The 72,089-nt window shown below is 41.0% G+C and overlaps 1 protein-coding gene across 4 annotated transcripts; it reads left to right on the top strand.

Moving 5' to 3' along the window:
• Positions 1–22,026: 22,026 nt before the first annotated feature.
• TFAP2B (transcription factor AP-2 beta) lies at positions 22,027–55,634 on the top strand. Of its 4 annotated transcripts, XM_034060350.1 has the most exons (9): positions 22,027–22,208; positions 27,135–27,593; positions 33,030–33,090; positions 41,062–41,281; positions 43,862–43,980; positions 46,481–46,622; positions 48,671–48,930; positions 50,314–50,376; positions 55,582–55,634. In XM_034060350.1, exons 1-8 carry the CDS (start codon positions 22,128–22,130, stop codon positions 50,352–50,354), a joined length of 1,383 nt encoding a protein of 460 aa, XP_033916241.1. In that variant the 5' UTR covers positions 22,027–22,127; the 3' UTR covers positions 50,355–50,376; positions 55,582–55,634. The 4 variants fall into 4 exon arrangements, with proteins under 4 accessions (XP_033916241.1, XP_033916240.1, XP_033916243.1 ...); XM_034060349.1 differs by lacking the exon at positions 55,582–55,634 and having other exon boundaries at positions 50,314–50,383; XM_034060352.1 differs by lacking the exons at positions 50,314–50,376; positions 55,582–55,634 and adding an exon at positions 25,878–25,904 and having other exon boundaries at positions 22,028–22,208; positions 48,671–50,302.
• The last annotated feature ends 16,455 nt before the right edge of the window (positions 55,635–72,089 follow it).

Raw genomic sequence — 72,089 nt, 5'->3', positions numbered from 1 at the left:
CGTGGCAGACAAAAGTGAAAAAAAAAAATGAACAACCCAACCTCGATAGTTTCAATAAAAGCCTTCGTCCCTCTGTGAACTTCAGATTAAATGACAGCACAGGTTTCTGTCCTCTGTCTTCTCAGCCCCTGGTCCCATAACACTGCAGTCTGCCATACCTGGATCTCTATTTAACAGGATCAGTTCAGGCAATTGGAGCCATCTTTTCCATTGCCTTGATTTTATGATGCTTTCTTTTCTTAAGCTTATTTCTGCAGCTTTATTGTCTTTAGGAATCCAGCTGAAGTGTAGAGGTCTAACAGAATCCATTCATTTTCCAACAAGAATACAGAAATAAAACAAAATCAAAATGACAAATAAGACAGATTGGCTTAGTCCACAGCATCTAAGTGGTAATATACTTTTGAAATATTACTTTACCACTCATCCTCACACAGAAAACATTGGATACATAGATTCAGCTCAAGAGGCTTTTTCCAGCCACATTCTAACTTTTTCAACAAGAATTTTATTCCATTCCTTTTCTTGTTCTTCTGACATCATTTTATTGGGAAAGTTAGGAAGGATGGGAGTTACAGGGTGGGGTTATACTGGCCATCTAAACTCCTTTTAAGATCAGCAGAATCAGAACTTTTCTTCCAAGGGACAGTTCATCTCTGTGGTAAGAAATAATACAGCTGTCCAAGGTGTAAGTGTTCAGACCACTTTGAGGTGTTTTAAAGTACCTAAGACAGTCACAGAGTTTTGACCAATATAACACGAAACCTAGAGGAGAACTGGACTCACCTGAGGAGAAACTGGAGGATCCCAGAAGATAGCACTAGATACCCATGGGTGGCCTCTTGACTGGCACACCAAATGTCCAGGATAGTTAGAAGGGATCATCCGAAAGTGTCTGTCATTCTTCACAGAGAAAAGCGGGAATAAGACAGTGACATTTTGTATTGTAAATGGCTGCAACTGGATTAATCATCCTCCTCTCCCTATAATCAGCAGAGAGAAAAAGGCTCTTAGAGTATGCAGTTTATCTTACCTTAAAGCAGTGATGAATCATACCGTAAAAGTATGTACTTTTTCTCAATTCTGTATAAAGAAAGCCAAGGATAAAAGTGCTTATACACGTCTACATCACAGCTTTCTAGAGTCAGTTAACATGCATTACATCTTGAATGACCAGCTTTAGACTAACCTAGGGACTTTGACAAATATCTGAGAGCATTTACAGCCATAATGTAGGGGGTCATATTGAATTAACAAAATCCGCCTCACCTTCCAAACAGATGGAAGAAAACCCAGCACTTATGGCATAATGCTTTTCCCCTTGAGATCAGTAAGGACATTGTCATCATGGTGAGGAAACACAACAGGAAATACTGAGTCTTTATTTGCTTGCATTAAAAAAAAAAAGAAAAAAGATATCCCATGATTTTGCCTAGATTTGTTCTTGCTTACAGTAGGTAGCACTTTAGTGCTGTTTAGGCACCCTGTGTGCATTGAGGGAATTAGGTGTATCTCCACAGGACTCCACCTTCTTAATACACTATCAGCTAAGTGCCTAGCAGAAATTAGACTTTACAGAATTAATTTTTCACTCCAGCACCTCTGGAGAAGTACTAAAATCAAATGAATGATCCTCAGAGATGTCTTTGACAGAAATATTGTGGGACTGTTCTAGAACATGAAATACTTGAGTGTGAAAATAGGTGACCACCGTTAAAAGTGAAAAGGAAGATCATTCTGCTTCTTCCATTGACCAAACTGAGAGAGAGAAAAGGAGAGAAAGGAAAATCAGAAGTTGACTGTCAGATATGCAGATTTACCACATCAAAATGGAGTGTAAAGCAATTTAATTGTGGCCCTCTGCTTCAAGCTATAGATAAATTTAAATTAGATTTTGGTGGAGAGGAAAAAGAGAAAAGTTTTTAAAATCTATTTAGATTTTCATCACTAAAATATCAGCCTTCTGGAGAAGGGTGAATATCTGGTTGGGAAGATTATTCTGTGAAAATGTTGAGAAAGCAGCATTTTATTACAATGAAATTCAAATGTCTGATACTGGAAAAATTATGTATACACCTATATTTGAAATATTTACCTATTCAGGATATGCTAAAAGATCCCGACAATAACTTATTTTAAAACTTGCATCTTTTGCTGTTACATAACACTATATAAATACGTATACAGAACACTAAATAACACTGAGCCTCTACTCTGGAGGTAACAAACTATTTTTTACCTGAATTACCCCTTAATCTATTAATATTTATAAACCTGAGCACTCTTGAAACCCCAGAACTTCCAGGGTTTGACTTAATGACCCCTACATATTTTTTGTGAGATTCAATCCAGATCTGATTCAACCTGATTGAACTGCTGTATATTTTTACCATGAAGAGGCTACCTGCATTACAGGCCAAATGTTCTGTTTTTTCCTTTAGTATATTAGCACATTTAAAAAGCAAAATTCTTTTTAAAAAGTAGCTGCAAGTTTGCTGACATTCACAGTCTCTCTGTATTTTATAGTTAATTGCTGCTGATAATTTTATTGAAAGAAAAAATAATTATTACTGCAGTTTGGCATAAAATGCCTTTGATTTTTGAAACAGGAACTTTCAGTGTAGTTTTAAGCAATGAATTCACCAATGTTGCTGTTAAAATCTGAGCGTAATCCAGTTATACCTGCACAATATTCCCATGTTGTGTCTTTTTTTAATATTCTTAGTCTTTGTCTCTTTGGAAACGTTGCCATTTCAAAACATGAATTAAATCAGTCTGAAGGAAGGGCATGGTTTGAAGTTAGTGGGTGCTCACTGGCAGCAAAGTTAATTATATTTTTACCTTTTTGACTTTGAAATTAATCTGAGTTATATAAAAAAAAAAAAAAAAAGAAAGAAACAGAAAAGTTCTGCCTTTGAAAGGGCATGGAATTGCTTTTTTCCATTCAGGTCAAAACCATCAAGGGTGTACAGAAAAGTGTCCAAATTTTTGAACACTGAATGTGTGGCAATGAATCTTCATGATTTTTGAAACCCCAAGAACAGATTCATAGCTGTCTGGGTATTTGGATTGTGTTGTACTTCAGCCCATCACTCAGTTTTTTATGCCTTACAACTTTCCCACCACAAACCTCACAATGCTTTAAATACTCTCTAAACTTCTTATACTAAGTACTAACACATTTGAGTCACAAAGACCAGCTGTTAACACTTGCATCTGTTAGCAAATTACTTGTGAAGTAAGCACACTGACAAACCACATACTTGTCCTTCTAGAGCAAGGTGTTACTGTGAGTTCAAACACCTTGTGTTGTCTAAGTTTAGAAGGTAAATCTCTGGCAGAACTAGGAGTGACATTCTCACTTTCAACCTTTGCCCTAAGATGTGGATCTCTGTTCACATAGTCCTCCATTAGTATCATCACATGTCAGACGTGTGTAGTCAAGTTTTATGCAGATGATGATAACTGGAACAATGTTCCTATGGCCTATAAAGAGGAGTGAATGACAGACAAGCAGTGGTGACCCTGCCACCTACCACAGAAGACTGTCAAGAATTTTGTCCTCCATGCCACCATCTTAAACCCTAACTCTTTCTAGGTGTTGTTCTGTTGCCTTGGAGAACTGGCACAAGGGGTGAATTTGGACCTTTAATTAACTTATTTTTTAAAGATAAACTCCAACATTCATGGGGAAAAGATTTCAGCTCTCCAAATCAACAAGGAACCTACTCTCTGAAGTGTCTCTTTAACTTTTTCTAAGAACAAAAAAATGTGCTACAAGCAGACACAATGTATAGTCCTTCCATATCCTGGGCTTCTTTGTAAATATTTCCCCAGCTCATCTCTTCCTTTGAACGTTACTCAATGGCACAGCTGCCGCTCACAATTTTGCAGCTAGGCTCAAGAAGGGCTGCTTTACTGTTCTAAAAGCCAATTTCTCTAACTGCTTTTTTGTTTGTTTGCTTTGTTTCCTAATACCAACAAACAGTTTTGGTCTTAGATGTCTTAGGTATCCAAAGGGCATTAGGTATCCCAAGGTCATTTGACCTTCATTTATCCTTTGAAGAGAGAGTTCTGCTGATCTAATTCTTTATTTTTAAGGATAATAAAATCCCAGTATTAATAGAAGACACAAGCCTGCAACACAAGGAATAATCAATAAACATAATTATACAGGAATTGCATTTATAAAAATATCCTCTGCCTCTGTCCTCATTACAGGTTCAACAAGACTCCAGGAACACCTGTGTTGGGAATGGGGGAGGAAGATAAAGTAATTTTCCTTTGCCAGGTGAAGGTCATTTGGAGAGATCCGATCTTTTTTATTGTTATTCCTTATTTTTCTTTATTTTGTACAACTGATTATGTTTTGTACAGCAGCTGTTGTGATTGTATTTAAATGTGAGTGTGCACTGGGTCACCAACAAACAATGTTCTACTTATTGGTTTGGCATTTTGATTTAGATTGGTTTTTTTCCTTCCATTTAATTTAACTTGATTTATAATTCAGTGGTGAAAAACATAATCTTTTATATTTCTATCTCCTATACAAGATACCTGTTTTACATGAGTCTATGAAGATAAAGATCACATTTGAACAAACATTTCACGGCAATAAAATCTATGTTGATTTAAACCTGATTTATCTCTCACTTGAAAATAATTTTTACCTCTGGATAAACAGACAACCAAACCTGACCAGGAACTGGATCCATGACATTATAGGACCTAGAACTTCCATCCATATACAGAGCTTAAAGATAAACCACCTAACTGTAGTTATATTCAATAATTGTCTGTCTCATCTAGAATATGTTAACCAGATTTAATGCTTGTTGTATTAAGAGAAGAATATAATTCAAGGCAATTTTTACTGTCCTAAAGCAGGGATCCAAGCTACTGGATAAGATTTACCTTAATAATCTCTCTCAAGTAACCACAGAGAAAAAACTGGAATCATGGAATCACAGAATGGTTTGGGTTGGAAGGGACTTTAAAGATCATCTAGTTCCAACACCTCTGCTACAGACAGGAGCACCTTCCACTATATCAGGTTAATCAAAGCCCCATCCCACCTGGCCTTAAATATTTCCAGGGATGGGGCATCCACAAGTTCTCTGCGCAACCTGTTTCAGTATCTTACCAACCTCACAGTAAAGAATTTCTTCCTAATGTATAATATAAATGCATCCTCTTTCAGTTTAAAGCCATTCCTCCTTGTCCTATCACTACATGCCCTTGGAAGGAATCCTAGTCCCTACCCACTGACAATGAACACAACCAGGAAATTTTCTAATTCTGGATACTTAATATTTAGATTACCAGGCCAAGTCTTGAGAAGTGCCTTGCCCACAATAGCGTAGAAAGGCTGTGACAGTGCCAGCAATCAAATCCACATCTCCACAATCTCAAACTCATTCTTTAATCTTCTCCCTGAAAATTTACAGCAGTTCGTTCCCAAATCTTACATCAGCTAAGGGTCTGGATTAATTGCCAACACTCCACTCTGGATTTTAATCCCAGTGCTGTGGCACAACGCTTAGTTCTTCCCAAGCAGAAATGAGAGTCAAAAGAAAGTCTTTAAATGTAAATAACGTCCTCTTTCAGGTATGACTTATAGCAAATCCAGCTTAGATGTTTATCCAAACTTTTCAACAAGAATGGTTCTGAAAAGTTTTACTGAAAAAAAATCAAAAAAATTTGAAGTTTTTTAAAGCAATTTCCTAAACATGCTCAGTTTCAAAATGGTTTTGAGAACTTCATAACAACCTTTCTGTGCTGTTCCAGTGCTTGCAGAAATGACTTTATGAGTAATTCTAGACAATGACACACCAAGGGCAAAGCTGCAATGGCAGAAATTTCAGAAGTATTTCAGCTGAAAAAGGAAATGCTTTGGGAAATAGTTCCTACATGTTTAAACCTGGTTTATTCAACTGCCACAAATGAACTCTCAATAATTAATATCACACTTATAATCTTCTGGGAAATATAATTTCCCAGGTGCTATAGTGAATTCCTTTGGTTAGTTCTATATGTGTTCTTCTCCAAAGTCAGAGAAAACACAACTGTGACAAATTAATCAGTATTTTAAATACAGTCACTTTGGTGTGTAAATTTTCCACTCACTCCACTGAAATAAAAAGCAGACAAACCCTCCGAGATTTGCAGAAGTGCAGTGACAAAAATACATGTCAATGTGCACAAGTAGCCTCTAGTTTGCTGACACCGCAACATACATGAAATGGAAAGGAAAAAGTAATAAGGAAAAAATCCATCTCTATCAGATTTTATATGCAAACCTTATACAGAGGGCTTGGGCATATTTGTATTCAAAGTAAGTGACTGGGAAAAAAGGACCAAATATGTAGGATGTTGAGTGTCCTGAACTACCAGAGCTAGCAGAATAGATGAAGTATGTATGGTAATATTTATCCACCTGCTCAACAACAGGAATCCCACTTATTACAGAAAGGCTGGGTATTTTGCTGGAAAATACAGCAAATATTTTGCTGGAAAATGCAGCTTAGTTTCCAGGCATGCACCAAAAGCCAAATCTAACAAAATGTCTAGCCTCTTAACAGCTATTTAGGTTTACCTACCCACAGAAAAACCATAAACAAGTAATCAATGGATACTTCAAGTGTTAATGGAAAGGACATTATGCTCTGGGCAAAGTTTATGTTGGTTTTTTTTAGTGGAAAGATATTTGAATTAATGCTATACAAATGGAGTCTCAGGCAACTAAAAATGTCAAGCTTTTGGAGAAAGAATCACTAGTATTATACCACAGCATGGGACAGAATTCCGTTCATTCAGTATTTAGAACACTAGGCAGATCCACACAAAGACAACCAAGACATAGTTTGCTGTCATTTTGTAACAACAGACACACTGGAAGCATGGTTCAGTCACCCACATAGAAGCACCACGTGACATTTTAGACAGCTTTGTCTATCCTGCCTGGGTTCCCACTGCTTCTCCAGAATCATAGAATCATAGAATAGTTAGGATTGGAAAGGACCTCAAGATCATCTAGTTCCAACCGCCCTGCCATGGGCAGGGACACCTCACACTAAACCGTATCACCCAAGGCTTCATCCAACCTGGCCTTGAACACTGCCAGGGATGGAGCATTCACAACCTCCCTGGGCAACCCATTCCAGTACCTCACCACCCTAACAGTAAAGAATTTCTTCCTTATATCAAGTCTAAACCTCTGCTGTTTAAGTTCCAACCCGTTACCCCTTGTCCTATCACTACAGTCCCTAATGAATAGTCCCTCACCAGCATCCCTGTAGGCCCCCTTCAGATACTGGAAGGCTTCTAAGAGGTCTCCATGCAGCCTTCTCTTCTCCAGGCTGAACAGCCCCAACTTTCTCAGCCTGTCCCAAGGTCTCACAGCTTCACTACACCTGTCAATCCTTTGTGTATATCTTGGGTACTTTAGGAAACCTGAAATAATGCTAAACATCTTTCAGCAAACATACATGTGCTGTACAGTCTACACATACAGTCTACACGCACAGTAGTACCATTCTGACTCAGTGGCCCACACATAGATATCTACTGCCATTTCAGCAGCACAGTAGCATTCTGCTTGGTGTCCAACTGCCACTTAAAAAGAGAATGGGGTTCCCACAGATCCCTGTGGATCCATCTTAGCAATATGTGGAAGTACCTGATGGGGGTAGTAAACAAGACAGAACCATTTTCTGTGATCAGACAGTAAAAGAAGTGATGAGGGCAAACTGGAATACAAGAAACTCAATTAAAACATAAGAAATGGGTTTTTTTACTCTGAATTTATTTAGGCTCTGGAGTAGGCTACTCAGACAGGTTGTGGAGTCTCCATCCTTGAAGATACTTGGAAGCTAACAAGACATGGTCCTGGTCAGTGTGCTCAAGATGACCCAGCTTTGAGGAAAGCAAGTGGAATAATGATCTTGAGCTGCTCTTTCCAACCTCAGCTAGTCTGTAATTCTATGAACCCTTTAGGCTCAATTCAGCTGACCACACACAGGAGGACCTAACAACTGTTGAGATAAATAAAGTGTCCTGGCTAATCTGTCTCTCTACTTGTGCAGAGAGGACATATGTCACATTTTCCAGTCTCACTTGAATTCCTTGGATAATCTAATCCGTAAATGCACAAAACTGAAAAGATCAGCTGCCCTGCATCTAATTACATCTTGGTACCTGTGCTAATACAAATCAAGGTACTGGTGGCACATACACAGACAGCTTCATCACCTTATAAAACTCAACTTTGGCATCTAACACCCCAGACTGGACATGTAATGGCAAAAGGATCAGTCCCATTACAGCTATTGCTTTAAGCTATCTAGTTTTCACATTGGGGGAGGGGGAGTGTTAACGAATTACTGCATTTAACACAAATATTAATGAACCACTCTGGGCCATCATTATGGCCAGCTAACATAAGGAGTTATCAAAGCATTGAGCCTTTGCTAATTAAAAGAGAGTGTGAAGCCAATAATAAAAGTACACAGAAAGTTAGGAGTGGTCAATAAAGAGCATATTAGTGGAATTGGATGTTCTGTGGATAAACTGCTGGAAATATGCCAAGATATTAACACCTTATCTATCAAATTTGGATCTGGGGAGTAAGTGGGAAAACTTCCCCTTGAAAATTGCCTGTGATGTGAAAATAAAAAATATGAAATCAACTCTTTATTCACCCGGAAAAAAAAAAAAAAAAAAACAAAACAAAAAACAACAAAAACAGCATTGCACAGTGAATTACAGAAAGATCTGAAAAACAGCTTGAAAAGCAAAATAATGGTTTTGATTCAAATTGAAAGGGATTAGAATGAAGTTTCTCTCCTTTTACTTCTATGAAGTAAAACTGAAAATAGAAATTTTGTGTGACAAAACTACTTTTAAAAACTGTGTCAGAAGAAGAGAATGATTGTGGTGGCACCAAGTATTTTGAGTAAGCAAAAAAATCTTCCATCCTACTTAAAAAGCCAAATATATTATGGTAGCAGAAGGTTCTGTGGATCCTCTGTGGATCCAGTCTTGTCATTTTGGAGCAGAATTAAGAGGTAGATATTATTGACCTTTGCCTGCCTTTCTTTATTACCACAGGATTAGTTTTTAACTCCCTTTAATCTGCCTTTCACTGCACCCCTAAAGAAAACCACAGCTTTGCACAGGTCTCAAATTTTAGACATGGAAGTCAGGTGTCTACTTGGACTGGTTGCTCAGAGCATCTCCATTGACTATAGAGGAAGCTTAGCTTGAATAAATACTTACCTTTTAAGTAGAAGCTCATCTTCAGTTAAAATTAAATGAGGTAAACTTTTAATCACCATTTGTTCAGCACAAAATTTAATTAGTGTCTTTGAAGAAAGAGTTGTAACCTTATCTGTAGTTCATACTGCCCTCCAGTTTTACAGGTTCAGTTTATCCAACAGACTGGACATTTGTTTCAATTGCAGTTAGCTAGATGGCATTACACCCTCTGCTCCAGATTCTTATTATTAACCTGCTTAGCTAGATGTGGCATTACATAAAATGTTCCTATCAGTCTCTTCTAGTAGATACATAATCTCAAACTTTGTGCAAAGAACAGTAAAGACAGCCAGCCCTGAGGAAGATCAATAAAAACTTTCCATAAAATATCTGTACATACTTTAGATCAAACATGCCAATGTAACTATCAACCAAGACCATGTGGCAAGAGTGCCAAATATGAAGCCAAAGCCAGAATAAACCAGTGACTTACTAGCTTTTAAAATAAGCTACAGTTATTTTTTTATTATTTTATAATGTTAAAATAAGTGTTAAAGAATTATTATTTGAATCTCCTGTATGCCCTGTGTCATATCTGTCAGCCCCATATTTCAGTGATTCTTCTCAGGATCAAAGGAAACCTCCATGGGATGGATATATCCAGGTTACAAAATGTTCATGTGAACATTACTGTAGCTGCTGAATGACCCCAAGATCAAATTAAAAGAGTCCCACCTTAGAGAGACAAACCAAATGGATATATTATTCAAGAGATAAAGATGATTGCCAGGCAACATGATCTGTTTATAAAACTAATCTTAATAATAACAAGAAGGAGAACAGGAAGAAGAAGAACAAGAGCAAGTCAAAGAACAAGAAGAAGTCTACAGCCAATGTGTTTATATTCCAAAATGCTAAAGATTTCTTCAATTTTAGTTGCTAATAGTTCTTTGGATGAAAAACAAAAATCTGATTTACTGAATCATATATAAAGATAATTATATAAATTGTGACTATTATTTACAGTGGAGAACAATGGGCTTTCTTTTATCTCCTCTAAATACTAGTTCAATGGAAGTGTCTGAGTTTCTTGCTTTCACTTAGTTATGGAATACCCCAAAAGAAAGGTATTTCTTTCTATTTTCTAGTATCATACTGCATCCTTGATTTCTGGTACTCAGAACCTTAGGGCTATCTTAATAACCCTGTTCAGCATTTATTCAAGTCAGTAACAAAATCCCCATGGACTTCAAAAGGAACAAAATTAATTCCAGACAATTCTGTTTATTAGCAATATTTTTGCCCTTCATGCTACTGTACTTCTTCTTGCACTCCTCACAAGTGTGAAGTTTGCAAAATGATAGAGCATGACTTTTTCCCTTCAGAAGAGGTGTTTGCATCCAGACTGCACAATTAAAAAGGGCTCTAATATGTGCTACCCCTTTTTTTCCCTGTGCCTGGGGGAATGCTAGCTAGTCCTAGCCAAAATTTGTCAGAAGCTTTTATAGCGTAAGAGCATGGGAGATTGATGGAGATCTGTAGAGACAGCAGGGCAGTACTCAAGCTGTTTATTGTTTTACTATTCTTTTATGATTCCTCAAAATTCCCATTCTCAAAAATGACAATGGCAACAAAACTGGATTATCTTCACCCCCTGAGCCCAAATGACCATTCACAAACACCTCCTGTCCCACCAAGAGCCAGTCCTACACTCACGCTCTATGGTCACTAAACGGCTGAGCATCATTCAGACTGCATTCTAGGAGAAATACTATGTTTCATAATAGTCCACATATAATTACTGATCTACAAAATTCAATTTCTATCACTTACTATCACTTGTACATTTTAGATATGTATGTGATCCACAGTTTTTATGATTTCTTATTTTTATTTCAGTTTCTGTTCTGCGTGGAATGTTTAAGATCAGTATAAGTAGTTGCTCTGATTTCATACCCATGTTGAGGGAACAAGGTGGCACAGGGAGAGGGGATGTTTCACAGTCTTTTTCAGGTCATCTCATTTTTTCTTGCATCTAACCCTGTTTGTTTTCATCACTCCATTTGAAATAATGGTAATCTACTGCTTTCATTTGACTTCTAGGTTCACAAAACTTCAAGAATAAGGAAAAAAAAATCTGTTTGTTCCATGATATTTTAATTTAAGATTTTGCTCTATACACGAGTACAAGATTATGATAGTATGTATCAGGCTGGTGTAAGAATGATATCAAATCAGACTAGCAGGTTCAGTAACCTGTCTCTCACAGCAACTATTGCTAACGCCTCAGAAGAAAATAACAAGCACTACAAACAAGAACAAAGGAATAAATTCATATGTGATTGCTCAATATCTTAGTACATGATAATATGAGAAGTTTCCAAAGAAATGATCAGCTGGCTGGAAAATGCATGTTTCCTTTTTTATAACTTGGTGAAGCATAGAAGCTAATTTGTTGCTAAAATTTTTAAAATATTAACAGAAAAATCCACATAATTAGATGCTTAACAGTCTGGCATCAGTTCTGTTGTCATTAATGAATTATCTGATTGAGGACTTAATTAATAAAAAAATTAAAGGAGGATAATATAATTAATACTAATCGATAGGGGTTTACGGAAAATAGATCCTGTCAAATGAACTTGTTTTTCTTCCTTTTAATGAGGTTACAAATCTGATTGACTTCTAAAGAACATTAAACTTGCAACCACAGGGTTGTTGATTACAATTATAACAATTAGACAAACTGCTAAGTGCATTAAATGGATCTAAAGCTATTCATTTGAACCTGAAGTAGGTGAAAAAGAGAGAATAATGACTAAGACGTAAATTCCTAACAGAGTTTTTTTCAGGTTTCAGTTTCTGCCCTGACATTAGTTTATATTGTCATCAATGACAACATATAACATCACCAATGATAACATTGGTGACTGAAAAATCACAGGAAAATCGATGAAGGGGAAAAATGTACCATGATCCAGATTGTTCAATAAGCTGGATGTCAGCAAACAAGTTATTAACAGAGGGAAAATTAATTTGTATATCTAAGAAGCAAATGCACTTTTTTTCCCCTATGAGATGGTGGAGTCTGCTCTGGAAAGCAGTGACTCTGAAATGGAATTGTTGGTCATAGGTGACAATCCACTAAGTATGAGCTTGAATTTGAGGGCAGAAAGGCAAGAGCATCTTATGCCTAAATAAACAAAAGGATACCATGTACTCGTAAAGTTCATGTTGCATCTGTCACAGATATGAAGCAATGGCAGGTGGAATATTATATTCTTTTCTGTTATGTCCCTTTCAAGAAAGCTGCTGGCAAACTGAATAAAGTGATGTGGCATTCATTGCTGATGTCATGCCTTAGCATTGTCTGATGCTTTGTAGAAAATGATCTAGGCATCCTGGTGGACATGAAGTCAAATGTCAGCCTACAATGCATCCTTCCCACCTTCACAAAGGTGGTAAAATGGTATCCCATGCTGCATTAGGATTGTTGGAAGCAGGTGGGAAGTGATCGTCCTCCTCTGCTCTCCACTGGTGGGGCCACACCTGGAGTATTGTGGTCAGTTCTGGGCTCCTTAATGCAAGAGGGATGTGAACAGACTGAAGAGAGTCCAGTGAAGGATCACTTGAGATAATTGAGGGTCTGGAAGGCTGAGATAGTTGTGATAGTTTTGTAAAACCAAGACACCATTATCATTAATTATTCTACAAGGTACACTGCAGCTAACTCAACAGTTAATCCACTGAGATTTTCTGGCCCACCTTCTGCAGGAGTTAAATTAACTGAGCAATTGCATCTTTTGTTTCTATGAAGCTGTCCCCCACTTCCTGGTCTATGTGTGGCTATTTTCATAACTTACACAAGATTGGCTGCTCTGCTTTATACTAATTCCATATTCAGGGGATGAACACATGGAAACCCCTAGGGAATGACAGAAGTTGGTCAAATAGGCTTCACCCGTTATTTGCACTGGAGATCCTACATGGCATAAGGGATTTTTGACACAGTGAGGAACTTTGCTGTATGCTGTTCTTGCTGCAACATTAATCCCTTTTTGTCAGCCAAACATCTTCCTGATGTTCATGCCTCTGGGATGTTATCAGATTCCCTTTAATTAATTGTGTGATAAGGACTGATGATTAAAAGGGAGCAAAGAAAGCCAGAATGGAGCTTCAGTAAAGAAGCAGGCCTTAAACAAGGTCATACACACAGGAATAATACAAGTAGGGCTGGGAGAGGGAGCTAGTTTCCTGAATTCCAGTCCCCTCTCTGCTATGCTGATTGAGATCCCTTCTTTTTCATGCCATGTGTTTGAAAAGATATGTCTGCTTTATGTTTTTGTTGAAGTCTGATAGATGCATCATAAACTTAGAAACAACCAAAGTTATCAGAGATAAAAATTAAAAAAAAAAAAGAAAAAGATTGAAGCAAGGTTGGTCATTCAGGGGACTGTGAAATTGCTCTTGTGACTTCTACATGTGATAAAACCTAGTCTAACGCCCCTGAAACAAAAACGGGATGAAATTTTTAATTATCTAGTTAGAGTAAAAAATTACAATGACGAACTTCAGTAATGAAGATCGATGGAGTAGTGATCCTGTAAGGCTTTTTTGTGAGGAGCCCTGTCATTACATTTTAGGAAGATGTTCTGAAACTCCATAAACAAATCTGATCATCAAAGTGCAGGTGAGAAATCTTTTGCAGTGGAAGTTCTCTTCTGGTAGACAAATCAAATCATCAGATGTTCATTTCAAAAGTGGGAGTGGGAGAAGGGGTAAAATTCAGACTTTTAACTTTCTTATTTTGAAACTGGAGAATGAAATTTTTAATTTCTGAGATATTAAAATTATTCATTTACACTTGCTCATTCCTATGCTTTTTAGGCAGGAAACATTAACTTTTATTGTTCTTGTGCATTTATAATAATGAAAGCAATGATATACAATTACCTTAGTATTACAACTCTAAATTGCACGTTTATATTAATATTAATATCGTAGTCTATAAGTAGAATGAATATTGCATGAAAGGCAGTGAGGATGCAGTTAAGCTAATTCAAACAAGCTTGTGTTTAATTTTTTTAGACTACATCTGAACTATGTGTCATGAATCTAACTGGCACAGAATAGCTTATACCCATATTATTAAAGTATCTAAACCAGGGTGGTCATACCTGATCGGCCTCCTGAGAATAGTATTGGGAAAGAAAGGGAAAGGAAGAGGAGGGGAAGGAAGAGAAAGGAAGGGAAGAGAATGGATATGAAGGGAAGGGCAGGAAAAGATTTAAAATCCCTGGATATATTATGAGCAATTTTGGGAGCCTGAAATACATTTCCCCTATAGATAGAGTTTGCTGACTTTGCTATGTCTGCTTTCATGTATCTGGTTTGTTGGGGTTTTTTTAACTCACTAAAGCATAGCCTATAGTCATATTATCTGAGTGCCTACTGCCAGAAAGCAAGTTAAGAGAGTGGAGAAATTAAAAAGTAAAGGAAATGAGGGTGATGCTGAAGGAAAAAAAATATATTCTCAAATCAGATTAAAGGCCAGGTCTCAATTTTTCTTTTCTTTCCTTAAAACTGATTAACTTTCTCCTGACATGAAGTTTAAATGTCCTGTCTTGGGCACATATAATTCTCTCACAAGCTACATCTTAAAATGTGAAGAGTGTATTTCTGTGTATAAATCTAGCTTAAACTTTGGTTTTCAGCCAAATCACATACAAAGAGTTAGTATCCACATAAACATAGCTAAATCAAATTAATAATATGGAAATCTCCTACATTTATGTCATACAAAACATTTAATAAAACTGAGACCTCCCTTTAACAGCTGCAAATTGCCTATCCTTGATTGTGTAACACATACATGGGGTTTTGTTTAGGAATGGGAATAGCAAAGACATAGAAAGTGCATGCTTTATTCAGAAAAACAAGCCAATTCCAAATGTAGATCTCAGTATCCCAGCTGAGGAAACTAAAAGATATCCTTACACGTTTAGTTTGAAAATTTTAAGGAAAAAAAAGCTTTGCAACTTTTCTGGGTGTTTTGTTTGGCTTCTAGGAGGAAGTGGTTCTAGAAAGGATTAATTCACTTTCAAGAAGTGGATGTGGAGAGGAAGGATAACACTGCAGCTGTGACAGCAGCTCCTGGGAGTCGCCAGTCTCCCCTTTATGTTGCAAAGGATAAATCTTGCAGTTGTAGATAGTGTACAAAAGTCTTTGGTTTAACATTGCATCACCTAACTTCTGCTTTTCTTGTCAATCATGGAAAGCCATGAAGTTAACACTCAGGATTCCTGTTCAAAAAGCAAAGGGAGCTTTGGATCCTAGAACAAGGAGACACAAGCCAGCAACACAGAGCAATCTAGGCTGGCATGAAGGGACAGTAAGACATGAATAAGGCTTTATGCTCTCTGCCTTAGGGATCTAAGCACTTGTTTGAAGTTCACTACCCTGGTCTTAAGTTGAGCATAAAGATTAAGAGATAGTGGTGTAAGAAAAGAAGTCTGAAACACACTTTGTTCTTGACCTGGGAGATCTGATCATCATTCCTGCTCCAGAGCATTTGGAGTGTGTAGAACAGTTCTGAAAAGAGGATGCATTTGTTGAGTTGTCCATCACACTGACTCAAGGTCCAGGTCCATGTTGACATCATGGGCCCAGGTTTCTTGTGAAAATAAAACTAAAAACAAAAACAGGTAGTACATAAGGATAAAACACTGAGACATGAGTGAGGTACATAATTAAACCTGAGTACCAGAGCTCTTCTCAGTATAGTAATACAGATAACACTTGGAGGGGCTCACTTTTCTAAACAGTGAACAGACTGTGTGAGTTTTGGCCCAGGACAACCAGATTGAGAAAAACTGGACATGAGCCGTCAATGTGCAGTCACATCCCAGAAAGCCAGCCTAATCTTGGTCTGCATAAATTTGGATTACTGCTGTCGAAGACTGGTGGCCAAGCGAGCACAGATAAATGAGTGACATCTGAAATCATTTAAATCATTTTTTATCATGATTAGACAAATCAGTGTGTTCACTTTTGGCCCCTTACTACAAGGACAACACTGAGATGCTGGAGTGCATCCAGAGAAGGGTGACAAAGCTGGTGAAGAGCCAGGAGCATAAGTCTTATGAGGAGCAGCTGGAGGAACTGGGGTGGTTTAGCCTAGAGAAAAGCAAGCTGAGAGCTCATATAACTCTTTTCTAGCCTAAAATATTCTGTGATTCTATAAAATTAAAAAAAAAAATTCTCCAAATAGGAAATAGGGTTCTCCTCAATATGACTGACTAACTTATCTTTCAGACTGTATCAGTGTGGCTTTCCTAGTTAGAAGTGGATAATTGTCATTCCGAGCTCACAACAAACTTTGATGTCTTGTATCATGCCGTTTAATTTGTACCTCTCTGCTTCATCATAATTGAGAATACTCTCATCCTAAAAAAAAAAAAAAAAAATAAACACAAATTCTTTACCCACCTATTCTCTTAAGTTTCCTCCTCTCCACAGTTTTCCAGCTGCTGGATGATTTTATAGTTGCTGCCAAAAACAGCAGTGTCCTGTTCCTCAGCTGGAAACCTTTACCAAGGGTATCTCCAGTGTACCTTTGTGGTAAGGCCTGGGGTTTTCATACTGTCATGTCTGATTGTCTTCAACTCCTTTCTGTCATTCATCTCTTGCAATTCCTCACTATCCCAAGACCCAAATTCAGAGGGGAATACCAGACAGAAAACCCAAGGTTTCCTGCAAGGCAGCAGAAATACCCTGAGAAAACTGACCAAATGTCTTTCTTACTAAAAGAATTTGGGTACCTCCTAGAAAAAGTCATTTAAAGCATTTTTTGAGTTTGCCAAAACATCATTATAAACATGCTTTTTAAAATAGGAGAGAGACAGAGGCATCCAGCCAGCTGGTGGGATTTGTTTTGTGACTCTTGGGTTCATCATTCGTTACTAGGTCTCTCTGATAAGGAGCTATTTTCTCTCTTCTTCTTGTATAAATGGTTGGGAATCACAAGGAAGACTCTGCTAGCTGGAAATATTAGAAAGACATTTCTGTCCCTTCTCTTTATAGGTGGGTAGTACTGATGGTTCAAATGGTCACACCAACTGTTTTTAGCCTGCCTGCACCTGTGCATGGTTATTAGGATGTTTCAGAGACTTTTTCAGGGAAGACATTTCAGATTAAGTTACTGTCTCTGCCCTGTCCTCCCTGGCTGCAAGCAGCAGTTCAGGGAGGTTGGCAGCCCTAGGCCAGAGGGAAATGAGTTCTGATACACAGAGGTGACTCCTTCACCTTGATCCTGACTTCGGGAACAGTCTGAAAACGGTTGTGATGAAGGGTGTCCAGGCAGGTCACCATTGATGGGAAATCAAACAGAGTCTTCTCCACAGGTTATTAAATGTAAAGCAGGTAAAACACTGGTACAGGTTTTCCAGAGAAGCCCATACCTGGTAGCATTCAAGGGCAGGTTGGATGGATCTTGGAGCAACCTGGTCTAGTGCAGGTATCCCTGCCTGTGGCAGGGTGTTGGAACTAGATGAGCTTTAAGGTCCCTTCCAACCCAAACAAATTCTATGATTCTCTAAAAAAACCCTGGCTATGTCTGCAGATGTAATAAGGAAACTAAATTTACCAGCAAATGATAAAAAAGGAAGTCAGATTATTTTAAGAGACGAGTCTTGGTATTATTCACAAAGAAAAGGTATAAAATGCACACCAAAGTGATGATTTTTGTAAATCCATGAACAAGCAGGCAGTAAATTTTCAGCTACGTTTAGAGATACCTGCAATATTACATATTTTTCCCCCTTGAATTAAATTGCAAAGCTTTTCAATAAAAACCACTAACTTTTTAAACACATTTAAGAACAGATGGAAGAAAAGTGTCAGGAAAAGAAAAAGGAAAGGAAAGGAAAGGAAAGGAAAGGAAAGGAAAGGAAAGGAAAGGAAAGGAAAGGAAAGGAAAGGAAAGGAAAGGAAAGGAAAGGAAAGGAAAGGAAAGGAAAGGAAAGGAAAGGAAAGGAAAGGAAAGGAAAGGAAAGGAAAGGAAAGGAAAGGAAAGGAAAGGAAAGGAAAGGAAAGGAAAGGAAAGGAAAGGAAAGGAAAAGAAAGAAAAGAAAGAAAAGAAAAGAAAAGAAAAGAAAAGAAAAGAAAAGAAAAGAAAAGAAAAGAAAAGAAAAGAAAAGAAAAGAAAAGAAAAGAAAAGAAAAGAAAAGAAAAGAAAAGAAAAGAAAAGAAAAGAAAAGAAAAGAAAAGAAAAGAAAAGAAAAGAAAAGAAAAGAAAAGAAAAGAAAAGAAAAGAAAAGAAAAGAAAAGAAAAGAAAAGAAAAGAAAAGAGCTACTTCGCAAGAACAGGTACCAAACGTGTCCAAAAAGCCTGGATTTTCAGTTAGAACTGCCAGGAACCTGCCTTTATACAAGAGCCAGCAGCAGAGGGCGCTAAGATAAACGGATTGATTTTAAACTCTAGCCCGCAATAAGGATTTGCTGGGTATGGAGGGGTATAGACTTCATTACAGAGATCTAGGCTGGATTTACAAAGTAAAGCAGGACTTAAAGTCCGTTTCTAAATCAAGATCTCGACTAGGTGCAGGAAAAGTTTAAAATAAAATAAAAATCCTGGAATCATCATATGAAACGAGAGGATGATAACTTGTTGAATTAAGATTAATGTTGGGGGGGGGGGTGTTTTTTGTTAAAGTCTCACCGAAATAGCCATCACGATGTTGCAGCTCCTCTATTAACAGAGCTATTAATAGACATTTGGTTGAGATGATTTGGATAGCTGCATTTAAAAGTATGGAATAAAAGATGGATTCTAATTATAAGGTTCAAACACTGTTAAGAAAAAAAAACAAGTGTACGTAACAACCTGAAGCTGTACCCTAACGGAGGAAGCACTGATAATCAGCATAATTTCTAGCAAAGGAAGCATTTGGTTGCTTGTAACTCCCAGATACAGGTACAGCCGGATGTGGGGGAGAGGCAGGAGTTTAGGGAAGGGAGCTGCTGCCCGGATGGAGCCCCATGAGAGGGCGCCGCTGCCCCGCTCAACGCCTCTCGGCGCCCCGCGCCCGGAAAGCAGAGCCCGCATCGCCGGAGCGTAGGGTGGGGGGAAGACGTGGGTTTCCTCCAGCATAGACAAGGCTGTATGGAGAAGTATCCTTTCAAAAAACACCCAAATAAATAAAAAGCATAAAATATTCCCTTACTTCCAGGCTGAGGCTGCAGTGCTGCTGCCCAGCTCCCCGCTGGCAAACCAGGGTCTTTGGTTGGAAGAGGTTGTAAAAGCAAGCCCCAAAACTGCTGGGAAATGGGTGAATTTCCCCTTTTCTTTTTTCGTTTTGTTTTGTTTTTAGTTTCTTAAAGTATAGCTTGCAACGGTCAAAAGGTCAGTTCTGAGTAGTTTCGCATTTTGCATCCAGGGTTTATCGTGCATTTCAGGCATAAACTGGTGCAAATCTTCCCGTTTGAAATTGGGTTTAAGGAACCTGCTGGGGTGGGGGGTGCAAAACAAGCACAAAAAATGCGAAGAACCTTTGTTATAAATGATCATTTGAGACACGTTTGTCATGTTTTGTGAAAGGAATGTAATAATAGTGGGATTTGAAAGTTAGAATTTATTGTCCATACCATTCTGCTACCAAAGAGCCGGGGGTCGGCAAGTCTATTTTTGATTTCTTCTTTTTCCTCTCCTCCTCTCCCCTCCCCCAGCACGTAGAGCATATTTAATTCAGGGTGCCACGAAATTGTAAAGCATTAGCTGTCACGAAGCGCATTAACGCTGCCCTGTGCCAGCCTTCCAGGCCGTGACTCAAAGACTTTAACGAAAGTGATAGCAAACTGTCCCTGGTGTTTTTCGAAGAGGGCCATTCAGATCTAGAGGTGCATGAGGGAGGGAGGTAGCTGCATGTGTATCTCCCGCACATCCGCATGCAAACAGCATACATCCTTTCTCCTTTTTCAGGATTTGGTTGAAATTATCTGTCCAACCCACTCCAAAGATGCACCCTTTTCTCCTCTTCCTCCAGGCAGCGATGGCTGTGCTGTGAAAAAACTCGCCTCTGTTTAAACAACTTTCAGCGGTACCAGTGTCCAGCTCTTGTTGTAATACCTGGCTGATATTTGGCTCTTGTCTTTTGAGGGTCGAGTTTTCAGAAGATGTACCCTTTGAAATGAGGAGGGTGGGATGCTGTAGAGGTTGAGAGAAAAGGGGATGAATCTATATTTTCTGCTTTAATTTAAGGCTAAAACAAACAGAAAAAGAAAAGGCCACCCATCCCACCAGCCAACTAAAGACAGCCAGAAGTGTCTCTTGATGAAGTTCTCTTCGCTTTCGAGGTTACATATATATATGTGTCTTGTAAGACCTTTGAAAGTACAAAAGACACTATGCACTTTCCCCCAGGATCCCATGCAGGATAAGAAAGATGTGTAGGAACCTTATAGACAGAGCTTGAAATTTCCGGAGACAGGACCTTGAATTTAGAGACACCTTCTTTTTCTCTGCCTTTCTGCCTGTGTCTTTCTTCCCTTCCCCACCCACACCCCACACCCCCACTTCACACACACACACACACCCGGCGCATCAGCCCATTGCAAAGCTCAATTGTAATTGTTTCCTTTCAAAGGCAGAGATGGGCTCTGCTCGCTTGCAGAATAGGTCGCCTCTCTGCTGTACAACGTGTTTAAAAAAAAAAAAAAAAAAAAAAAAAAAAAAGGACAATACAAAGGAAGGTTCGCCTGAGGAAAGGGATAAAAAAAAAAAGGTTAAAAATGGTCCAACTCCTCCTATCCCCTTCCAAACGGAGGGCTACCCGGGAACCGCACAAATATCCATCCAACTCTGTTTTAATCGTGTTCAGAAAGTAGCTAATCGCTATTTAAATGTGTGGGGAGAAGGGTTTGCTAAACTCCTCTTTTTTCCTTCTTTTTTTTTTTCTCCCAGAGAAAGGTTTCCAAGTTATAAAATATACAGTCCAGTGTGTAGTGTAAGGCTTTCAAATTGAAAACATTGATAAATTTACTCCCTTTATATGTGCTTGAATGTGCTTGATGAGACGCTGCTTTGGTGTTTTACTGCATATGGGAGGATAATTTCTGGACATGTAAATAAAAGCATATTGCATGTGGCGAAAAGCATAATATCTCGTTGTAGATGATGAATCGCCTGGTGCAGAAGCAACTTATTCTTTAATATAAATAGGATAGAAAAAAATATTTCTTAATTTGTCCATTCTCTCTATCTATTTATCTACTCATCCATAACTAAAATAGCGGATATATGCACTATATAATATGTATATTTGATCACTGTGCATCAACATGTATATGGTAAATGTATAAATATATGAGCAAACATGCATTTATATACCTCTTATATAAATTGATCAGGTTTGTATGTACACATACATATGTAACGTGTAGCATACGTGTGCCTACATATGTAGGAATATAGAGAATTTACATATATAAATGTGTCAATTTATATTTGTCTGTACACGGAAAAAGTTACCTTTTCGGTGATATATGTGTGTATGTGTGTGTAAATGTATGTCTGCATATGTGCAACTGTGTATATGTATACATCTTTATATGCCTACATAGAAGTCTAAGTCTCTATATGTGTATATGTATATATCTAGTCACATATATGTCTGTAGATATATGTAACGATGTAACAGATAATGTTTTTACTATCCGATTGAGCTAGAGTTCTGCAGCCTATTGTTTCAGACAACAGATATAAGTTGCGATGGAAGAGGAACGTCGGATTTGGTGTCTGTCCCCCATTTCCAATTATAGATGGATCATTACAGACAGAGAAGTACTGAGAATCCAGACATCTGCTCTTCACATGAATGCACTCACCTCCTAGAGAACAGCCTGCCATCATGCTCTGGAAACTGGTTGAAAATGTCAAGTATGAAGATATCTATGAGGTGAGTATATAATACGCATATGAGTAAGAGAGCATATGTATATTTAAATATATATAGTATATAAATACAGGCATGTCTATATAATACACGTATAGCTCTACATATACATACAGGCAGAAACAGAGACGCATACACCAATACACACAAGTATAGAGAGGGGAAACCAAGAGTAAATGCTTAAATGCTTATTTATTTACATCTTTGTGTTCAGCATGCCAAGTCTTGAACTTTTTTTTTTTCATGGAAAAGCTGTTTGATGCGATTTAAAACATCAAAGAAATGATCTGCGGATTGGGATGGGGCAACTTATAGGCAAGAGTTTGCTTGTTTATACCTCCAATTAAATATAATTCGATTAAATATGGACATATGTCTAGGAAAAAAAAAGCTGCAAATAGAAGAGCAACACAATCTGGTGTTCAGGAACTGGATACATTTCTTTCTTTTCTTTCTTTAATTTTTTAATTTTGCAATTCCAAGCTGGGCTAAAATTGAGTTATGACTTTTTTTCTTTTTCTTCTTTTCACAATCGGATGCGTCTTTTACGACTTTTTATACGTATATACCAATAGCTAAGATGTGCATGGATACATATACTCGCATTAATTAAGTAGCACATACATTCTTTCACGTCTGTAAGTACATGCACCAGAACTGATACATTCAAAGGCAGCTCTGCATAGTCCGCGGACATAAAAAGTTGTGTGCTTTAATCAGACTTCTTCTTCGCTGTTTTCGAGGCCAAACAGCAGAGCAAAGGGGGCGGGGGGGGAGCCGAAATCACAGCGCAAACACCGCGAAACCTTTCTTAATTTTGCACAGTTTCCTGAGCCGGATCTTTCCCAAAAGGGCTCCGCGAATGCATTTCTTGTAAGTTAACCAGCGGGCTGGATTTGCTCCGAAGCGGGGAAAAAGATGTGTAAGGGAAGGCTCTCTGCAAAATCGTATTTTATTCTTTTTTTGTTGTTGTTTTTGTTTTTAATATGGCAGAGGCATTTGCACGGCGATCGCGGGGGGGAAGATTTTCAGAAGGGCGCAATCCGCCAGCTCCAGCGCGGAGGCTGTTCCGTGGGGAGGTGGCCGGGCAAGGACCGGGGACAGGGCAGAGGCCAGATCCCGGCAGAGACCGGCTACTGGGCAGAGGCAGGGCAGGGACCGAGGACAGGGCAGTAGCAGGGACCGGGCAGGGCCGGAGCCGGTTACGAGGCTGCGGACTGGGCAGGCTCGATACCCGGCAGGGGACGGGGACGGGGCGGGGTGGAAGTCGGATAGCGGGCTGGGCATCGGGCAAAGACAGTGGACCAGGCAGGAGCTGGACGCAAGGAAGCGGTCAGTTACAAGGCTGGGTACCGTGAAGGGGCCTGGCAGGAGCCGAGGACAGGGGACGAGCCGGGGACGGGGCAGTGCAGGGGCCGGGGACCGGGCAGGGTTCCGGGGACCTACCGGGAGCACGCCCCGGGTAGCGCCGTCGGGGCCCCGCCGGCCCCAGCCCGTCGCTCCGCCGCAGTTCTCCCATCCGGGAGCGCTCTCACACTTACAGCGGGGAAACTCACAGGCAGAGCAGAGAAGGCGGCAGAGGGAGGGCATGGCTCCCACATCAGCAGCCAGGCAGGGAGGACGGGACGGAGGGGAGCGGGAGAGAGGCAGCCTGCCGAGCCGGAGAAACGTTTCCACTCCCAAAAGCTGCCGTCAGGCTAATTATCAACTGGCAAACCCCAGCATATGCAGAATGAGCACAGCCCAGCATGTGTATTTCTGTCCGTGTGTGTGTGCGTGTGTCCGTGTGTCCGTCCCGCCGGCAATCACAGTTCGTTGAGCCCTCGGTTCTTTTCCCTCCCCATCTCCCGGCACAGCCCGGCCATTGTCTCTGCCTGTCCACAGCACCAAGAGACAAAACATCTCCCTTTCCCTGCTTCGCCGGGGTTTCATTTCCCACCCTCCTTTGGAAGGGGATTTTGAAGCCGCTGTGCATTTTACGGACACTCTTGTTTCTAGACTGCCGTGGGAGAGAAGCTGAGTTGGGGAGCGATTGGGTGGGATTTGGCTGCGGGCAGGTATACCCGGACTTGGAGTGTGCCCTAAGACATTTTGTAACATGTAGCATTAAAAAATAAAGACAAAATATTGGGGATTTTTTGGTTTTGTTTTTTTTTTGGTTGGTTGGTTGGTTTTTTTTTTTAGAGCTGAAGCCCTCTAGATCTATCTTTTTTTAACGAAAAAAAGTGTTTATTTTCTTTCCCATTAAATTGTTGCTTTCTCTTCTTTACAATTTATAATTAACGTAGGGGAGTCTCACCCACTTAAACTGAATCTGTTCTTAAAACAGAAGTGTGTGTGTGTGTGTGTGTGTGTGTGTGCGCAGCGGGGGGGTGCTCTGGGAAGTGTGAGTCTATTTAGGAAGGAACGTAAGTTGAACTTTAACAGAAATGGCAGACAGTCCAGTTGAACGGGTTCCTGCAACATCAAAAAGGTTTTATATCGCCTCTGGCTTTGCCTCACAACTATAAATTTACCATCCTTTAAAAATCACTGCATAAGTTTTCATTTGGGTGAAAATCTGGACTTATACATACATATATTTTTATTTATTTTTTCGTATAGGGAAGGGAGGAACAGGATTCAGAAAGAAGTGAAGCCCACCTTAGTGAAGATTAAAGTATTCATTTGGCTATTGTGAATAAATACGATCTGTAACATGCACCAGAAGGGCTTTATCTTAGCTGTAAATAGGCATATGTTATAGAGACTGCACATTTCTTCTTCCATTTCTTTAAAAAAAACAAGGAAACTGGAGATTTAAGAAAACCTGGTTTTCCTCGTTATTTGTTTAAAAAGAAAAAAAAACATAAACAAAAAACCCAAACAAATTTACAAGAACAAAAGCATCGAAGGCAAACAATTCCTCATATTAGGAATGTATAATTACATGTAAAAAAAAAAAAAAAAGAAAGAAAAGAAAAGAAAATATGGGGGTTTTCTTCTTTTTCTTCGCCTCTGGCATTGTTTCCTCTAACTTCTCCGCTCCAGCTCCGCAGTTCCTACTTTCCTCATCTTCCTCCGCTCGAGTTCATTGAAGTTATGCCTCTTCCTTGCTAAACTTTTTCCCCCCTCTCCCTCTCCCCAACCTCTGCTTCTGCCAGCCCCCCTCGTCTGATTACATCTAGTAATTCTCCACTGAATGAACGTCATTTACAATAGTAGGGGAGCTCTCGAGCTGGCTGCCAGCTTCACGCTCCATTTGGTCCTGCATTCTCCCTTTAAAGTAGTCGTGTAATATTAATAGTCATGAATATCAATTATTATGAGGCGGTGTAGAGAAGGAAAGGGAGGAAGGGGTAGCGGAGCAGTCTGAGCCTAGCCTTGGGTTGAAGAGGATTGTATTTGGGAGCTCAAAGGGAAAAAAAAAAACAGGGGGGGGAAACCCCAGAGAGGGAGGGGTAAATCATATATGTAGATAGAGGTTTCCAGGCTCTGTTTGGGGGGCATTGGTCCTTTTTTTTTTTTCTTTTTTTTTTTTTTTGATGGATAGACTTCGAAGTATCTCAAGCTGTTCTCCTGTGTCCAACACGGCCCTTTGCAGATCTCCTTGATATTTTCCCCCCCCTTCAATTATTAGCACTATCACCATTATTTTCTTTTTAGCTATCACAAGACTTTTTTTATTTCCAGATGTTAGTCCACACCTATTCCGCCATGGTGAGTTTGGATCCATGTTGTACTAGAATTGCATGTTCTCTCTCTCGATCTGTTGTCTCTCTCCCTCTCTCTCTCTTTTTAAACGCCTTTGGCTTGGTAATTTAGCACAATAATTGGAGGAGGCTGCAGCTGCTTCTCCCTTTTTGCATTGTGTGTTCTCGATTTGAGCAAGGGGAGTTTGGGGGGGGAGAGCAGGGAAAAAACACAACTTTTTTCTTCCTTTTTTTTTTCCTTTTTTTTTTTCTAAGCGATGTGTGCCATTGCTTGTGGGGGGTTGAGCTACACTTTGTGGAATAGATATTTTTCTTGTTTACTTTTAGCCTCGCAACTTCACCTCTATGGAGTTGTACAAAACTCTTCTCCCACCTTTTCTCCGAAGCCTCCACACGCTCCCCCACCCCGGCCCCCCACACACCCCAAAGACTTTTCATTACAATTGACCCCCACCCCATTTTCCGGAATATAATATTGGGAAAAGAGACAAAAGACATTGGAAATAGCTGGAGAAATCAGAAATCACAGCGACTGGATTTGTTCAATACCGATATTTCTTTCTTTTTTTTTTTTTTTTTTTTTTTTTTTTTTTTCCCGAGGAGTGGACTCTCTTTATACTAAAAGCCCCCATGATTTTTTATTTTTTCCTCAAGTGTTTTTTCGCACAATTTCGTTCTTCGGAGTCCTCCGAGACGTGCAGATTTCTTTTTGGTCTTTTCCAAGTCAAGATGGGTTGGTGATTTTGAGTTTCAGGACTTCAGCAGTGGGAACAAACAGATGTTTGGAAACTTTAAGCAGGACAAGGGGTGGGCTGTTTGGAATGATGGGAATTTGGGGTTCTCAATGTTTTAAATTTCTTTTTAAACTTTAGGTTTTATTTGAGGAGATGCTGGAGGGGGAATCATATTACTGGACTGAAATCACGAATCATAACTGCATATGGAACACTCGTTCTACATTTTTAATTACGACATTTAGTATTTCTCCCTCAGACAGATCCCCCTTCCCCCTCCTTGTTACTTACTGGGAACAGACACGATCTGAGTGGAAAATGCTGGGACACTCCTAATCCTTGGCAGAGGAAGGAAGGGACATACCTGAAACCTGGTTTACAACTGGTTGTATTTATAATTTGTATTATTTTGGGGTGGGATTGTGCTTCTTTTACTTTTTAAAATATTATTATTTTTTAAAAGTCCTCTCTTTTTTGTTGCTTTTATTTCATTCTGCTCGTAGGACCGGCATGATGGAGTGCCCAGCCACAGTTCCAGGTTGTCCCAGCTGGGATCCGTCTCCCAGGGACCCTACTCCAGCGCTCCTCCGCTCTCTCACACCCCATCCTCGGATTTCCAGCCGCCTTACTTCCCACCCCCCTACCAGCCTCTTCCTTACCACCAAAGCCAGGACCCTTACTCCCATGTCAATGACCCCTACTCCCTAAACCCCCTGCATCAACCCCAGCAGCATCCCTGGGGCCAGAGGCAGAGGCAAGAGGTGGGATCGGAGACGGGGTCACTGCTGCCGCAGCCTCGGGCCGCCCTGCCCCAGCTCTCGGGCCTGGATCCCAGGCGGGACTACCACTCCGTGAGGAGGCCAGATGTCCTGCTGCACTCAGCTCACCATGGCCTTGACTCCGGGATGGGGGACAGCCTTGCCCTGCACGGCATCGGGCACCCAGGGATGGAGGAGGTTCAGGTAAGGCTCCGCGCGTTGCATTCTCCTGGGCCATGCAGATGCCTCCCAGGCTAGAACCCCCATCCCTCGGCTATAAATCATCAGCGAAGGGTTTACAGTGATATCGGTGCAGGCTACCATCCTTTTTCTGTGCTGGGATTATAATCCAGCTACTCCCCGGCCTTCACCTTTTTTTTATTAGTAGTATTAGTATTATATAGAGAGAATTTATTTCACTGCTACCACGCACCAGCTCTGCTTTGCAAACCAAACCTTACCCTGCAAACAGAGCGCAGGGGAAGGCAGGCATACTTTAAATATTCCACGTGTTTCAAAAGCTGGCAAAGTTTAAACCTGGCTTTTCAAATTCAGGTTATTTTCCATGCAATCTCAGTTTACCCCCTCCCTTAACCACCCCAACCAATTTCCTGCCGTTCAAGGATTTTGATGAAACTGTCCAATTACTACATTTTTCATCCCGGAGGGAAAATACAAACAAAACCCAAACCAAAAGCAATAACTGGTCATCAGGAATAAGACTTGAAATACTCACTCCCCCCCCTTCCTCTTTTTTTTTTAAGCATAACTGGTAGGGTAGCACTGATTTTAAATTGTTTGATTCCCTATTTTGGGTAACAAAGGAGTTTCAGCGAGTTCAAAGCACAGTATTTCTCAGCTTTCTTCCGTCCCACGCGAAACTCATCAGCACGTGCTATTTCCTAGAAAAAAAAAAAAAAAAAAAAAAAAAAAAAAAAACAACCCGCCCCCCCCCCCAAAAAAAAGAAACCCCACCAAAAACCAAACAGACAAACAAGCAAAAAAAAAAAAAAACCCAAACAGACCCACAAAGGCCCTTAACAGCTTCGGTACTAGGGGGTGGGGGGAAGGGTTTGCACCTTGCTGGAGCAGGGTATGGCCAAAGAGGGGGATCCCGAGCCGGAGGAACTAGGGGGCCAGTTCCTTTATTAGGCTTTGCTAGTAGGGATTTGGAGGTTTCCTTCCATTCTTCACCTCCCTCCTCCCCAAATTTAGGTATCATATATATATATATATGCATATATACACTTGGGATAAACAAACGCTGGATGAAATACGGGCTTCAAAGTTAGAAAAACGGGAAAAGAAAGGGGAAAATAAAGGAGAAAAGAGGAGTCTGAGAAGGTAAAACCAGCCGTCAAAAGGATCCTGCTGAACATGACAAGGACAGCAGCAGAGGGATGGCTGGTTGCATTTGCTTGAGCCTGGTTTTAGGACTTCAGGGAAAAATCTTTGTGATTTGCTGGGGCAAAGTGCTTTAGAAAGAGAAAGATTTTGGCTTTGCTCCTGCCTCCGAGCTCGTCAAGTCTCTGGTTTCTGCGGGTTTCCAAGATGGTTTTGAGAGCAGAGGGCATACCCCCCTCCCTGGGGCTCGGCTTTCAACCTCGGCTCAGCCAAACCGCCTTGAGGGTCAAGTCGAGCTTTACCTCTGTGAACATGTCTATCTTTCTCTGGATAGACGTTAAGTACTGTTTGTGCTTTCGTATTTACACTTTCCCCAAAGAAAAGCTGGTGATTGTTGTGCTCTTGTGAGAAAAAGAGATGAGGGGAGGAAAGGGAGAAGAGGTAAAAAAGGGAGAAGAATATAAAAGGTGGAAGAAACGAAAGGAGAAAGAGGGGAAAAGAGAAGGGGGAGAAAAAGACAGAAAGAAACAAGGGGAGAGACAGGGAAAGGGGAAAAGGTGGGGAGAGACAGGGAAAGAAAGAGAGAAAGAAATGGACAGAGATAGTGAGAAAAAAAGAGAGAAGAGACAAAGGGTAGGAGAGCGGAAGAGAGGAAGAGGAAAAACAAGAGAGAAGTATAAAGCAGGGAAGGAGAGGAAGGGGGTGAGAGAGAAACTGAGAGACAGAAAGAAAGCGAAAAAGAGAGAAGAAAAGGTCTTACTCAGCTCAGATAAAAGAGCTCTCCTTCCCTTTTCCAGTACAACATCCCCGCTACGGGCAGGGCTCAGCACCCGGGGAAAGTGCTTCTCCCGGCCCCCACCAGCCCGGGCAGGCGATCAGGCTGGGATCGGTCTGGAAAAGGGATGGAATGGGGATCGGGATGGGACTGGGCCGGGGCAGACGTGGACTTGGGCCAGCAGGCATGGGGTTCTTGTTTTGGGGTTCTGAGGCGAATGGAAATCAAACAGGCACTTTACTTCTAAAAGTTTGGTCTCAGGCCGGGAGAGGAGAGGAGAGGAAAGGAGAGGAGAGGAGAGGAGAGGAGAGGAGAGGAGAGGAGAGGAGAGGAGAGGAGAGGAGAGGAGGGTGTCTCAAGGAGAAACACGTGAAGGAAGAAGTGTCCAACTACAAGTTAGCACAGGCAGGAGGGAAAGTAGCCCAGTACCCGCTCCTACCGTTCAGCATTTTCTATTCTTGTCTCCTCTTCTAGTGGCAGATGAACTTGGGCAGTTTTCCAACCTGATTTTTAATATGGATTTATTGTGGAGCCAAGGAATCCGTTCTAGGGATTTTAAATATGAATCTACAGGGATTCCGGTTCAGGCGATATATACTTATTTTCCAAGAACGCTAGAGAGAATTTCCAAGAAGGGTCTCAAATAGCTATTTGGTTTAGCTTTGTGGTGTTCTTTCTTCTTTTAGTAGTCAAAAAATTTGAACTGATATTTAGGTATATAGTTGGATAAAGATGTGTCTCTTTGCTTTAGCTTATACGTGTCTGATCAAATACATGCCATGGGAATGGGCTGGGCTAACAAGGTAGCATGAAACAGAAAGAAAGGCAGTGCGTGACAGAAAGAAACAGTGGTTATTTTACAAACGCCAAACTCAGGCCATGTGTGAGCCATTGTCCAGGGCTGGAATTAAATGATTGTAACATGATAGCGCTCTGTTATTGTAAACAGGACGTATTGTAATGCTATTGCTGCTCCTTCCGAGGGGCATTTTCAAACTGCAAATTACAGCCCTCTCACAGGGAACAGAGAAGCCAAGACCTAGTCATTGAAAACAAATTTGCGTCATCTAGAAGGGTCTTTGAAAATAAACAAACAACCCGCAAACATTGCAGCCTAAGATATTCCCACACACACCAGCTATGCGAAAGAAAGGTTATACTAGTAAAAGATACAATAAAGAAAATATGCAGGGGAAATTCAGGCTCTTTAAAGGGAAACAAGAAGATAATTTATTTTTTCTCTGATATATTCATAGCTGTTGAATAAAGTGGACATATATGGCATCTAGGAAGCTCTGTGCTATCAGATTATTGGAGGAAGAAAGGGAGGGGAATCTTCCTCTCGAGATTTTCCAAATCTATCTGGAAACTCATCACCTTTCCCCTCCCCACACATACACCTTCACTCCTCCTCCCTCACACTGCCGCCTCTGTTTCTATGTGCTAGCTAGAGACAAGGAAAGTTAAGTTGCGCCAAAACACCGAAGCCTCTTATAAAGTAACCCCTGGTATCACTTTTAACTAAAGAAGTCTAGTAATTAAAAGTCTGAGTTGTTTTTCCACGTTTCCGCATGCAGTCCTAATTAAATCTTTACGATCCTCTCTGTGACTATTAACTGCCAGCATGCTGAGCGAATATCCTGTACAAAAACCCAGCAGGAGGGCGTAATTAGATAGAAAATCAGACAGGAGTCTTCTCATTAACTACAACAACTAACCCACGTTGCTGATGGAGCTAGCGGAGCGCACGCACAGGCATAAACCGTGGGCACAACCATCTACTCCACAGATAAGGTGAGATAAGGAGTTAAAAAAAAAAGGAAGGAAGGATGGTGTTTCATATTTACCTCCAATTCTGTGAGGTGGAGGTGCACCGTGATGCAGGATTTGCTCATCATCCCTCTTTGGGAGCTGCTCAGGGAAAGGAAGGAAGACTGTAATTTTATTTTGTGCCCTTTAGGTATGTAGCCTATTGATTATGAGAGAAAGACACAGCCATGCACAAACACACAACAGAAGGAACCTCTCTGTGTGTGCGCTCCCGCTTGAGTGTGTATGCGAGGAAAATAAAAGGAAAAATCTCATAGAAGATACTGTTCCGTCACATTTTTTGGGAGATGAGATTTTGACCTAAATTATATTCCGTCTTAAATATCTGCTGATCAGAGAGAGACGGAGATAAGGGCTGGATCCGGATAATCTCATCCTCTCGTGGTAGCAAAGATGGTTAAATAATAGCGAATAAAATAATGGCTTTGCTGTAAAGATGTTCTCTTTATCAGGAAAAAAAACGTGACAACTCCCCACATATGCAATAACCTGGAAAAAAAAAAAAAAAACCAACCAAAAACTCAAACCCTAAAAATAATAAACCCAAGAAAACCATAAGTCCTCGCTTTCTCGAATACCCAGAATTTACCATAAAACGGAACCTGCCATAACCCTGCAATAAATTGCTCTGATGACACCTCTTCTCTTTTAGATTTTTTTTTTTCCTGTTCCGACCGCAGATCCAGCGGTAATTTTGGTTTATTTGTTGTTGAGTGGGTTTTTTTTTTGGTGGTGTTTTTGTTTGGTTTGTTGTTTGGGGTTTTTTTGTGTATCCCACGTTGGTGTTGAGAAATGAAACCCAACATTTGCTGTGTCCTCTGGGCCCTTCTTTGTTCTCCTCCCTGCTAAAGAAGTTAATGCCGTAATAACAGGTGTGCTCTTATACGGGCTGAAAAGAAAGGGGAAAGAAAGGGCGGGGAGGGGGGTGAAGGGGGATGGGATGGGGGAAAGGCTTGGAAAGGAGAAAGGAGATAGGGAGACTTTTACTAGGCAATCAATTTCATAGTTGCTTCTTTTGATAATGTATATTCCTGCTCCCCTCTCCCCATTAATTCAGGGGCTAGAAATCTGCTTCTGCCCCGGATCATGGGGGCGGATCGCTCCGGCTTTAATTAAAAGTCCATAATGTAAACTATTGTATATAAAAAGTAAATGGTCCTTGAATTATTAAGATGTAGCAAGGTTAAACAAACAAAACAAAGCACACACACACAAAAATAAAGGGGGGGAGAGGGGGTGTGTGGAGGAGGGAGGGCGGAGAGGGAGATTTTAAGTTGTCCTTAATCGCGTTCATTTATGTCATGCGATGGATCTTGCAGATGTTGCTGAATTGCCAGATTTTCAAAGGAAGAAATATAAATCTTTATCGAATGCAAGGAAGTCTATGCGATTTCTATGTTTTATAAGATACCAAACCTAGTATTGCACCCCATATGCTTCACACCGGATTGTTATTATTATTACTATTATTATGCATACTATATTATACTATATAATTTGTAAGATTTGTTTTTCCTCGTCGATTCGGAGGAATAATGATAACAATAATAAGAATGATTAAGAAATCCCTCCTCCCCCAGTGAATTAATATAAATGAAAATAACAGAAACTTCAGTTTGGAATGACATGATTTATGTACGTGATTCTTTAATATCCAGTCAATTTGAATAGTGATGTTTTTATATTCACAGTCAGTTGAAGATGCCAATAACAGCGGTATGAACTTATTGGACCAGTCTGTCATTAAAAAAGGTATGGATTATTCCAACAAGCTAGACGAACTTGTACTTTGTAGCAAAATCTTCATGATATCTTTTTACTTTGGGACAATTAATTTATCTGGGAAGTAGGTATAGATGGCAGTAAGGTGTATAGTTAGTTGGATCAGCAGATAGAGTGAAGGGGAAAGGGAAGATCTGTGAAAGGAAAAGTTTATATTCCCACCTTCCCCCTCCTTAAAGGGTTTAATTACTCAAATGTCCCTAATGGAGCACCCCATGCTCAAATGCAGTTTCCGCGGGGGGGGGGGGGAAGGGGGGGGGAGGGGGGGTTTATCTTTTAAAGGGAGAAGAGGGCTGGTTCCCTTTGGGGCTGAAATGTATTTCCCAGGCCAATCAAAAGTGAAGGGGAGAAAAAGAAATACTTATGGAAAAACAGCCTCGACCTTCTTCCCCCCTTCTTCCAATAATCCCCCCTTCCCCATGCCCATTTTGTAAATCTCCCTACATATGCACACATGATTTAGTGTAACTGCAGAATCACCCCATACTGTTAAAGGGAATGTGATATTAACAAATGTTTGCAGTCTCTTGTACAGCTGTAAGCAAAATAATTAACTAATTAAACTAATTAAATGTAATTACAATAACTCATTTCAGGCGTATTGCAGCTGCTTAATTTTTTTACATTTCTCTGACAGTCACTCGAAGATGCTTGGCGATTAGTGTTGTGTTATGCTGATAGACATTAAACAGATCACACACTGCAAATGTAGGGAAAGCTATCTTTAATTATCTAAGGAGTTTCTATTTCTAGATTCAATTTTAAGTACCAGAGATGAGTCTTTGAAATGCTGTCTCTTATGCTTACTATCAGCAGCACTTACCTCTTATTTGTCACATGCGAACAAATACTTTAATAGGGATGATCTTCTAAGATTTAAAGGAAAATAACAGGCAGAGTGTTTATTTGAAATGTATTTAAGGCAGCATGAGGTCATTCCGTGTATTTATTGGTTTTTAATTTAAATCCTCGTGTACAGTCTCTCTCTTGCACACACACACACACGATCAAGGTCTGGTTATTTGAGGAAGGAGAGGTGAAAACTTGAAGAACGTTTGGTAGCATTATTTAGGACCAACGGTTGAAAAGTCGAAGGTGGTTTTGAGAAATAGAAAATTGCTCACCTTTTGGTTTTAATATACATAGTGAAAAGTTGTTTCTCTTGGTTTAGTGCACTTTGAATGTTCAGTCGGGTTTGTGCTCAGGGTCTGTAACCTGATGGCTTTTGCTTGTATTATCTTTTCTTCCCCCACCCCTCCGATCTCCTCCCCTCTCCACCCCCGCTTAACACCTCATACCCGATGTTTCCTCTTGGGTGTATCAGATTAATTGGTACTTGATTTGTTGGCGGAGAGGCTCCTTCCTAGCGTGGCTCCCTTTTCGTATATTCCTTTCACAATCTGTTTTTCCGCAGAACACTTTTCTGTTGATCATCCTGGCAAAAATACTCTTATATATATATATATATATATATATATATATACACACATATAATCACTCCACCCCCCTTCTGTGTCTCTCCTTCCTTCAGGGACAGCAGAGACTGAACGCGCGTGCTGGGCGGTACAGTTAGATAGCGAGTAGCACTAAAATGTGCGTATTAGTATTTACATGTCTTAGGTGTAGATATAGGGATGCTTAATGTGTATGGGCATTGCAAGAGCTCCAGGTCGAGCAGCTGCCGCATAATCCCATACAGGTGCGATTACATGCGCCTATGTGCAACCATAAGAAGAGATACCCTGAGTTTACTCGTGGTGAACAGGATAGATATGCAGTTTGGAAGTGTTACTAAACAAAGATCCTGAGATCTGTTTTAAAGTCGCTTTAGCAGTATTTTCTTCCTCAGATGTAATGCTGAGACTTAAGAAGCTTCTCAGCATAAAGGAATAGTGGGAACTCAGTTGGTTTTTGCACAGGGTGTTTCCTGGGTACGGAGGAAGAGAATAATAATAATTATTATTATTATCAGAAGGTAATAAATAGTGGGTCACATTTGTGGCAGACAATATTTGACCAGGAAGAGAGGAGGAACTACACAGACAGGGTCCACTATCGATTTCGCCTTGTTCTTGCGGTTTGTCGCTATGACGATGTCCTTCACAGGAAGAATAAGTTGTTGAAAATCTCCAAGCTGTTATTGCAGGCAGATGGACAGATAGGTAGAGACTGAATCTGGGGCGGCGGAGCACTCCCCGTGATACAGATTTGATAGACAAGGGTTGGAGTGGGACCAAAACCTAAAACACTTTCATTACGATGTAGTTGAAAAAATAGTATAATGTGGACTTGGTATCTGAACGATTGTGTTTGTTTATTCATAGTCTTGGAAGCCTGCAGAAGGAATTACCTATCTATGCAAAATTATTGCCAAAATATTAAGGAAATTACACAGGGATTCATTCGCAGCTATCGATTTATCCCGCGTATCGATCCCGCACAATAGATTACATACACCCAGCCTCTTGTTATGTTTGCTATCTGAGCTTACTTGACATTTCTGAAGTAATTTAGTTAAGAGGAAATGAGTTGTTCCCAGTAGAGAGAGCAAACGAGTGGAGTGAAGGTAGCCAGCGTGATAAATGGCTCTTTCATTTGGAGATCTCCAGAGCTCGTTTAAGGCTAATTTTCTGTATTAGCCCCCTTTGAGCTATTAATGCAATAGGCAGGGACCGTGGCCCCTCGGCTCTTAGCTGCCCCATTAGAGCGAGCATTAAGCTACCAAGCCTGAACTCTGCTGTGGTGGTGGTGGAGCAATGAAAGGTGCTTTTAAAACTCTCCTAATCTAAACTGGCAGAGGGTGGTTAATACGATTTGAAGGGGGCTGGTCAATGAACAATCAATAAACTAATAATGAGAAGGATGCGGTACATTAACAGTCTAAAAAAATCCAACGAGACGTTAAAAAATCATCCTTAACTCCTAGTTCCATTAAGATTTGGGTGGTGGAAGTGGGCGCGAGGGAGCCAAATAAATCATTGAGATGATAATAATCACCAAGAACATTAATATCAGTTTTAACTCGGCTTTTAAGAGTTCATCGGCTGCACGTTTTGAGGCCTTTCCCTCTATCCCTGCTGAAATACAGAGAGATTTTATGTATGTCAGGAATTAAAAATCAGGTCCCCTTGTCACCTGTTCATTTGGGATGTTCTTTCACCGGCTATGGCCAAAGAAGTTCTCCTCCTGAAAAATTCCGCGTGGCCCGAGTTCTGAGTTAATTTTCTGTGACTCTGGGGCACAGTCAGTGACCTTAAAATTATTCTGATGTATTTATTTACTTTCAGCGGTTTCTGCCAATCGCCAGCACACTCACACCTGATTTAGCCACTTAACCCTAACACCTTCATTCTCTATCTCTTTGCAAACACGCTCTGTTCTTACCATTTAAAAGAAATACATGAAAGGAGGCGTCTTAACCTTAAGACCCCCAAACAACCTAATAATACAACATGAGATTCCTCCCCACCTCTTCTTGAAGGATCCGGATAAATGATTAACTGAAAACCTCTCTGGCCTCAGCTTTGCAGGTGATAGACCTGGGAATGAGAGATGTTGCTTCGCTGCTGGTTTCGTGCTTATTCCTGGATTGCCCACTGAACCTTATGATCACCTTTAATTGAATGCAAAACAATTTCGAGGGAATACATTTTGCTTGGAAATTTAGTCCCGGTCTTCAGGGGAAAAAGGACTTCGATGGAAGAGAAGGGGGGGGGGGGGGGGGGTGGGAATGGAGGAGGTGAAAGGGACCGGAGGGAAAGGGACAGGAATACACACTTTCTCCAGTTGTTCATTAAAATTAAAATAGCAACCGGATCTTTCGGTGGCAGTGGGTAAGACTCTGTCTCCGGGTTTTCTTGGTTTGGCTACCAAGGCAGACCAAATCAAGTTACAACAAAGTCCTGTTGTTATGATGGACAAAGAACTTTTAACTGATTTTAATTTGCCTAGTAGGAGATTTAAAAAAAAAAAAAAAAGCTGTTTGATAGCTCAATAGCAAAATAGCAAGAAGTTTGGCTATGACGTTTGTTAGTAAGAAATATAAGAAATATTTATTCAGCTTGATTGTTTGATCGACTGACAGGTGATCATATTATTGACTGGGGTTGTTGCAACGATAACCATAGAGTAGAGCCTTGCTATTCAACTATTTTCAGGGCATTATTTTATTTATTAATATTTATTTATTCTATTCATTTGCGGTTTTTTCTATTTATTTGTTTATTTTTAGTGCTCCTCAAATGCCCTTTTATTTCCATTTCCACTTCCATGTTTGCACTGATGCCCATTTTTATACTTTTGTGGAAAGCAACTCAACAGAGGATCACCAGTATCAACAACAACAACAACAAAAAAAACCCCAACCAAAACAAACAAAAAAAAAATAAGAACCCCAACCCCTAAGACTTAATGTATGCACAGAAAATTGTAAACATGTAAAGAACTGAAAGCTTCACGCTGAGTTTCGCCATGCTCCATTTCCCCACCATTTCCTGCTGTCGTTTTAAAGCGATCTCACTCATCTAGAGATCCCGTTTGCAGGAGCAGTGTGCTTATAATTACTAACAAATCAAGCGGCTACTGTTGCTCTCCTGGTTTATTGATAAGCTGAAGAGAAATGGAAGGGGGAGAAATGACAAAGAGGCTGGAAGCAACAACAGGGGGAGAAAAAGAGAGAAAAGGGATAGAAAAGGAGAGAAAAATAGAGAAAGAAAAAGAAAAGGCAGAGATTTTGGAAAAGGGAATTATGCAATTGTGAATGCTCACATACCGCAAATAGAGTTTGGAAGGGAAAGAAAATGGAATATTTTCTGCTGCAGATAACAAGAGCTAAAAGGCATAAAGTTAAGGCAGAATTGCTGGGGATGCTGTGTACACATGTGTGTGTTACTCTGATTATTTCAGTTCTCGCAATCCCTAGCCAAAGAGTAAAGTTGACATGGGCTACAAATATATTCTGTATTACACTCTATTTACATACATTCAGGGATTTGACACTTGCAGCTGCTCGCACGGACATGTATATCTCTTCACCCACTAAAACCTCCACGTTTTATTATCTCTGGTAATGTCTGGGCTCTATCTGAAAAGCTATAGCCATGATAAACACATAGATACGATATAGATAGAGATAATTCATTCCATGGCAAACACTTCTTTTGAGACAACATTAGGTAATTTACAGAAGATATAGAGTCTAGATAGAATACATTTCTCTGAAGCTATGAAATTGCAATAGATATGCTTACACCGCCTGGTAAGCTTCTAAAATTTAGAGTTATTAGAGTCCAAGTGATGGGTATATTCATACTGTCCTTTTGGGAGAGGCAGAGGTTGAGAGAAAACCTGAGGAGTTCTCATCCTATTGGGGGAGGGAGCCAAGGCAGCCTGCTTCCCAAAAGCAATTTGCAAGGAAAAAAAAAAAAACAACAAAAAAACCCAAACAACAAAAACCTGAGCACGTGAAAATCCATATTTCAAAGGTTAACTAATGTAATGAGCACTCCAAAGGGCAGAGCAAGGGGGGAGCAAAGCACATTTCACCATTGCACGGGTCCCTCACTCTTTAGTGAGTTTGGACTAAGATCAGATGTTCGTGGAATTGCTGCCTCTTGTTTAATTTTTCAGTTCACTGGACAGTGACCTGATAAACTGGCGACTAAATATAGCCACTGTAAAGGTGTACTGGAACCACTGAGCCCATGTGTTGGGCAAAGAGAAAAATGCCACTCATGAAATCTGTCTGGTGGCACTGCTTTACTTGTTGTTGTTTTCTTTTTTATTTATTTATTTATTTGTTACTTTTTCTTGATGCTTCACTAGAACGACATTGCAGAACATCATGCATGAAACAAGTGATATGTCTATGTATAACGGGGGAGGGGTGGGGAGGTATTTGGTTTTTGTCTATCAGAGCTACTTCTGAGACTCCAAATGAGTCTTTTCCCATAGAATCAATATCAATCAGCCTCCTTCCTCCTGCCATTAATAGCAATGAAAGCAGGAGTGGGCCTCTATCTAACTCCTTTATAACTGTTTCTGTGCAGTTCTCAAACTATTTGAAACTGCCTTTATGAGCTGTATAAATTGCCTAACTAAAAATAATAGAGAAATAAGAATCCATCTCTCTTTCTGATTCCCTGAAGTAAAGCCACTCAAAATAATTTGTTTATACTTTAGACTATATACAAGGCATACAAAGCAATATGTATGTCTAAAATCGACATGCCTTTTGGTTTTTAGCTGTTATAGAGCTTTTATTGTGGGGGTCTGGTCTGGCAATAGGAAATGATCTGTAATAAAACCAGTGAAACACGGTTGTGTCTATTCCATACATTGAGGTTATAAAATTGGCAATTGCCCAGTAGTTAGCACTTAGTAATATATTAGGATACCCGATCTTATTGTTTAGCAGCTCCAGACGACTTAAATATCCGCTCAACCCTAATGGTTTGATTCTCCAGCTATGTTGCAAATAAACAGGGGTTTTATGACTTAACTGACATGTATTATAACTACCTAAATAGCTGGCATATGTGCATAATAGAACCCTATTATTTGCCGAATTGGTTTTGTAATTGATTGAGTGGAAATGGGAGACTGTGGAGCAGTATCTACTCGAGGAGGGTATGTAAACAATTAGTTTTCTCCTCTGAAAGATGCCCGCTGGACTGCCAGGATTCTACTACCAGCAACTCCCTAATTCTGGAGTGTATTTTCTATAGGGAAAGGCGTGTTGCAGCGATTCCGAAAGGAAGCAGCAGTAGCAGCTGTCAGCTCTTATTAACTCCTGCATAAAACATACCTTAAGTACGGTTTGTTATCAATTACTTGCAGAAATGAAACAACTGGGGAAAATGCAGAGAGGCTCCCTATAAATTAAAGCGATTGGCTGATTGATTAGGGCACCTGCTGTAAATCATCACACTTACCCACAATTATGAGGGAGCTATTTCAGTTTGTTCGTAAACAAAATTCGGGTCACGGGGGAAATGCTCTCGTTTCTGGTTTAGCCAGTTTTTGTTCTTGTTTATTTCTGAGTGTGCATGCTTGCTGTTATAGGAATTTGTTTGTTATAATCCCCTTGGTAACTTTCAAAATAACCTCACTGTTTTCTCAGAGGAAAGAAATATTTCTTTTTTTGTCGTGGACAGAATACCATGTTTTAATTTTGCTTTATTGTTTTATTTTGATTTTTTTCCCATAACTGCCTTCATATGTGTTACATATACCCGTAGTTACCCATAACTACCTTAAATACGTGTTACAGTAACTAGATTAGCTTTATTTAGGGGCAGGAGAGTTCCTATTACTTTACGGACAGCACAATATGATCAAGGTGGAGAAAGCCATGGTTAGACTAGATTTCTGGTGGTTTTTTTTTCTGGTGTTCATTTTTCTGAAAGAAAAGACTCATTTCATAAACCAGAGTTAATAAAAACACAAAGCAATAACAGAGCTGTCTTCTGGTTGCTGTATCCTCCAGCCTTGATACTTATTCAAGACAGCAACTCCCTTTGTGTAGTGAATTTATTCCTGGCTCAGCTTAGCAGTAATGGAAACATTAGCAAAAAAAAAGTAAATTTTCCTTTTTTTTTCCCCTCCAGAAAGGCGCTGTCCGTTGTACAAAAGGCATCGGGGGGCTCTGGGTGAGACACAGGCTCAAACCCGAAAGTTGCCAGGTGCTTGCCAATATGTATTTTATTTTTCAATGATCAAACCCTGCATAGAGGCTGTACTGTACCACCCTTCTATCCATCCATCATTCATGGAGCAATTTCCTAGAGGTTGGGGGAGCAGCACCCTTTAGGTTGCTGGAGGTAGCCAGAGACTCAAAATTCCCTTTCATTTTGCTGTTCTGTGCATGTCAGAGAGACTTATCCAATACTCCTTCACGACATGATGTTTTCTCTCTCCCCTCTCTCCCTTTTCTTTTTCCAGTTCCTGTTCCTCCAAAATCTGTTACTTCTTTGATGATGAACAAAGATGGCTTCCTGGGTGGAATTTCAGTCAATACTGGAGAGGTGTTTTGCTCTGTACCTGGCCGTTTGTCCTTGCTTAGTTCAACTTCAAAGTATAAAGTAACTGTAGGAGAAGTTCAAAGACGCCTTTCTCCTCCAGAGTGTCTGAATGCATCCCTTCTAGGAGGAGTACTTAGAAGGTAAGAGGCTGAAGCATATGTATGAATATGCCCATGGTTGGGTATCCGTGCATGCACCAAAATATTTGGTCAACAGTAAAGATGACTGCAAGTACTCGCTGACCTTACTGCCATAGCTTGTGTGTGTCACATTCAGGGTTAGGCGAAAATATGCTGTACTCAGACATTGAGATGAACATATGGAGACTAGAGAAAGATGTAGCCTACTGAGGTTTCTGTCAAAGAATCTGGAGCTTGTCTCAGTTCCAGAATGAAGGAACTGAGGCAAGAAGATTTTCACTCTTCTACATGCGCACACCTTCTAATTTTTCTTCTTCTCACACTTCTCTCTTAGAAAACTGTCAAAATAAAATATGACGATGGCCATGTTGCAGTTAGACATTGCATGATGAACCATATGTATTTCAGGACCTGATGTATTTCTAGGGATTTCGTAGATAAATCCATGAGACTACCTTTATATGACTATAACGATAAGGCAATTAACATGGTGTTACACAAGACATTATTTAAATTGGCAGAGGATTAATAGGCAGCCTGTAACTTATGTAAGTAGCTGACTAAAGAAAACCAGCAACAGATAGCTTTGAAAGTCAGAAACAATGCTTCAACTAAAGAAAGTTGCTAGGGGAATTATTCACAGTTGATGTTGAAGCCTTTGCTATTCAACAATTGTGCAAATCGCCCACTGATGTCCTGGTGGGTTTTGCTGAAGACCTCAAAATAGTTGGTGTTATTGGTACTGAGGAAAATAAAGACCAAGGGATGACCTGGAGGTCTGGATACCTGTCCATCATAGCAAGTGGGAGATTGTGCGTTTAGATACCAGCAACGAGAATTTCAGCTCGGAGGTCATCAGCTGGAAAAACTATCAGAGAAAGGCTTTTATCTTTTTGGTAATGTCTGAAGGGCTGCGAATTGCCAGAATTACTTGTCTGGAGGAAAGGTGGGCTAAGACTCTATGTCCAGTCAGAATAGGAAAGAAGTCATGGCATGAGGTACCAGTTCTCTTAAGCCAGTAGAAAGTTGGGAGGGGATAAGACTTCATTTTCTATGCGTGAGGTATATGCCAGACGGGAAAATAAAGCATTATTTTGAGACAGGAACAAATGCATATAAATTGACCTCGAATAAATTTCAGATCATGTTTAAAAATTGTTAATCTTAAAGAAGAAAATACTTTTTCCAAATCCTGCAGCAGCAATTGGGCAACGTTGACTGTAAGGTGTTTTTGAAAAGTTGTGTTTGGCTTCCCTCCCCACCCACAGCCCCCCGCAAAAAAAAATCCGCGATGACGTCTGGAGATGTGGATGAAAGTCCTGCCACATGCTGTCAGTCACCCAAAAATACACGTGAGAATTAGGATCTCCTAAAATAGATGCCGTTCCACGTGAATGTCTGTAATCATTGTTCAGACAGGATCTTTGCCAGTGAGAGCAGCAGAGTTTTACTTACAGATGCCAACCTGCCTGCTCATTCTGTACAACTACAAATGGAGCAGGGAGAACATCTGAGAGATACACTGCAGGAAATATAATTAGCAAGGTAAAGAAGCATCATTATTGAACTTCAGTGGATTTCTGGAGTTGGCCCAAGCCACCGTCATTGGCTGCTGCTGACTTCAGCTCCTATCTTGAATCTAAATTTTATACAAGCTTTTGTTTCAGAGAAGGTGAAATATAGAAAGCTGCTCTCTTGTAATTCTGCCATGTAGCCCTATTTACTTTGATATAAAATAGTGGGAAACCAGCCTGGCTTCTCTGTCGTTTCGCTAAGAGACAGTACTAATCCTTATATAATTTTAAGTAAGAGCTAAGAGATGTTTGGGAGAGACTCCGATTTTAGGTGCCAAAACTTTCCCTCATTTCGCAGGTGGCAAGATTTCATCCCTGGAGGTTTACATATGTACAGGCGTCCGAACAATAGCTGTGTATTTCCCACCTATAGTTCACTCATTCTTTTATTGTCCTTATCAGTAACCTCCGACAGGCATTCAAATCTTCCCCCAGGCAATCAGTTCCCTCTGTATAACGCACCCTGCCTTCAGGTGAGCTGTTCCTCTTAGCATCGCCTTTCCGCACCAGAACACACTCAGACATACAAGCGCAGAAATGGGTTAATAAATATTTTCCTCCTTTTCTATTTTATCCACAGGCACACATATTCTCCCATTGAGCCTTCCAGATATTCCCCCTCTTCGCTCTTCTTCCCATCCAGGCTTTTTCCTGGAATAACCGAGGATTTAATTCTCTTAACGTTTCTGCCCATCTCCTCACTCCATCTTAATATCAGCTAGTATCATACAGTAGGAACCCGTTCCCTCTCTAGATCAGAATGCTATACGTTAATTATTGCTATGTGGCATTATTTGATTTCCCTTGATAAAATAGGGTGGAAAGTGGGTTCATCCCTACTATCACCCCCAGGATAAATGAAGAAAATCTCAACAAACCCGAGCAGGAATCAGCCCACCCCAGGTGGAGTGAAAATCCTTCCAGGCTTCAGTGACTGCACAGACTAAATGTTTCTTCCAGGAACACCGCGGGGTTAATCACGATGTTAATTTCTTTGCAATTCTAGAGCCAAATCGAAAAACGGGGGGAGATCTTTGCGAGAAAGGCTAGAAAAAATCGGCTTGAATTTACCAGCCGGCAGGCGTAAGGCCGCAAATGTCACTTTACTCACCTCTCTGGTGGAAGGTAAGCCGGGGGTTGCAGCTTCCTTCACCCCCCTGCCTGCTCTGAACTCGTGTCTGACATTTTACGAACGAAAAAAAAAAAAACAACAAAAACAAAACCCAAAAAAACCCACCACCAAAACCAAAAACAAATCACTTTGGGATCAGATTGGAAAACCTTGCAGAGGTAAAACTCAGGACGGGTTAGGATGAACACGGATAAGGATCAGATTCCCCAAACTTAACTCACAGGCTGGAGGGGCATTGGTCTCTCTTGGTGGCAAGAATGAGGTTGTGTGTGTGTGTAAGTGTATGTGTGCATATATGTGATGCTGCAGGGCAGCCCCATCCCTCACTATTATTAATTTCCAGCCTGTGCTCTCCAACTCCACATCTATTCCATCCTCCCGCTAATTCGCTCCTCCCGAGCTTATTTATGGTCACTACAGGACGCTCAATGAAGAAAAATAATACAGAATTTATTTATTTTAAAAGAAATAAGAGGAATATCAAAGTTGCAGAGTGCGGTTTATCTTAAGGTGTCTAGAACTGAGCAAAGAGCTGCTCCTGAGGAAGGAGAGAGGAGAGATGAGGTTGCACCTCATCTTAAATCAGCGAATATCATGTTGGATGTCGTCATGTTGCCTTGATTTACTGTTACGGTATTGAAAAGTAAAATTTAGAGACACTAATATGTTTAGGATATGTAAGTGTTTATGCTAACAGAAGCTGGACCGTCTCCAAAAAACATAACTGGAATAGTATGGATGCAATTATGAATTACATGTATCTGCATTACACATACACACCGAGAAGCGTTTAAATAATCCACTTATCTCTGCTGCATATAAGTATGCATAAACATTTGCGCTGGATAGTGACTTTTCGACTCTTTTGATGGAGTTTTGTGAGCGACAAAACGTTTCCTCATGCAGAGAGGGCTCGCAAAAAGTCTGGTACTGGTAGAAAGAAGCTCCCACATAAGGTTGTGCAAAGCTCAGGGTAGGGTATAAGGTCGAGCTGGAGGAGAGGTGAAGTATCTCGGGTGCGACAACCGGGATTAGTTCAGCTTCACCTTCTTCCCTGCCTGTGTGGAGATCGGTGCATTCTTCTGCCAGAAAAATCAGCTCCTTCCCGAAGCCGGCTTGAGGTTCAGAAACCTGTGCGGTTGTAGAATGATGAAAAAAATATGTTAAGTGTGTAGTAAGGTGCGCGGTCCCCTGATCTCCTTACAAATCAACAGTTTCTCTTGAGAGCTCCCTGCTTTTAGGAGAAGCTGGGCCTGATGGAGAATTATTTTCTTTTCTGACACTAGCCATGATCTAGCGTTGCTGTTATTGTATCCTGGAGAGCAGAACCGCCCCGGCCGGGGTCACGGCTAGGATGCCCAGGGGGCCCCCGGAGGGAGACGGGGGCTGGTGGTGGCTGTCGGGGTGCCCAACCTGTCATCAATGGGTCAGTGATGAGAGAGAAGCCTCGGGAAGCAGGAGATGACGTTGGAAAGCAATTCCCGACCGTTAAAAATAAGGTGGTCCTAGAGTTAGTAGACACACCTGGTTTGCGTGTTTGAAATCTTCCCCCACGGTCCCTCAGGCGGTTCTTTAGAGGGTTCAATGCTTATTCTAGAGGGGTTGAGCTATAATCTGGTGGAATCCCCCTAGAGTCTGAGGTTGTTCCCCCTTCCTCTTCTCCTCCTTCCTGCAGCTACTGTCTTCTTCTTGTGGCATGAAGTACATTAATAGTTGGATGACACGAAACTCTGGAGGCAAGAAACCGAAACCAGACAGGCAGGAAGTGACAGAATTAGAACTAGAGTAATTATTATTTTTCACAGAAAAAGGTGGCCATTGCTTTCTGTCTTTCGACCAGGCAGAGTTCCTGTTGTGGAATGGTCAGTTAAGAAGGGAGATTAATAGTTTCCATAGGGAGAAACACAGTTATCTCAATCATTTTAGAGACGTGGCAATGATGGTGATGATGGTGCAGTGCTCGTTTAAACAAGTTTGCATGTAATGTTCCACAATGAATTTACATTAATACTAACACTGTGTCCACAGCTGTAAAATTTTCGACAATGATATGCTGTATTGAATTAGGAATGGGTTCTCTGCTTTGAAGAAAAGTTTGGGTCCTTCTGTCCTTCGGGATTTAACTAATTTTCCCTCTCATTTTTTATTTCCCCCCCCCCCAGTTAATTTGAAAGTGCGTGTGTGTAGGGGTGAGAGGGGTGTGTGTAGGTTTGTGCGTGTGCTTTTCCCACAGTTCTGCACACTCAACTGCATGGGTACACACCACCACAATCGCACTGTAGCAAAGACAAATCTCATCAACTGAAAAATCTGGCCCATCGGCTTACTTCAGCCCCCAACACAGGGCTTGTGGAGGGAAAACATGTACCTGGCTCCTGTCCCCAAGGCACAAGGGGTGTTAGAGGTCTGAAGGGCTGGTCCCTCCCCGGGGAGTGGTGGGCAGGAGGCGGCTGTCATCGGTGCCTGAGCTAATGTACCGCTCCTTTCCTCCAGGTGAGGCCGTTCATTTAGCCCGGGATTTTGGGTACATCTGCGAAACGGAGTTCCCAGCCAAAGCTGTTTCTGAGTATTTGAACAGACAGCACACGGACCCCAGCGACCTCCACTCCAGGAAAAACATGCTACTTGCTACAAAGTGAGTGCGAGTTAACTATCCTCTTTCTGTCCCGCCTCTCCACCAAATCCTCCCTTCCTCCTTAAGCCCTTCCTCAAAGATGAAATCTGTTCTGAAAGCAGACAGATTTTACAATCCCTAAATAAGTTTCAGTCCCCAAATTACAGGGAGGAAAGATGCTTTCATGGTCCTGTGGGCAGGGTAGACCCTATAGCTCCTGCGCCCCTTTGCAGTGGGGTTTCTGCCAACACACCCTAGAGAAAGATATAGGTGACTATCCCCTGCTCCTGCTCATAATTTCCAAACCATCCCCAATTAAAAGATCTTTATGGAAAGGGGGCTGAAAATCTCTGTTTTGCTCCCTCAGTGTGTCTGTCTGTCCCTCCAGCTGCTCACACACACCTGTTTGCTACCAAAATGCAGTCTTTCATAACAACAATAAAAAAAAAGATGAAAAATATAAGGACTCCCCCACTATGTACTACTGCTGATCTTTGGTTTGATTTCCCCATTCCATGTCCCTCCCTTGAGTCTTTCTTGGTGGCAGTGCTGTATGTGATGATTTAGACTTGCCTGTGCCTCCAAGCCTACTTAACTGGGTGCTTCATAGTTTGCTCGAGTCCCCAGTGGTGGGTGCTATGTGTCTTCACACATCTTTGTCTACCCGGGAAAAAAAAAAGGGGGGGGGGGGGGGGGGGGGGAGGGAAGGAAAGAAAAAGAAAAAAGCCACACCAACCTAAACAATTCTCATTTATTTCATGCTTTGGACATGGCTTGCCTCTGATGACAGTGTAATTTAAAGAAATATATGGAGGGTTGAAAAATCATTTGCTCAAATTTGTCCAGATGTTTTTTAGACGTGATTGGAATTTGATTGCCCTTTTCCGCAGGGTCAGAAGATATTAATGTCCCAGAACTTTAATTGCTCGCAGACCCTGCTTTGCTCTTTGAAGATGTAAAATGTTGGACTCATTACTGTTTGCTCTCCAAATTCAAAGTTTCCTCTCTTGCACTTTCTTAATGGATAATACACATAGAAGCAGACCTTTATCTTTCCACACCCTCTGAAACCTTTAACCCACTGGGAATTCCAGAGAATTTCAGAGGATGAGAGCTGAAAGTACTTTTTAAGGGTTTCTTTATTCCTTTTTTTTTTTTTTTTTTTTTTTTTAAATTCTGGCCCTTTTTTCTCCAGTCCCTCGGTAGACACCTGTCTCAAAGAAATTATTCCTTGGGAACCCCACCAGCCCCCAGGGTTTCTGCGTTGCCTGGGCACCTGTTGACTTGAAGGCCTTTTGGACCAGAGCAATACAAAAGAAAGCATGTAGGTGGGAATTCATTAGAAAAATCAAATCTGATTTTTCAAAGGTACAGGCAAACAAACAAGAGCCAGATGTCAACTCCAATGTGTTAATTGGGGTGTCACCCCCCGGTTATAAAACTTGATGTGCTCGATTTTCTCCTCATGCAATGAATAAACCAGCACGGAGTCCCAGAGTCCTGGTCTCTTTTGACAATGTGGCCCAGCATAGGGAGGCTCTGAGGTGACTCTGTTTTAGACCTTTCCTGCACTGTGTCCCTGTGGTACGTAGCTCTCAGTGCACAGCTGTGCTTTCCTCCAGGAACAGCATTGGTGGGACTTGCCCAGCCTCCAGGAAGATCGTGGTTGGCAAACCCACTGCACAACTTTTTTTTTTGGTACTAATTATTTCTAAAGTCACCAAGAAAACTGCTTCAGAAGCACCCTCGAAGCAACACAGTGCTTCAGAAGCATTCTTGTGGCTGTCAGAGAGAATTCTGTCTCCAGACCTGGTATTGTCCTGCAGTTGCAGAAACCTTTCTCCTGAAGAGCATCATCCTGAGCAGGGAGATGCTGGCTCACCATGGCTGGTCCCTGAGCAGTCCTAGGGCAAAGGAAGGTGACAAAAATGACCTATCCTGGGTCTTGGCATCAGCTTTTGTCTGAACCTGCTCCTTCCTTAAACATTGGTTGTCTTGGAGAAGTGTGGGATGAGCCTAACCACCACTTTTTCTCTTTTCCTCTCTTTGTTTTCCTTTTTTCTGTACAGGCAACTTTGTAAAGAATTTACAGATCTCTTGGCCCAGGACAGGACGCCCATTGGAAACAGCCGGCCCACCCCTATATTGGAACCGGGCATTCAGAGCTGCTTGACTCACTTCAGCCTCATCACTCATGGCTTTGGGGCCCCCGCTATCTGTGCTGCCCTCACAGCCCTTCAAAACTACCTGACTGAAGCTCTCAAAGGCATGGACAAGATGTTCTTGAACAACAACACTGCTAACAGGCACACATCTGGCGAAGGACCAGGTAGTAAAACTGGAGACAAGGAAGAGAAACACAGAAAATGAGAGAAAGGGAGAGGAAAAAATAAAAAGAAAGAAAGAAAGGAAAAGAAAAAAGTCAAATAAAAAAAAGGAGAAAAGAGAGAGATAATCTTTTAAAATAAAAACGTCTTAATTTTAGCTTTAAAAATACTGGATTGGGCTTTGGAAGAATTCTATTAGGTAGGACAAAATAATAATAATAATAATTAATAATAATTAAAGAAAGACAATAATTTAAGATCAGAGGAGCACAAAGGCGCAAGACCAGTGGTTCAGAGTCTCTTGCCAGGAACATGTGAAGACAACCACCAGGATTTTTTCCCCACTTCTGTTCTTTTACAGTTTTTAAATAATGATCTGGGGGGAGGGAAGTATAATAATAATTAATAATAATAATAAAAGAAAGAAATGAATAACTTATTGGAAGAAATTGGAGAAACATTTTTGGTGTCAGTGCTTTGATTTCTTGAGCTGCACAGTCTGTCTTGCTATTACTCTTATATTATTCTTTCATCTTTTTTGTTGTTGTTGTTTTTCTGAACAACATCCTGTCTCCACCCTACGTAACATGTTCTTCCAGATCATTCCTTTCTGAGAAAACCCATAATTTCATTCCCCTCAACTCTTCCCATCTCATCTCACCGCCCTGGTTCTGTCTAGACTAGGAAAGGAGGGGAGGTGAGTTCACAGACCTCTCACGAAGCCATCCACCCCAGCCAGTTTGAGCTGCATAGATGGCAGCATCTTAATGTTAGATGTCATTAGATTGGACATTTCAAGTCATTGTAGCTTACTGGAATTATCTAACTCTATTTTTCAAGAACTTTTTTCTTTTTCCTGGTCTAGACAGACTCTCTGTTTAGATTGCCAGTGTTTACAGGTGTGTATGGGTGCGTGTGTACCTACCTATGTGTGTGCATGTGCATATGTATATGCACACACATAACTTGTTAGGGATGCGTGTGTATCCTGTGTATGTTTGTATATATATGTATATATATCGATATATACATATATATCATATGTGTGTATAGCCACACATATTCATGCATGCAAACATACCTTTGTAATTTAGTACTTGCCTATGATGGTCAAATGCTTTGTCTATAATGGGTTGCAGAATTTGAAATTAAGGTCAGCTCTATCTGATTTCTTAATTTTCTGAGATCTCCTCTTTTTCTCTAGGGAGTTTTATATTCCTAACTATGCCAATGTTTCAGTCCTTATTTTCCTTCAGTACTGTGTGTGAGAGATATCTTCCACCTGTTTTTAAAAAACTGTTAACAACAACAAAAAAATGAGTGATATGAGTATGTAATTCTTTCTCAGGTGTATGCACTATTTTATTTTCTTCTGTTTCCTAAAGCTTTGCCCGCTTGGCTTATGAGCTTCTTCAAAGAGGACTAGAGATCCCTACACAATATATCAGGTACAGAGAAAAAAAAATACACAATTCTGATATTCTGATACTTTTCTTTCTTTTTTATTTTTTTCTTTTCAAATCAAAGCCAGTTGTTTCTGATTCTGTAGGTGCACTTCTTTAAAGAAGCTCAAAGGGAATAATTTGAATGAGATAAAAATATAGGTTGAAATCAAGGTGTAATATCACAAAGAAAATAAGAGTTGTGTCAAATGTTACCACACTTGCTTGGCATTCGGGTTTTGCACCCAGGGAGGAAAGGGTTGCCATGTGAGCTGGCTCCTCGTGATGGGAGCGGGGAGGGCTTGCCAGGGAATATCCTGGTTTCCAAGCTCAGTCTGAGAAAATCTGTTTCTCTTAGAAAGCTTTAAAAAAAAAATAGTCTTGTGACTCTTGCTTTAGAACAAGTTGGTGTGGTAGGGGGGAAAAAACTTCTTACTGACAATGTTTTTCTTGGTGGTTTGGTGTCTGACAGGATGTCTTATGCATATGATTGGGGTGGGTAGAGGGGCAGTCTGATTTCTTTCCCTTTTTTTTTTTTAACATACGTTTCCTTGTCTCCTATGGTAAAAAATGATGCTGAAGTGTAAGGATCTGAATTTCTGTTTGGATTCCACCACACTGGGTAATTGCATATGTGTTTCTCAGTGGGGTAGGGTTTGCGCACTAACACATCTTTTGGCTCATGTCAGAACAGTTAGTAGGTGTGGGTAAATTTCCTGGAGTTTCTGTCAAAATTCCAGTGGGCTCAGGCCTCCTCCTAGGATCCCTGTTAAAGCTGTAGGAATCAATCCCACCAGCCCAAGCAGGCACACCTGAACTCAAAACAAGGTGAACAGAGAAACAAAAGGGAAGCTTTAGCCTTGTTTTAGTTTCTAGATACCTTCCAAAGTGGATGGTGGGCGACAAATAATTCAGCAATACTTTCAACATCCCCCAACAATATTTTCTTAAAACAAAAAGGCAAATGAGCCTTTTGATTGACACTCTCAGTATCCTTAGCTACCTGAGAAATGGCTACAGCTGAGGGCCTGCTCTGCTTTTCAAATCTTTGTGCAGCAAGCGAAGGTCTCTTGGCTCTTGTTCCCTCCCTGAGAGCTGGACACACATGTGGCAATAGAAATCCAGGAATCCTCCAGGCTCCAAGAGCACTAACCCTTCTGGAGCTGCTCCTCCTTCATGTACCTTTTGTTCTTCTGGGGCAGAGTGCTGTGGGGAATCTCATGTGACAAAAGGGGGAAACTGAGGCAGACAGCCTTCTCCATGGGCTGCTGGGATGAGTTGGAGGTAGTCTTCAAACCTAGCAGGTCCATGACAGTGGGTTTCACATCTGGCATGTCCCTGCGGTTGTCACTGGGTAAAGTGTAGATCCCTGAGTGATATAGATCTCATGGATCCCACGCAGGTAGTTTGGGGATGCCCAGACTGAAAAGCTGCTCCCAGGCAGCCTCTGGTCCTCCAAAGCCTACCCGTTGCTAATCACATACAGTTTCAGCAGGATCCTGGGGAAGGACAATCCAAGCTGCCGTGCACAGAATGCCTGAGCAGGGATGTGCTGGAAAGGAAAGGGGTATATGCATGTGTGTGTATCTGGGGAGAAATCAATGGCACCACCTGAAAGCACATCTCCCGTCTCTACCCAACTGGAATATTCTGTTTACTGAAACAGAGCATAAAGCGTTGAACGTTGTTTTGCCTTCCCTCTGCAGAAACCTTTGTGAGGAGCACATGGGTCCAGCCACCCCAGTGGGGTGTCTGGGGTTGAGGAGACCTCAGGTTAGCTCTCAGCCTTCTGCCTCCCCAGCTGTACATGCAGGGACCTGGGGACCTGCTCCTTCTCAACCCAGATCTTCCAGCTGAAAACTTTAGCAGTGAGGTTGAGAATGGTCCTTCATTATCTTTTGTGTGGATGTTGGGGATTCTCCTTTTAACTGCAGAAGACAGTATCCCACCACCACTGTGGGTTAATGAGGAGAGGGACCCACTTGCAGCTTCCTGGGGAAAGACCTGCACATGCATGTGTGAGGTCCTGATAACGCTACTGAAATCTACCTTAGGCACAGGTTGGTCACCTGCACTATGACCTAAACTTTGAGAAGGCTAAGGGAAGAGTTTCACTTGACTCCTGGCAACTTTGTGCCTTCTACCACCATTCCAAATGCCAGGCTGTGCTTTGCTCAGGTGAAATAAAGCCAAATGTAAAATCTCCATCGATTTCAGTGGGATATCCATGACTTGTCCTTTAGAGTATGCAGAAAAAACCCACAAAGTTTCTGATTTAAATGCAAACAGGAAGAAAACATGGCATAGGAGTGTATCCATCTCTGTTCTTCCCTCTAGTCTAGTGCTGGTCCCTGAGGGAATTGCCCATTGCTCAGTGGCTCCTACCACTTTGAGGGGACTGAGGTCTCTACAAAACAAAACTCAGCCTCCCACTGGAAAGCATTTTCCTGCTCCCCTCTACTTTCCCAGCCTGACTACTTGTCAGGCTGGGCACCTCAGACATTTATCTGGTAACTGAGTTATTAAAAGGTTTGGTTTCCTTGGGATCATAAATCAATAAACAGGAGGATTAACACGGCAGCTTTGCTTTTTAACTCAAGGGAAAAGTTTGAGGAGAGACCGTGAAAAGTTTGTTTTCAAACCAAACAGGTGGGTTACTGTAAATTTTATTTCATTCTTGGTATTTTATTTTTTTTTAATAACAATTCTCTGTTTTCTGTTGGAAAAGTCTTTGTTTTCGTACGCTCCCTGACTTTTTTTTATTCCCCTGGTTGGTATTCACACAAGAAGTGAAGGAAACAAGAAGCCAATTTTATGGGAATCCTTTTACAACCCGATAATTTCTTTAAGATCGGGTTGTGTCTTGTCCCACCTAATAGAAATTCTCTGTGAGAAGCTGTTTTAAGTCCCTTTGCATCCCAGACCAACCTCTCCCAAAAATCCCTAAATTTGCATTTGGGATTGGAAGGGAGGGGGAGAAAGATGGTTTTAAGACCTTTAGCTATGCTCAAAGGGCTTATTGACTTCCCCTGCTCATCCCTTTCTGACCAGTTTATCACGCAGACTTATTTGGCTCTGTTTTAACATGTTTCTTGGAAATTTGGTACTCATTTCAGCTGCCACAAGCATTGCCAGATTGATCCGGCCAAACTCCTGCTCCCCTCCGGCTTCCCTGTGTGTGAGAGGCTGTAAGCTTTTTACAAATAGTATATTTTCTTATACAAAGGGAAAAAGTAAAAGCATATATCCCCAAACACACTGGCAAATGCCTGAACGTTTTGAGAGAGATGAAACATTGTGTGCTAGCAAGAAATAAAGGAAAAAAACCCCAAACAAATGCAAAGCTTTGAAAAGAGAGTGAGAAACTGGAAAGATAAAAGAAAAAACTAATAATTCTCCTTTTATGCCCCCAATGATCCCTTTCACCTCCTCTTCTTGAAAAATCTGACCCTGCAGTGAGAAATATCAGTTTATCGACTCTTCCTGAGAAGAAATGTGGAGAGGCATTCAGTATTGAGTTTGTATATATTTATTTATGTTTAATTTAATGGGAATGTGTAAATATGGCGAGCAAGTAGTTTTTGGGTTATTTATCTGTGAATCTATACCTCTGTGAATGGGTGGGGGAATTTAAAACAACAAGTAAAATAAATAATTAAAAAAAAACAAACAAAAAAGAAAAAAACAAAACCAACAAAAAAAATTATCCCGCTTGACTAGATAGTATCCTATCTGAATCTTTTCTGTTCTTTATAGACAAGCTGTTATGGTAATGGGTAGAAATTGGTTTCTTGTCCAGTGATGACCTGATTTATATAAATAATAAGAATAAGAATAAAAGAAAAAGAGATTGTTGTGTTTTGTTGTATTTTCCTCTTCAGTTTTTTTGAATGTTGGTGCTGCTTTGATTCTGCAGACGGATTTACTTATAACACCAAGAAGTCTTTATTTTCCCAATCTAGGCTTTGGGGAAATTCAGGACATGTCTCTACATTAAAAAAAAAAAGGACAAAAAAAAAGACAATAAATATTGCTTCTCAGAAATGTGGGTATTTTATTTCTGTCTGACTCAAAAGTGTCCATACTTTTACCACTCTTACCTCTTCATTCTAAGCAGACCTACAATAAACCTCATGTCATGTTAATGTGAACTTTTGCTTCATTTTGCTTTTACCAGCTGAATTAGGACTAAATCTTTTTCTTTTCAAAATATTAGCCATTAAAAGAACATTTTCTGTAAGATTTCAATATCAGGAAACTCTCTCCCTCTTCCTCTTCCCCCTCCTGTGTTACTGTACTTTTAATTTATGTATACGTGGATGTGTGTACATACATATATATACTCTTATATACTCTTATGTACGGATTGGGAGTGATGCTCATATTCACAATGCAGGATTATTTTCTACCTTAGTTCTACAGCTGCAATATCAGCAATTAGCAAAAAGAAATATTCAACCCCAAACACCTTCTTCTTCCAACTCCCTTGCTCTCCCCTTCCCCTCCATTCCCAGATCAGTTTTGTAATGGATGCTCCCGAAGAAGAGGTGCTTCTTCGGGATCCGAATCCCCAGAGCTGACCTGGAGCCATTCCAGAGTGACTCGGGATTTATCCTGCGGTTGGATGTAGGAAGAGGGGGGCAGATTAGTGCCTCAGGATTTATACTGTCAGTGTTCTCATATATATTTTATGTCTAATATGCTACATATTACTATGTATAACAGATACTAGATTATACATAAGATTTACTATATAATTTAAATAGCATATAATATACATTATATTATATATTATTATATACAATATTTTCCTTATAATTTATATACTTATATATTTACCTGTAAATTGGAGGCTGGAAAGGACTGTCAATTTAACCCTCGGCACAGTCACCCTGAAAACAGACACCCACGTGTGGTGCTCAAACTGAGAGCCCTGAGGGTGGAAACCAGTTTAAAGAGTCGCTTTTACTGCCGTGAACCATTTGAGTGAAATACCCGCTCTGGAGACTTGTCTGGGTAGGGTTTTATCTCTCAGTTTTTAAGGAGAACGGTGGTTTAAGAGGGCAGGGGAAGAGATGCAGGACCGAAAACAGGCGGTGAATCGTTTTTTACAACTTAATATTTCTCTCGGAGGGGGTGGGGACATAACAAAATAGAAAATCATCCCCACCTCCACTTCCCAAACTACCTCCCTTCTCCCTCTCCTTCCAGCTTGGACTACGGGAGCCGGCTCAGCTGATCGCTCAAGGTGTCCAAAATAAATCATAATAATAATGATAATAAAAACCAAAACACTGCATATGACGACCCCAAAGTCTGGTTTATGGGGAAGGTTCGTGGCTTGGCTGTCTCTGCTTCAGCCAGGCTTGGACTCAGCCGTGACCTACTTTTTCCTTGTGGTGTGATGGCAAAACCGCCTGGAGCAAGTTTGGGGGGTCCGGGATGGAGGAAGCGGGGGGGGGGGGGCGGGGGGCGGGGAGAGGGGGATGGTGGGAGCCAGCAGTGCCCGGAGTCCGAGCAGGGGAAAACCGAGGTGGGGGAACAGCGGAGCTTCGAGCAAAGGAGAAAAGGGAATTCCATCCATCCCCACACTCTAGCCGCTTCCCCTTTCCTCCTTTGTACCGTGGCTTTGCAGTGAGCGAAGTGGGGACCCCAAAGCCGCGGGCGGGTGTGGGGTTCGGAATGCCCTCGAGCGGGGGAGCGCTGGGAGCACCAGCGACACTGAAGCGGATTTCCAAAAGGGAGGCTGCATGGCAGGCTGTTTCAGTTTGTTTTGTTTCCTTCGGTTTTAATCACACTGACTCTAGGAATTTTAGTAGAGCATGTGTTTTGCATGAAACCTTCCAAAACAGCTCTCCCAGTTCCCAGCGGACTCTGCGAGGGTTTTGGGGGGCACGAGGTGGGGGTCAGGAAGGTTCTCTGTTGTCCGAGATCTGTGCAACACTTATGTATAAAGGGGATTAAAAAAACCGTCCTAACAAACCAAACACTAGGGAAAGCTCCTGTAGCACCCGCTGGTGGAACTCGAGATATCCCTTTAAAGTAGCACCTGACGAGAAGAGGAAGGGCTCCCCCCAAGTTTCCTAGGCTCCAGGCGACAGTGTCAGGGTTGCACGTTCAGAGCACATATGAGTGTATATTTAGAATAGAGAGCAGGTAGCTGCACGAGAGGCTGTCTGAGTGCCCTGCCCTTTTCCCCTCCCTCCACCCAGCGGGGCTGGAACCGAGGGTCCGGGCAGAAGATACACTCCTGCACTTCATTACTCCACGGAGGTCCTCCCTTCTTTCCTCTCTTCTTCCTTCCTTTCTCTCTTCTCTGTTTTCTCGTTTGTCTCTCCTGGTCCTTCTCTCTTAGCTTATTCCTCAGCTACGGTTAAATATAGACGAATAGCAGCTGTCACCAGCTCATCAGAACTTACCTACCCCACTAGTCCGATGTTAGAATCTGCTCTCCCAGTCACGACCAGCAGGGACTTTCTCTCCTGCCTTGTCCCATCCTCTTTTTAAAACTCTGGATAGTTCAGGTTTCCATTATAAAACTTCACCGTGATTTATAGAGTCATAAACATCATTTTTGTCTTTCATCCCTTTGGGGTGAACTCAATTTTTTCCTTTCTTGGTTTTGCTTCCCCCCTCTCCTTTTCCCTCCCCACCTGCATGGTATGGCGCACATTTATATGAGACCTCATAAATAACATCTGGCGTCCCTATGATGGAACTAGTCAAATGTCTTAAATAATCCACAGTACCAATATATTCGTCACTGGATTCCTTTGTTTGGTCTGTCTCTCTCGTAAACAGGCATCCACACACATTTTTCCCTGTAGATGGACGTGTGTCTGTGTGGGCACAGCTGTACCAGGATGTTGTGTTACATCTCGTGTCACAACCGTGTGTAGCTTCACCTACGCGTACAGAGTCAGTCCCATTCACGCACCAGTACTGACTTTTAGGAGTGAAGGGGGAAAATAAATGCTTCTCTTTTTTCTCTTCGGAATCAAACCCTTGAAATAGACTCCAGCCGGTGCAAAGGGCCTGTCCGGGGCAGCCAGGGAAGGGCTGCCCCTATTTCCCTTCCAGCAAGTCACCCTTCTGCATCTGAATGCTCTTTGAGAGGAAGGGGAGGAGGAATAAGAAGGAAATCTCTGGAAATTTAGGAGTTAAGAGCGTCTCTATGGTCTGTCTTAACTATAACGACAGAAAAAAACGAATAAAATCTCACGCAATTACAAAATCACCACAATTACTTTGGAGCTTCCTCTAAACAACACTAAATGAAAGGGGTGTGTGTGTTTGCGTGTGTATTTCTCACCCGAATTTGCAGTGACAATAACCCTTTTACTCCACCTCTGCCCCAGGTCTGCTCGGGAGGGGGCAAAAGAACTCCCTGCTCCCTCCTCAACACTCCCCCCCCCCCCCCAAAAAAAAAAGAAAAAAAGAAAAAAAGAAAAAAAGGGGTGGATGGGTGGGAAAGGGAGGATTTAATAGATGGCAATTGGGAAGCAATGCGGTGCCGGGCATTATTAATACTCTTAAATAAAAAGCGGTGTGAGCGGCATCGCTGTCATCTTTTAAGAACACGCTACGAGGATGCTGCCCTCAGGTCGAGAGGAACATCTCCTTTAGAGCAGAAAACGCTTGATTCTTTCCAGGTGACAAACCGGTCCTTGTTGAGATTTACAAAGCATTCGGTACAATTGCAATTGTAGGGATTTTTTTTTTTTTTCTCACTAGCTTAAAAAGCTGAAGTAGGAGAAATGCGTGTGGACTTTTCTCCTCCTTGTAAAAATCCATCAAGGTATCAGGGGGAGAAGTTTAGCCTCCTGAAACCAGAGCTAACAACAGTTCATCTTGGTGCACGCAGCATCACCTGACAGCCTTTGGTCCTACAGAATTCCCGGTGATTTAAGGTAAAGCTGCCTGCAGCGCTTGCCTAAAACTGTGAGCAGTGATCGGGGTGAGAGAAAACCCCGATCTCCTATATACTCTGCTTTATTTCAGTACAGAGCATATCTTGTTCTGAATGGGAAAAAGGGAGCCTGTTTCCAGTTCTGTATAGAAAAATCACAGTATAATAACTGGCAACAATGGGAAGGGTGTGAAAAAAATCTCAATTTTTCGGAAAAATGCTTTTCACGGAAATAGGCTGATTTGAAAAAAGTCTATTTAAAATTGGTGTCACTCAAGCAGGAAGGAAAGAGTTGAAATATTTTAAAACGAAAAGTTCTGGATTTAATATGAACAGGCGGCGGTGAATGGGGGAGATGATTTTGTTTGATGAGTTAAGCTTTTACCCTGCCCCAGAGAGCCGCTGTTCATCCTCACACTCACTAAACACTCTTCAGAGAGCTGAGTGAAGAAGGAGGCTGAGAAAGTGAAGGAGATTATGGCTAAAAGCCCTCCAGTCTTGCTGTGGTGGAGCCTTGCTGGAGGTTTTTCCTGCCCAGCAGCTGCCGGGGGAGGCCGGGGCGGAGCAGGGACCTCCTTCTTCCTCCTCACGCTTCAAAGGTTTCTTTAAACTTTAACTTAGGAGTGACATGAGGAGAGCGAAATAAGTGAGCCGCGACCTTTTAAAAAATATAAAGTATTATTTTACACCCACTCCTCCCGCCCCGTGCTCTGGCTTGGGAAGTCGGCGCTTGCTTGGAAAGTTGGAAATAATAATAAATAATAATTAAAAACCCCAACAAACAAACAAAAAACCCACCAAACCAAACCACCAACACCCTCCACCCACCTCACCTCACAAGTTGGTTACAGAGAGCTTCCCTTCTGGACAAAAGGCAATAATTATAGTGGGTTTCTCGCCAGTGCAATACCCCCCACTCCTAAACCCCACCCTGGGCTAAGGGTTTGCAGCTCTGGAGGATGGCTGTGAAAAGCCAAGCAGGGCTTTTCCCCCAGCCTCTGGCTGCAGAAATCTTGCGTGTGTGTGTTTACATACACGTACTTTTGCTACTGACCTGCGGGAAATATTTTACAGCTACTTATCTCTCCCGGTGCAGCAAATGAAGGCTACAGGACTATTTTCTGCTTGCTGCATGGCTTTCTCCATCTCTCTTGATGTGCCGTTACCCCATCCCGAGCAGGCAGCCTTTCACAGGCTCTTTTATTTGCCAAAAGCACCCGACACAGGACTCGGGGAGAGTCTTTTTACAGCCTGGACTACAACCCCTGCCAGGAGGGATGGCCCCTGCTCAGACCCTTGTTCGGACAAGGCAAGAATAGACAGCTGATACCGGAGGGCAGAACAGTTGGGTTAACCCCAGGGTCAAGGTAATCCCCTACTCAAGCTGCGAAAGGAGAGGAAGAAAGAGAGAGAGAGGGAGACGGAGAGGAGAGAGTAAGACCTGGAAGGGAACTCATCCTCCCCTCAGCCTCATACCCAGTCCCTTTAGCCCTCCACTCTCTCTTCATGCCAGAGGGGTCGGCACGGCCCCAAACCCACTCCTTCCCCTCTCCGACAGGAGGGTGTGTGTGAAGACCTTGCTCTGCTCGCTTTGCTTCCCAACCTCCCCTTTCCAACATCCTGCCAGGCAATAGGCTGTAAAACAGTTATCCAGCCCAACACACAGACAAGTGCCGTTTGAGAGTAATTTCTGCCCCGAGCGTTTGGCCGGGGGCAAAGCAAGCGTGCTCTCTAACTGATCAACCTGGATATTTCATTATTCATTAATTTACTGTTTAACCAAATCCCACTCATTATCAGAGGCAACGCTTGGCAGAGCCCAGCGAACAGTAGCAGTTGGTGTCAGGCGTGGAGAATTGGCCCATTTGATCCTGGGCTGTTTTATTATTCAGCACCACTGACTGAGAAAAAGGTCCATGAATAATAAAAAGCCAAAGCGTGTTTGAACTGAGAAGCATGACACAGCCTTACAAAACAGCAGTTAGGAAATTAAAGGCAAGGTGGCCCAGGCTTTGCATTTTTTATTCTCACTGTGGGCACAGGCATTGGGAACCCACATTTTTGTTGCTCCTGTATTTATTGTTGGCATTATTACTATTTTCCCACAAGCCATTAAAGACGTGTAAACCCAAAATCTTAATTGTAATATTTTTATTGCAAAGTTTCTTTTTGTTTTATCCTGATTATTATTTCAGTTTTGATAATGATACATTTGTCCTGCTTGCTTTTTCTTCATCCCTTTACTCCGTAGGAAATAAGCCTTTACAGACATCAGACCTGGATCTTTTTGGATGTAAATCCACAAAAGAACTGCCAAGAGAAGGTTAACTGAGCACTGGGATGCAAATGTTGCTTCAGGAACTCTGCTGAGATCCTGAAAGACCCTAAGGCCTGGGACTGGTCCATCAGGATCAAGTATCCAGAAAACTACTATGCTGAAGGCATTTTTTGTCTTTTGACACCAGCTTCATCTCAAGACACCAACTGATCACCCACCAGCTGAAAAGAATACACCTCTTATACAAGTGTTAGTAAAAAATGATGTGATAGTAATCCTTATTGTCATCATTGTAATGCTTTTGTAAACCTAGATTTTTGCTTTTTTGGCCCTCATCTTTTCCTTACACATGACAGAAACTCATGTGTTATTTCAGTTATTTAGGATCAAATTTTATTTTCCCAAATTATTTGATTTTTGTAGAATACAAAAGATTGTCCTATGGAGCAGTCACATTCAGCCTGTCTTTTTTCTTAAAAAAAACCATTTTCTTCTCTAAAGTGGTTAAAATATGGCATCTGAACAAGGTCTCCAACTTACAAAAGTCATCCAAGAACAGTGGAGAAAAATAACTGTAGCTACAATGATCTAAAGAGTGAACCTAAATTATTCATGCAGCCTGGCCCTAATCTCACCCTCTTTGAATAGGAAAGTTGTACAAGATATTTGGTCAAAATATTCTTCCTGAGTTGCACTTTTGATTTTTGTTGATTATGGCAACTGTTGTGGTGAAATATCTCCTGATTTCCTCCCTCTGTTGGGCACAACCCATGGAGATAGGGTGCCACAATGGGACTGGTCCCCCCTTTGTTGCTTGTATCTGTTGACACTTAAGCACTACCTAAAACTCTTGGATGATGAAAAGAGATTGTTCCTCTTGTTTGTGTCTCTTCATATTTTCTCTCTCATCTTCCCTCCTGCATCCCCAAGACACACAGAAGTGGGATTTCTGATGCGTGGTAGCTGTGCAGGGAATGATAATTATAAGACCAAATGCAGGTTGTCTGCATGTATTAGTTCTGGTCAGCATCAACAAAGAACTCCTAAGTGATTTAAAGTTACTGTATTTGGATCAATTGTTTATTTAATAAAAAAGTGCCCAATTCAGCCCCACACCACATGTCTTGTTTTATTTGTGGCCTGGCTCCCTGCAAAGGCATCTTTGAACAGGCCATGTGTATCCTATTGTGGTGGCAGGCACTTATCCATGGACTCTGTCTCATCCTGCAGGGCTTTTTTTAGGTTTGGTTAGTTTTGTTGTTTTTATTTTATTATTTTATTATATGATTTATTGATTTATTAATTTATTAACTGTTTACAATTATTTATGTATTTTATTATTTATTTCATTTTATTATTTTTTCCTTCCTTCCCTCCCTCTTCCTTCCCCCACCCTTCTAGAACTGGTGTGAATTTAATTGTGATTTTATGATTTCATATCTTGATTAATAAAAAACATGTTCAAGTCTCTGACTGGAAATTTGGCTTCCTAGTTAGAGCTTTGCCTTATCTTTCTTAATCAAAACCTTCTTTAGAAATTACTTCAGATTATCAGAGCTTCCTCTGAAGGCTGGTTAAGACTGACTGTGGATTTTAAACACTCGAAAAAATGTCTGTGCATGTGGGTGCAGATGAATTGGTACATATGATACTTGTCCTGTTTATGCCTCTGAAGTGTCTATACAAAATCTTTTTTCTATCCTCCTTTCTTTTTGATCTTTTATTAATATTAATGAGTATGGTTGGTATTCCTGGAATTGAATGAATCTGGTGAAACAAACCTTTTTGCTGACTTTAGGGGAAGGATTTCACCTGCACATCAATTTACCAAACTGCAAAAGATGTCCACTGGATTGTACAGAAGAGACTACACAGATTACCTCAGATGACTACTTACTGCTTGGACAGCAAGTCACTGCAGTGATGAGTGGCTGGCCATGTGTTAGGGAACATCTGTAATTTGCTTTCATAACATTTCCATAGATGCAACAGGGGATTTGTAGGTGACCTTATTCCTCCATATGAAACTCTGTCACTTTCTCTGGCTGAAAGAGAGATACAGCTTTAATCTCTTTAGGTTTGGAACTGTCTTTTGTTTCAAGTGCCCAGCATTTTGTGAACTGGCAGTTTGATTTTAATTCCTGCTAGGTACTAAAACAAAATAAACAGCAGCATATATTCTTCAGGAGGTATAAGGATTCAATATGATTTTTTGAGAAGGCAACATTCCATAGGAACAGCAGGTCTTTCTGTTCCTTAGTAAGAAGTGGGTGCTCTTTGTGTCATTGAAACAAAAACTAAAGAACACTCTACTGTCAGAATGAAAGAAGAAATCTGGTGTTTCTATGCGTGCATGAATGTGATGAGCAGACGTGCATTCCAGTGAAAGCTGTTGAGAATAAGTGGATGCGAATGCCACTGAAGGATTATACCGTAGGTGCAGAATTGCAGGTTTAATCACATGTGATTATAATTGAGTGTGGGGGTAGGTGGGCAGCACTGGTGGTGTAACTGAATGGGGAGTGTGAGGGTGTGATTGTAATTAAGTGTGGGTGTAACACTCTGAACATAACTGAATGTGAGTGCCAGGAGTTGGGTATATAACCAAATGTGAAAGTGTCTGAGGGAGTACATGTTAGAGGAGGGAAGAAGGCATGATTGAAACTGAAGGTGGGTGTGACTTAGTGTGTTTGTGGTGAAGCTGGTGTGTGATCAGAGGATGCTTGGAATCCAGGCTGGCAGCAGTAGGACCACAAGAAGCCCATATTTCTGGAGTAGGGGGTATGAGAGGTGAGTGTGGAGGGTGCAGTCAAAATGCAGCCTGGGTTTTCTAAACTGCAGCATTAGCTGGGATAGCCCTTCCACTGGTGTTCTCAGTCACAAGCAATCTCATTGACTGTACTGTAGCTGAACATGCATGAATAAGTGCTCAGTACCAAGAATAAAGATGACAAAATCAGTGGAAACAGTTAATGAACTCAATAGTGAACTGTGCTGGAGTAGTCTACAAACCATTGCTATTTGCTCAAATAAAATGCTATACATATTCCTTTGCTGTGTCTAGTATTATTTTTTTACATGCAGTTTAGCCTGTAAGTTCATTGAGGCAAAATTTGTACAAACAAAAGATTTCCAGTAACTGTTAAAGCATATCTGTGGCAGAGGTATCTGAAAATAATTTTTTCACATGTAGTGTGTGTTTCTAAAAACTGAATTAATCCAATCAATGCAAAAAGCTAACACATCATGAACTATATATCTAATCAAAGCTAATTAGCCCAGCACGATTTTCACATGTCAAACATATATAATGAACAGCTCATAGATTTGAGACCAAGATACCTCATACATATTATTTGCAGTGTGAATTCAAATACTGACTAAATTGTGACCTTGAAGCCCATGTGTGAATCTAAAAAGAAGCTGAATTAATTCAATCCTTCTTTCCCCTTCCAAACTAGTTTGGCAGCTCTAGTTGTTTGTGTGCCAGAATGATTTAAAATGATGCTACCAGCAACACTCTCATTGCCATTTACCAATATACGCAAGTTTCCTATTATTTTCACCTTCCTTTTAACAGTTTCTCATTGAGACAGGCATACACTTCTCTTCGCACGCCTTAGGGCTTTTTGACACTTCAGAATTTACCAGAATAGCTATTCCAGAATTCTGGAATAAAATTGGTTGCATGGGGGCTTTAATTAAACAACTACTTGGGAACCATTATCTAGCAATAGTAAATTTCCAGGAGTAGAAAGCATTTAGAGAAACAATGTGGCTTAGTGAGTAGAGACATGGCATGGGAGTGAGGAAAAAAATTCAGTATTTTCTTAGCTCTGCTAGAACAGCTGCTTTATCTGTTATGTTTTGTATACATAAATGGGAGCAGAGCGCTATATTCTGGTTGTTTGCTAAGGGAATGAAGCTAATATCACTACATTTTACTTGTCTATAAGTTATACACCTGCTTAAGTTGCAGAGGTTCCTTCTATATGGACAGAGAGAGCTTCTGGCTTGTACCAGCTTTATGTATCTAGATAGGCTGGGTGGACATTTTTTATATGTCTTTGTTTCTCAATGGACTTGGCAGAGACGCAGAAGACTCAAAAGAGATGAGTTGCCTCTTATGCTTAGTAATACGCTTAAAAGAGGCCACATCTGATAAAATTGCTAAATTAGGCATAGGTAAGTGGTAAAAAGAGGACCACTGATGCTTACTCTTTACTGATGTCTTCAGATGTAAAGAACTGCACTTCACCAGCACTCTCATTGCCACTGTAGACTTTCCTCCTTCCTTGTCCTGTGCTTCTTTGCATAAGCGGATTTAACTTGGTTGCATGTTTGACCTAGGATGATTCAGATTATGTGGCCTAATAGATAAGATATGAGTTCAACTTTCACAGTATTTTTAGTCACACATGTGCTCACCACATCCACTTTGCTCTGACACCATCTCAGGTTTTGCTCTGCTTTCATTTGTAGGCTTTGATAGGAGGAGCACATAATGTGTACTAGCAGCACTAGATCTTTGAATGTAGTATTCACACTTAACACTTGCCACCATCTGTAATACCAAGGCAGGTCTAGGATGCACAGTAGCTATTCAAAGGGAAATCATCCTCCCTCCTGTTTCCTCACTTCTAGTTTCACAGTGGCTTAATTACAGCATAGAGGAGTAAGACTTTTTTTTTTAATAAAGTAGCCTGGTGGTTCAAGGGATTTTCTGGGAAGACAGAGGCCTGAAATCTTTCAAGAGGAGCAGGACAATAATCTTTAAGGCTAAAGTTTTGCTTCTTACTGAGCAAAAGCAGCTTTTACTTCAGCTACACTTTGAATAAAAATGGTCAGGAACTGGAAGTGACATCGCTTGTTACTCACCCAGCTTGCTCTGATCAGAGCACACTTGATGGACCAGGACCCCTTGTGGTGGGAGCACCCCACTTGTGAGCCTCAGGCAGGTGGCATGTTAGCTCCGTGAGAGTGGAGAAGCAATGCAAGAATTGTTCTTTGATTTCTTATTAACTTCCTTATCTGTTGTAGGGGTGAGCTCTTGGACTGTGATCCCAGCCTTCTCTCTAGGGTATGAGAATGTGAGGACATGGATTCTAGTCTGATCAATCAATCAGCCACTGAGAGGTGTCTAATTCAACACCTGCCCCTCACTGCTAAAGCTTTCAATGACATCAGTGGCCCAAGACTAGGACCTTCAAGTGTAAATTTAAAGAAATGAATCACTGCACACTTCTATGAAGTTTCCTGCTGGAAATGACTTGATTAAAAATAACACACTTAGGAGAGGTGTTTCAGCTCCAGCCAGACCTCATTAACAGAATCACTCTTGATGTTCTCCTTGGCAAGCCTGGCGTTAGGTCTGCTTCAAACTTGTTTATGGGGTTGTTTGAGGTTTGTGCAGCACACAAGATGTACAGTTGGAAAAGCGTCACTTGCAGGAGGCTGTAATCCTTGCTGTGGTCAATGTGTTGAGAGTTTTATATTTCCTGACCACAGGATCTTTCCATAAAGTGAAGGGGGAGGGATATTATTGCAATTAACCAGCTGGTTTATTAAAACTTCTGGAAGCCATGGTGAAGCTTTAATGAGATTACTGTGTCCATAAACTGCAAAATTTCTTCTCTTTCTTATTATGGAGAAAACAGAGGAACTGGCCAGGCCTTTCTCAGGCCATGTGAAAGGTTATTAGAGACCATATACTGGGTGTGAATGGTGGCAGTGAGACAAGCAGAAGCCTTCCTGATGCACTCACCAGCTGAAAATTTGTGAGGTGTTTTTTCCCCCATCGTCTCTGGAGGTGTAAACTGCAGCAGAAGATTTTCGCAGCCACACTAGAAACAGGGACAGGACCATAGAATCATAGAATGGTTAAGGTTGGAAAGGACTTTAAGATCATCTAGTTCCAAAACCCCTGCCATGGGCAGGGACACCTCACACTAAACAATATCACCCAAGACTTCATCCAACCTGGCCTTGAACACTGCCAGGGATGGAGCATTCACAGCTTCCCTGGGCAACCCATTCCAGTGCCTCACCACCCTTACAGTAAAGAATTGCTTCCTTATATCCAATCTAAACCTCCCCTGTTTAAGTTTCAACCCATTACCCCTTGTCCTATCACTACAGTCCCTAATGAAGAGTCCCTCACCAGCATCCCTATAGACCCCCTTCAAATACTGGAAGGCTGCTATGAGTTCTCCACGCAGCCTTCTCTTCTCCAGGCTGAACAGCCCCAACTTTCTCAGCCTGTCTTCATATGGGAGGTGCTCCAGTCCCCTGATCATCCTCATGGCCCTCCTCTGCACTTGTTCCAACAGTTCCATGTCCTTTTGATGTTGAGGACACCAGAACTGCACACAATACTTCAAGTGAGGTCTCACAAGAGCAGAGTAGAGGGGCAGGATCACCTCCTTTGACCTGCTGGTCACGCTCCTTTTGATGCAGCCCAGGATACGGTTGGCATTCTGGGCTGCGAACACACACTGAAGCTGGCTCATGTTCATTTTCTCATCAGTCAACACCCCCCAGTCCTTCTCTGCAGGGTTGCTCTGAATCTCTTCTCTGCCCAAGCTGTAGCTATGCTTGGGATTACTCTGACCCAGGTGTAGGACCTTATACTTGTCATGGTTAAACTTCATGAGGTTGGCATCAGCCCACCTCACAAACGTGCCAAGGTCCCTCTGGATTCCAATTACTTCCCTCTAGCGTATCAACAGAACCACACAGCTTGGTGTCATCGGCAAACTTGCTGAGGGCACACTCAATCCCATTGTCCATGTCAGCGACAAAGATAATAAACAACACCGGTCCCAACACCGATCCCTGAGGGACACCACTCGTTCCTGGTCTCCAGCCGGACATTGAACTGTTGACCACAACTCTTTGAGTGCAACCATCCAGACAGTTCTTTATCCACTGAGTGGTCCACCTATCAAATTGATGACACTCCAATTTAGAGACAAGGATGTCATGTGGGACAGTGTCGAATGCTTTGCACAAGTCCAGGTATGCCAGGTTGTGTCCATTTGGGTCATCCTTTCCAGACATAGAAAAACCCAACTCAAACCAAAACCAAAACCTGAACAGCAGAAAACTCATATGATGTTTCTAACATAAGGAGTTAAGTCCATTCTCTACAACAGACATCTCGGAGCCATCAGGCCCCACTTACTTGCACCAAACCCAAATGGCACAATCTAGTAATATCAGTATCCATATTGGACAGATTATTCTTTATTTGAGTGACTCTGATGCAAAAGTAGACGATGTCACACCTTCTGGTGTCAGACCTTGCTGTAGACATTGCCTCCAGTACTCACCTCTTTGTAATTGTGCCAGTTATGGTATTTTTTCGAACAGATCAAGAATTAAAGCCTCTTCAGTAGATGCCCTCTGTTCATCCTAAGGTGCTACAGGTCCTAGAAGCCATGCAAATGATTTTAAAGCCCTGATTAAACATTTCTAAAAGAAACTACTGTGTGGTCTGTTTTATAGTGAATGCAATAAATATTACTGGACCCAATTTATCCTTAACAAATGAAGGGACAGAGGTGAATCTTGTTTTTTTAGTTGTTACTGTAGCGAATATTTACATTATTTGTTTCTTTTTTTTTTCTTTTTAGGCATCAGACAGACAATTTCTGTTTATTTGGAACATAAATGAATGAGAAAGGATGTTGCTAAATGAATAAGACATTTAAATACAGACATTATAAAAACATAGGATTAGCTATTAAAGTACTTAGAAGAGTAGTTATGAAGTCTGATTCAGCTTTCATTTCAATCAGTTACAAAATTCTAATTGTTTTCAGTAGGAACAGGCCTAGCCTTAATTTCTTCAGTGCTGTCCATTGTAAAATGATTGATTCACATTGCTGCCCTCTTGATGCAGCATAGTATGCTTCTTAAATTTTCTTAGTAGAGGATCAAGCCTTGTCATTTGTGATGGATTAGAATCAGTGTGTCATAGGTTCCCTTTTAACGATGTGATTTTATTATCCTCGTGTAAATAACTTTCCTTGTATAACATATATGGGGAAAAAAGTTTTTTTTTGTAAGTAACCATGTTAACTTTTGATTATGATCATGTAGTGATGGTGAATTAATAGGCAGAAGCCCCACCACTGTAGCTAGGTAGGTTTGGAAACACCCACAGGTGGATCTTCTTCAGTTAGGGAAGGTTAACATGCAGAAGTCATATTATCTCTGCCTCACCATATTTGCACCCATCAGATTCATATTGGATTTTCAACATCCTCGACCTGTTGCAGAAATGACCCTACTTAGTTATACACCAGGCAGTATTCAAGAAACTACATATTCCATGTCTCTTATCCAAGTACACCCAGAGATCAAGCTTATTTCAAGCACACTGGGAATGGGATATACGTGATTTGACTGTCAAGCAGCAGTGACATCGTACTGCATTAGGCACCTTGTAGAGTAAAAGTTGGTAATGTATTGTTCATTCAGGTTGGCCTTGAGGAGACAATGAAATTTACATTTGCTCATCCTTCTGACACTGAAACTCCATGCAAAGCTACGTGCTTGCATGCACATGGCACAGGAACACATAAGTGGTCTACAAGAAGTTTGCACTGGAGCTGTTAGCAAGGCACAGAGGGTAGGAAACATCCCATTACAGTTTAGGGCAGCTCCACTTGTAACCTGCTGTAGACATACCTGTGCTTTGAAAGGTTGTCTTCCTCATCCCCTCAGCCTGACAAGCAATGAGTGGACCTTTTATAGTGGGTAAGATAATAATTTACACTTTTGTTTGGTCAAAAGGCCAGTAATCAGTTGTTTAAATTGTTTGTCCCTGAACTCATACCCAGGGACAAGTTTTGATGTTAAAGTGAGAAAAAACATGCACAATTTTTCACTTGCAAAAAAAAGGTTATTTAGAGAGATATCACAGGACATGTCTAGTCCATAGATGGTAATCATATGTTGAAGCTGTAAGAGTTTTCAGTTTTGCTTCCTGCCCCATCCTCTCCTTACTGTGGCCTCATGTGTTTATCTGTAAAAGACTTGAACAGTCTGTGTTTTTACCAGTTCAGCAAACCTAAGTAGCATCTATGCAGATGAGCAAATAAGTAGATTAGAAACCTCAACAATAAGACATAAGGTAGCAATGACCTAAAATCACAGTTTGCTCTGCTAGTTAAGGTATGGGGAATCTGATTTGTTTTAAGAGGAAGTTTTTTGGCAGGAGTTGCAGATATCTCAAAGGTAATCCTCTTCATCTTACTACATTCTGGACCCACATGACATGGGGTGCCTGCTATTGCAAATGCTGTATTTCAGGTGATGTTAAAGGAAAAGTTTTTTCTTTGCAGTTGTTAGTCTTCCAGGGAAGTTCTGCATGTGGACATTAATCCCCTGCCAAAGATAATTTCGTTCTCTTTAAATTCTCAGTGCATTTTTGGTGGGTGAATAAAGTCTGTGCATCACATTGCCTGCAATATTGTCTTGCTGTCTTTAATCACAGTGGTTGTCCCACGACAGAAAACATCTTCATGAGAAAAAGATGTTTTGACCAATGTGTGCAGGGTATGTGTGTCTCCAGGCAAAGCAATCGTTGGTCACTCTGTGGGACTGCCCATCTTTACTCAGGACTGCATATCTACATACAATACATGTTAAAGCATGTCAGTCCCATCCCTTCCTCCATGTCCAACAGCACAAAATTATTCTAAAAGTTTCTCTTTTTGCTAATTGGTAACAGCTCTGTAATTATGAGATAACTGCTCCAAACGAAATATTTGGGATTGGGTTTGAAGTATTGTCTCTTCCTGCCTGCCTGGGGGATTTATGCAAATACAGAAAAAACTGTATCCTAAGTCAAAAGATTCTGTGGTCTTATCCACCTCTTCCAGGACTTTATGAGCAGGAAGGAAGGTTAGGGCAGTTTTTCATTTCCTATATGAATGTCAGAGCTTGGAACAATAATGGAGTCTGGAATTGCTCTTCATAAAAAGTATGTTGGAATTATCAGTAGAATGGAAGGGAAATGCACCAGGTGAGATAGAAGATATAAAAATAATTTTCCTGTTGCAAAGTAGTTTTCTTTCTTTAAATGGCATGAAGGGCTAATCTGTTTAGTATCCAAGCAAGCTATTTACCTGCTAATTTATTTTCCTGAAAAAAAGTCCATCTGATATTACTAGGATATAAACAGACTGTATATGTATTGCCTGGGTTTTTTAAATTTTTTTATTTTATTTTCCTTTTTTCTTCTTCTGGTTTCAAATGCTGAAAAAAGCTGATTATTTCAACTGTGCAACTGGCAGTTGCTGGCTGTAGGTGAGAATCACAAGCTATGGTACAGGACATTTATAAGACTCAACAGAAAAGAGGTTTATTTTAAGCTAGAACTTTAAAAGCCTTAGCTGACTAAGTATGGAAGTAAAGATGAAACAGGTTCAAAGCTTATGATGTAAGTATGCTAGAGCAAGCTAACTACTGTGCCTGGAATATTGTGGTTTAAAAATAACCTTTAAGCATGTAAAATTAAGAATAATTTGGTAAGGCTTTTAAGTTCCAGAAGTTTCCCATAGTCAATATCTATCAGAAAAAGTATACCATGCCTAAATTCAGATGCAGAAACCTGGAGACTTTGTCAGATTTCTCAGTTTTCTCTTCATAAGAAACCAAACAGAAACCAATGCCATAAACCACATACATGTTACAGATAGAATTTGTTTGTATACTACATATATGCATATACATACAAATACACATACACGTATTTAAGCAGGGAAAGAGGAGAATGACAACGAATTGTTAAGGAAAAAGAGATTCACTAGCAAATCAAAACTTGCTTCTAGGAAACAAATATATGAAAAAGCAGTATTTGTTACTGCAACAACACTCACAAGATTTCTAAAAAGATACTGAATATGTAGGTACCTAATCTAAGATGTCTAAGATGTTGATCTTCTCTCAATAGTCAATGGAAGTGAACAGAATCCTCCAGAGAGCAGTTCATCTCACACTGGGATGGGTTAGGCCATTTCTAGGGGTTTGCAACTTTCTTTACTAAGAGGAACTGATCAAATAGCGTAAACAGATATTTAAGTTGCTGATGGCTAAAGTTAGGTGAGGTGAATTCACTCTTTCTATGCTTCCTTGTTAACACCTCCAATATGAATAAATTGCTTCAGTGTTTGAGAGCAATTGGGTGCTAATCTATACATTAGAAAGCCAAAGGCTTTGAGCTACTCAAGTTTTTGTACACTTCCAGACTTTAGGAATTAATTATATTGCTACAGTATTCTTCATCATCTGCCCTTCGTCCATCCTTTCCCTGCCACTGCTAACCAAATTCACGGAGCATGAGGCTACATTCCCAACTTGGATAATACCTTAACTCTATGCCTATATTCAGACACTGCCTACAATCCAGTGCATATGAAACGATGCATGCAGATACATAAACTATAATTCACAGATAAAGAGAGGTGGGATTAAGTCAGAGGTTAAAACACTTAGATGTTGCTTTCAAGCAGGTGCCTGTAG

The sequence above is a fragment of the Melopsittacus undulatus genome, chromosome 3 (assembly GCF_012275295.1).
Source record: "Melopsittacus undulatus isolate bMelUnd1 chromosome 3, bMelUnd1.mat.Z, whole genome shotgun sequence".
Classification (NCBI taxonomy): domain Eukaryota; kingdom Metazoa; phylum Chordata; class Aves; order Psittaciformes; family Psittaculidae; genus Melopsittacus; species Melopsittacus undulatus.
The sequence above is the reverse complement of the archived record's forward strand: the minus strand, read 5'-3'. Positions and strand labels throughout refer to the sequence as shown.

What these genes read in the sequence shown, in the direction of transcription:
- TFAP2B (XM_034060352.1), top strand. Translation starts at nt 22,128, where the DNA reads ATGCACTCACCTCCTAGAGAACAGCCTGCCATCATGCTCTGGAAACTG. An exon ending in AGTATGAAGATATCTATGAG is followed by an intron (nt 22,209 to 25,877) that starts GTGAGTATATAA and finishes TTTTATTTCCAG; the next exon opens with ATGTTAGTCCACACCTATTC. An exon ending in AACATGCTACTTGCTACAAA is followed by an intron (nt 46,623 to 48,670) that starts GTGAGTGCGAGT and finishes TTTTCTGTACAG; the next exon opens with GCAACTTTGTAAAGAATTTA.